Here is a 72089-nt window from a genome sequence, read left to right as displayed (position 1 = left end):
ATCAGCACATAAATGTTATCCAAATTATGAGATTAGATAAGATTACCTAAGGGCATATATGTGGTTCAGACCAAGAATGAATCCCGGAGCAGTCCAATGTTAAAAGTTGGGAAGAGGAGCAGTCAGTGAGGTAAGAACAAATCAAGCCCAGGTAGAAAGCATTAATGAGAAAAGAGCAATCAGCTGCATCATCCAACCCTGCTGACGTGCAGGGAAGAGGGCTGAGAGTGGACCTTCGACTTTAGCAATGCAGAGGTCACTGGTGATCCTGACAAGAGCTTAAGTTAGGAGGCAAAAACTCCACTGAAGTATTTAAGAGAATGAGTGAATAAGAACTAGAAATCACAAGCATAGATATTTTTTCAAGGATGATTGCTAGAAAGAGAAGCAAAGCTAGACGGTGGAGGCTAACTGGGGAGGAGAGGTGTTTTTGTATGTTACAGGGGATTCCCGGAGGATGTGTTCATAGGCTTCATGTGCATCTTCTTACACATCCTTAGACAAGATCCAGTCTTTTTACTCAATACACATGGTGAGTACACTGCGCCTGGCTCTGCTCAGTTATGCATCTGGCGTCTAGTCAAACTTCTTACACCTGCAGCTGAAAAGCAAAGTCTGCTCACTGCTCCACAGAAGTTTCCAGCATTGGATAGGTATTCATAAAGTATGACTGTTGGATTCAGGGAGGATCTGACCTCCCTGCCTGGTTCTCTCATACAATGACTGGTTGGATTACATTAAATACCATCATTCTCAGAATGCACAAACCCAAGTTCTTCCCATCTCCATTCCTGAGCACAGTCCTCTTTTAGTATAGACTATACATTTCTGGGTACAATGTTCCCCCAATATCACCCCCTCCCACACCTTTCTTGAGTATTAAAGAAACAAACTTTAGTTTCTGGGTGGAGGGAGGTTGAAGAGAATGAACACTGCTCCAGGTGTCTCTAAAAGCAGCTTATGCAGCTGAGGGGTGGGTGCAGGTTTTCTGATTGGAACACCTAAGTGTAAGTGCAAGAGAAATTTGTCCCCCGTCCTCTCTTTCAAAAGCATGAGTATTCCAATTGTTCTTTCTGCAGTTGAGACTCAGTAATTTTACACTAAGACATTCTTACCAGATTCTGTCAATAGATTGGGGACTGGCATGGTTTTTGGTGACAGGACATCTTCTATTTATTTTTCCTTCATGTACCTTATTGGAAAACTGGGATGGACTAAACCAGGGTGAAAGTGAAAGTCACTCAGTCGTGTCTGACTCTTTGCGACCCGTGGACTATACAGTCCATGGAATTCTCCAGACCAGAATACTGGAGTGGGTAGCCATTCCCTTCTCCAGGGGATCTTCCCAACCCAGGGGTCGAACCCAAGCCTCCCACATTGCAGGTAGATTATTAACCAGCTGAATCACCAGGGAACCCCAAATCAGGTAAGCCAGATGGTATTTCAAATAAGTTACGCTATGAAGTTAAGGCAACAGGTAACAGACTGAATAAGCCAAAAAGTGCTTAATTTTGTTTTCTATGAAATAGTTTATTTTACTGTTTACTATGGAGGGGCTACAAATACGTATCTGACAGGAACACCGAGGACTAAGATTTGCAACACTGGTGAAAATGGATATGAAGACTTGAGAGTCTACAGCACAGGGTGCACGCCATTTACATTGCTCATCTCCCACCATACATCTGAAAACATCAAAGGCACTTATCAAAACGATTAAATAAAGGAGTGTGGAATTTAAAACAATGACACATACCCCAGGCAGAGGATCAAGTGCTTGAGTTTTCGAGTCTGATTTCTGACATTTGACTGACTTATGCAATTTACTTTGTAGCCCTAAAATATTTAATAGACGGTCTGATTTCAAGACCTTTTCAAATGAAAAGAACCTAATGAAATAATGTAAAATCAAAATATTTCTTTACCCATTATAAAAGAGCACTACTATCTCCTGGTAAAGGCAAAAGACCCACAGTTATGTCAGTCGTGTCACCTCTGCAGGGAGGGCCATGGACGCTGACGCTTTATGAACAAGCACACCAGGGTGTCTGTGATTTCCTAGGCACATTCATCTAGCCAGGTGCACGGCACTGGGCTGGCTGCTGTGGGGACACAAGTATGATGTGATCTGTGCTTTCCCAAGCTTACGTTTATCCCCCTCAATTGAGTTGGTCATGCTTTCCCTTCAATTCCTACTGACCTGTTCCAAGCAGCTTCTTAAAACAGGAGCCAGAATAAAAAGATTGTGTCCCCTATGGTTCCATTTGTCTACAATATGGGAAAAACAGTGGATGGATTGAGAAACAGGGCACCTTCCAGCTCCTTCTGATTCAGTATCTTCACACAGCCTTGTGGCAACTTCCTACACAAATATGAGTACTCTACTGCATTCTAAAACAAAAGTGTATAATGCTTTTCGACTGATTTATGTTCTAATTCCTCACTCACAGAAAAATAAAATTGACTTCAATGACTCCAATCACATTTCCACATGAAAACATATAATCAGACTAAGAGGAGAGTTGCTTTTCCTAGACTTAGGAATACTGACTCAATACAGTTAGCTTCTAATGGCACTCATTCTCAACATGAGAAAACAATTTCTAGCATATTTTTTAATCATAGTATGCATACACATAAGTGTAGAGAGTGTGGATAAAAATGCTGACAGGCCATCAAGCATGTTTAGGAGTGTACTGATAATGAGAAATTTCAATTTTTTTCCTTCTCAGTTTGTATATGTATAATCATTTCCAGGATACCCACATGTCATACAAAATTGAAAGATGCCCAATTCTGCTATAAGAAAATGCTGAAGTTATAATTTTTTAATGCAGAGTAACTGCACATAAAGACTATATAGAAGCCACCCACAGGAGTGCTAACAGAAGGTATTTCTGAATTTAACGTGTACTACTACCTATCCTCCTCCATTTTATAATGTTCCATTCTCAATACTGAACTTTTCTTTAGTCAAGAAATCCCTAAGTTTATAAAAACCTGAGGGTGATTTCCAGTGAGCTTTATCAGGACAGAGGAGCAAAAAGACCACAGGTATTACTGGCTCATATCTGTAGGAAAAACTAATTAATCAGCATTATCACAAAACTACTGTAGGGCAACAGGTTTCAGTAGTTAAACATAAACCACAAGGGTCTGTTTCCGGCATTATAAAAGGGGTGACCTGATTTCACTGGGGTATCAACTGGTATTTACAAAGCTACTTGGAATTTTCCTGTTCCTCTTCATTGTTGTTAAGTAATGAGAGTTTTGATGATGGGGAAACTTCATTTTTCAAGTGTAGGATGATCTGAGCTGAATGAGAAAAAGAATGATTAAGGGAGGGAAGGAAGGCAGGCCTGGCATCAATTTGAACACATTTTTCTTGTTCCTAAGGTGCGTGTCTCCAAGGTTATGATAATAAAATCATAAACATGTCAGTCACTTTAAGGGTCTTAATACTAATGAAGACTGAGGATGAAATGATAAACTGACCTACCACTAAACAGGCTACCACTAACAGATCCCTAACAGAGTAACATATCCACCACCAGTATTCTCAGCAGCAATATATTTAAATACAAAGAGAACTACATATATATATTATCATATAAATATTTCCTTTTATTTTTTCATTTTTAAAAGTTTTAAAAATTGTTTTTATTTCTTTAAAAGCATACTTTATTAAAGAAACACTGGAAATGTGGATTCTTTTTGAGAAATAATCATCTTCACTGATAGATGATATGAAGAAACCAAATTTCTATACTAACCAATAGAAAATTAACCATTGGTGAGTCTAGTTTCAATCCTGAATGAAGGACACACAAAATAAACATGTTAGGACTGATTCTGTACACTCAGTTAAAACATTTCCATTCCTGAACTACATTAGCTACTGAAATTCTAAAAATGCTCATTCTCCTGGGTATCCTCTGTCAAAGGGTTTAGTATTTATTATGTTATTTACAGTAACTGACATTTACAAAGGACGGAGAAACCAGAGAACACACTCCATAGTATGTAAGACCTTTACCTCTTTTTAAATGTTCTTAGTGGACTATAATGCTAAGCAAATATATTTAGACCTTCTTAACTTGCGGGTGTATTGAGTATCTCTTAATCTGCTTTCTCCCTTCAAATGTCTTTTCATTCTAAAGAGAACATTTTTGTATCTTAGTACTAATCCTGTAGAATTGAAAAAAAAAAAAAGATCCTATGTTTCATACATTTTGAATGAAAACGACCAAAGAAATAAACCCTATATGGACTATTTTTTTTTCCTATTTAAATACTGCTACTTTCTATTAACCCTATTTCAAATTTAGAGTTATATATACATTCTGAAGACGTCCATGTACACAAGTCTCTACAGAACCTCCAATTTTATTATAAAACTTCCTCACACACACACTAGCAAACTGTATTTTCATTTTCACATGTTTAAACAACCCAAGAAAGTTGGCACACTTTAAAGTTAACACTCTTTATCATTATTAAAACATACTGAGATTAATGGTGACCCTAGCATTTGGTTACCGACTGATGAGCTAGGCTCCTGACTTCTTATACTCATTATTATTTACTAATTTCACATTTGATTGTATGTATAATATGCATTTCCCAGGAGATAATCAGGGAATGCAAAAATCAAAAATCCTAAGCAGGTGATTTTGCTACTTTTAGCATTTCTGGTAAAATAGCTAGTTGAAGTTAAAGAAGAAAGCTACTAATAAACAGAAAATTATAGGGACAAGTTACCTGTGGATTTCATTTACTCACATTAGGACTGGTCCTCCTTATTGGAGGCTAACTGAAAACAGACTGGACCATGACTTTTAGCTGTATATTCGGCATTTTCAAATACTCCAATGACGCTCTCCAATAATTTTATTACCTCCAGTTTATGACGCCATACTATGCTTTTCACACTTTAAATTTCCCATTTCCATAATCCAAATGTCAAAAAATCACTACACATTCCCTTATACAATCAAAAATAGGTTTACTGGAATGTTTTTAGTTATAGCTGAAGGCAGCAACATTTACAACATTTAGCTTTTGTTACATCTATAAACATGTGAACATTGCTTACAAAGCAATTGTTAATATGAGAGAAATCTTGCAAATATCGATGGAATGGTTATACACATCTTTCAGCATGATAATTTGGTACTCTGCAGAGGCTCCCTGACCACCAGCTTGATCCCTACCTCAATGCACCAAATTCAAGTCCTTATGCCATTAAAATAACAGTATGAAATATCCTTATCAGTGTTTAACTATATATACAATAGTGAATTGGCAAGTATCTAGTTTCAAATTAGACCCTTGGAATACGGCAAAATCAAGGCTGGTTATCTTTGCCTCAAACATAATTATTAAAAGCAACATTTTGTTGGAAGGGAGCAAGATAATTGGACATTCTCAATGCTCCAATTTGAAGGGATACTTGCCTCGTAATTTCTTGAAAAAGAAGCTGTGAAAGTTATATACATGAGTTTCATTTAAATTATGCAGCAACCTTTTATTATTATCGTCCCAGATTTTGTTTAATGAAGATCTGTCATCAAATCAAGTACGGTATTTCACAACTATAAGAACTGCAAGAGACAAAAATGGAAAAGAAACATCAAAATCAGATTCATACATTACGTGATAAACAATATTCCTAAACGTAGTTTTCATTGTGAAAAGAGGTAACGAGGACAATTTTAATCTGAAATGATAGATAACACATGGGAATGGAGGAGCAAAAATGAGACAACCTAAATGTCTAATATTAGCATTTTGATCAAATAGATTAATACAAAATCATAGTATAAAGAGGCTAAAATATTTTTAAAATATTTAATAACACGGGAAAATTTAGAAAATATTTATTAGAAAGTATACATATAATCTTAGTTTTTGAAAAACATGTTTATATATTATTAATAGGAAAAGACTTGAAGTATATACAATAGTTATATTAATAGTAGCTATCTGTGTGCTAAGCGAATAGCTGGATTTTATTTTCTTCTTTATGCCATTCAACATACCACTGGTTGATTCTTGGTAATGGCAGTAGTTATTTTCTATAAAGTCACCACAAACACTGAGAGAGTGGATACTGAACCACTGCTGTGTGGGCGAACATAGGCTTAAATTCCTACCAGCCTCTGGCTACAAGGTTTTTGACAACCAGTCAGTACATAACCTTGTTTTATAAGTTTCTGGGTAGAGACACCTTATTTACTACAGTGTTGACTCATTAGCCCTGAACTCATGGCCAACAGGAGTTGGCCTGAACTCATGCCTGAACGAAGCTTATCTAACACACGTTTCCTCCACAAGGCTTACAGCCTTGTACTCAGCAACACTAGACGGCACGGAGCACCGGTACACCTGAAACGTTTGAAACAGCAAAACCATTAACGAGATTGACAGAAATGTGAGCAATGTGGCACTGAACAGACTCTGAAGGACACCTGTTTACTTCATGAGGTGGGACTGAGGCAGAGCATGACATTAGACATCAGCTGGGATATGCACATCAACAGATCCAAAGTTTTCACCTTTCTGACTGCATCTGCCAATGACTCCAAAAGCACTGGGGTGAATGATCAATGCTAACCAGTAGATGAATTCACAAACACAGAATCCACAAATAATGAGGACTGACTCTGAAACAAAACTTTTTTTTTTTCTGTTTAAAAGTAGTATCACCATGGAATTTTTCAAATGGTTATTCTGAGATACTGTCCAGATCTTTATAAAATCCCTGTAAACACAGAACAAGAATCTTGGGAGAAAAGGAGATATTAAAAATGATCTGACCAGAAAAGGACAAATATATGATATAAATTGTATGTGGAATCTAAAAACTAATACAAGTGAATCTACATACAAAACAGAACCAGACTTATAGTCATAGAAAACAAACTTCTGGTTACCAAAGGGGGAAGGGAGAGGGAAGGGAGGGGGAAAGGATAGATTAGGAAATGAGATTAACAGATACAAACTACTATAAATAAAATAGATAAGCAACAAGGACCTACTATTCAGCATAGGGACCTATGTTTAATATCTTGTAATAACCTACAGTGGAAAATAATCTGAAAAAATATATAACTGAATCACTTTGTGATATACCTGAAATTAACGCAACAATGTAAACCAACTATACTAAAAAAAAATTTTTTTAATGATCTGACTTTAAAAAGGATATTAAAGGGGAAAAAAGGAAGGGCAAGAGTTATGCTTCAATGATGGAAATGAAGCTCAAATCCAAAACAAAAATTATCATCTAGAGAATTTATCTAGATTTTCTTTAAACACAGTATTATGAAATGAGCTGCCATACCTAAAAGTTAATAATAAACAGAAAATGAGTGTTATGGTCTTGAGTGTAACAGTAGCCATATATGGCCTCAAACAAATCATGCAGCCCTGTCATTCTTGTTGAGAATCTGATGTAAGATAAGACTCTCACTATAAAAACGTACATATGGGGACTTCCCTGGTGGTCCAGTGGCTAAGACTCTGTGCTCCCAATGCAGGGGACCCAGGTTCTTTCCCTGGTCAAGGAACTAGACCCACATGCTGAAACTAAGAGTTTCCATGCTGCAACTAAGACCTGGTACAGCCAAAACAAATAAATATTTATTAAAAAAAAAACCCGTACATATGCATACTCATGTAAAATTTTATATACAATTTATATGCATTTTCAGAGTTACAGATTCTAGGTTAAGAGCTCCTGTCTGGGCCATAAACCATTACTCAACCCTGACATCAATCATGCTAGGTCAACTGAAAATAAATTAAAAAGGAAAATTTTAAAAACTTCAAATGATACTCCTCTAAATTAATAATCCAGTAAATACTTACTGATAATCACTAACAAAAGGATAACAGCAACCAAAGCCATGATGGCTTTTATCTACAACACAAAAAAACAGAAAAGATTAATGTTTCACGTCTTTATAATAGAGAGTATCTGTCATTCTATTTACCACATTACACTAACTCATCAACAGACAATCTCCTTCTATGAAAGGTTTCCAAATTTTTTTTTCATATAAACTTGACTATTTGCATCTTTCTGTAATAATCAGAGTTCCCCAAATTTGAGGGGTTATGCTTGTGTAGATTTTACTGTTCAAGGCTACAGAGTAAACAGTAATAATCAAAGCCTTCATGGGCCTGGTCTTTTTGTCTCTGATTTCACACATATTTCTAATGTAAGGCTAGGAAAAGAATAATCTTTTAGCAACTCTGTCCAAAAATGTCAGGATTCTATGAATACCATTGGCATCCAATACAGATGGTTCAATATACATAGTATAAAGCAGCATTTCTTATACAAATTATTCTCAAAGTATTAATATATTAGAATTCTGTTAGTTTGCGCTCCCCTTGTTTTCTTAGCATTTTTATCTCCATTTTGAGAAATATAATTTAAACTTTTTATGAATAAACCTTATTTAATAAATAACTTGTCTAAGAGCATTCTGTGTGTCAGTTTTACAGATAGGAGAAATCTTAAGATTAGTCCTTAGCTACTTAATATTTTAGGTCCACATCATCTCTCTCTATAAAATTGTCACATTCCTCATCTAATCCTAAAATGCATTTATAAATCCTAAAATGCAATTATAAATTGATTTGATTTGAATTCAAATGAAAGTGTTATCATCAACAATTTTCACAGATAATTGATAAAAGATGGTTCATTCAGAAAAAAGGTACCCAGTTGTTATAAACACATGAAACATTCCAGTGGATATCACAAATAGCAACTAGAAGCAGCTAATGAAATGTTTCTAAGATAAAAATACTGCTGACGTTTTAGTGGCATTATATTCATGACAAGAACACAGTGACCAAGAGAATACACGGAAGCTTTGGTTATCGTATGATAACCAAAAAATGTAGACACAGACTCAGATCAAATGAATATAGGTACATTTTCAATAGGTGTCTGGGTCCACATTACACTATAAAGTACTTTAGTGATGAAAGTGATCCAGAGAATATATGGAAGCTTTGCATTTTTTTTAAACCTGAAAACATTTCTAAAGTAATTTTGAATTTTACAATAGCTTTTCAAATTTACCAAAAATACATATTAATTTACCCTATTAATTTGTGCTAGGTTTAACATTTAGAAGATTTAAATGGAAATATTAATAACAATTTAAAAACACCTAAATAAACAGTTTCTAACACTGGCCAGGAAATGTTTACAACCAAAAATGACAGTATTCACGCATGTCAAAAGTGCACTTCTTCCAAACGACATGGACAAAAATCTGTTTCTCATTAAACATGTTTACTTATTTATGTTAGAAGTCAGGTTTATTGAGAGATTCTTTACACACAATAAAACTCACCCTTTTAAAGTTCATTTTCATGCATTTTGACATCTAGTTGTCAATCGCAGTTGAACGTAAGACACTTCATCACTCAGAAAGTGCCCTCATACCCTGCTGTAGTCAATCTCTACTCATCGACCCTTAGCCAGTGGCAACCTCTAATCTCTTTTCCATTTCTACAGCCCTTTTCTTAGTCCTTCCTAAATAATAATTATGAAGTTAAACCAGAAAATAGCAGTGATGTACAGACTATTAAAAAATATAAATTAAAAATATACTCTAATTTTTCCCCTTAAAAACATGCTATTTCTTTGATCTGGACCCCATAAAGTACAAAATGAAAATCTTTAGCTATGGTTAAAAAAAGCTACACAAAATGTATATTATCATTTTGTTAATGGCCACGTGAATGAGTCACGTGTATGTACTGGAGAGCAGGTTAATGGCTCGTTGACCTTTTGTTCCACCAAACTAATTTCCAGAACAGAACATTTGTATAGAAATAGAAAATTTACTCATTAAAAAAAAACCAGAAAATTTAAATTCTAGACAAGAGGAGCAATGAAATTTATATCTTCCCCTAAGTTCTATTTCTGAAAATAAGAGGATTCAACAGGTACACAGATAAAAAGAAGTAAATCTAACGAAACTCTTGGAAGAAATCCTTAGCATATGTCAACATCATGTTTTCAAAGTTATTCCTAAACTGGAAAATGAGAGACTTTAAAATGATACAAAGTATCAGGAGGAAAAAGATGAGATGTGCTCATATGAAATTTTCTATAAAATCTTAAGAGAAACATTTTTCTGCTTGATAAGCAGTAGCCATACTTGATTTAAGAAGTAAATTCATTTCCATAAAATGTTTTGCAGGAATATATCAGCATATAATGATTCCTAATTTTTTCCTTATTAAAATGTTTTACTTGCTATTCCTCTTATCCAAGTAATAACCAGGCCAGACCTTGCCAAGCTTCTGAGATCAGGCAGATGGGTTCAGGGTCGTATGGCAGAAGACTCTCTAGAATAATGAGGGACAGTGGGATTTTTTTAGACCCCCCCCCATTTGCCATATGAATTTTGACACATTCAACTGCTTTTATTTTTTCCCTCCTTTCCAACAGAAAATTATACTTTTCTCTAGCTTGCATTCTATTTTTTAAACATCTGTATGTAATGGTATAGGTTGTTCCAAAAAGGTACTAATAATAAATTATAAGTTAATATTTCTTATAAGATAAGTCTGCTACTGCTGCTGCTAAGTCTCTTCAGTCGTGTCCGACTCCCATAGATGGCAGCCCACTAGGCTCCTCTGTCCCTGGGATTCTCTAGGCGAGAATACTGGAGTGGGTTGCCATTTCCTTCTCCAAAGCATGAAAGTGAAAAGTGAAAGTGAAGCCGCTCAGTTGTGCCCAACTCTTAGCGACCCCATGGACTGCAGCCCACCAGGCTTCTCCGTCCACGGGATTTTCCAGGCAAGAGTACTGGAGTGGGGTACCATTGCCTTCTCCAAGTTAAGTCTAGAGGAAGCTAAATTATTAATAAAATGTGGTTTACTCTCTATGAAGAAACCCATGAAAACATCCTTTCAGGCACTGCTTGGTTCCTTTAGTTATTTCTAACCCCAAAGATATTAATTCGACAAATATTCAGAGTTCCACCGTGTCTCAGGCTCAGAATATATAATAATGAGCAAGAGAGTTGTAGCCCCTGTCCTTACAGAGCTTATAACCTAGAGGCCCTTTTTCCTTTATGTCTCTGACCACCACTGGATATGCTGACCAACCGATCCAACATCTTCTGGTCTACTTACTTTGCATCCACGCCACCACATTTGCCTTCGAAGTTGTTTGGATCTGTTGCTAAAAGCAGTTGCATTATCCGATAAGCTTTCTATATCACATAGAGGATGGAGAGAAGGATTAAACGACATAACAGGATTCTCTTATCTAGTCACACAAAGACAAGAAAATATTAATTTCTACTTCTGCAAATTTATTCCCCTTTAAGCATGAAAACAACATCTTTCCTTTCCTCCACCCACAAACTCTGGCATTCTGTATTCTTAAAAAAAAAAGAATGCAGGTCAGTTTGCTCAACCCACTTTTATAGAACGAGAGAAGTCTTCTAGGGCCTCAGTGCTTTCAATAAACTTATGAATTCTGTTAGAAAATACTCTTTAAAAACTCAAATACTTGGCACAACTACAGAAAAAATCTACAAGTTGGAGAAGGCTAGATTCTTAGATGATATCAAAAGTGATTCTGAAGCAAAACAGTACGAATTTTAAAAATGGTTAAATAATTTTTTTTGTTAAACAAGTCTGTCAAGGATTAATCAGATAGTCATTCAGCCATTCATCATTTAAACAATATATGAGTACCTAATAAGTGCCAGGAACTGTTATAAGAACAGAGACTAACATCTGTCAGTAAAGAAAGGTTTCTAAGTTACCAGACAAAGCGTGAGATAAAAAAGCTGGATAAGTTTGAACAGAAGTGATCAGACCTATTTTCCATGAGATCAGGAGAGATGCAAAGTACATCAACAAAACAGGACAAAAGAAAATACTCTAATTCTTCAATAATGAATTTTTAATTTTTCCATTCGCAATCAATCAATTAAAGCAATAATGCAACAATAAGATGTTTCAAAGTAAAGGGAGCTAATATATACAACTTAACAATGAAGTTTCAAACAACTCAATTGAAAAATGGACAGAAGACCTAAGTAGAAATCTGACTTGTGGTTGCCTAGGGTGGGCAGTGGGTGGAAGGTAGTAGGAAAGGATGGATTGGGAGTTTTGAGATTAGCAGATGCAAAACATTATATATAAGATGAATAAACAACAAGGTCCTAGTGTGTAGCACAGGGAACTATAATCAATATCCTGGAATAAACCACAATGCAAAAGAATATGAAACAGTATATATATTTGTGTGTATATATAAATGCTATACAGTAGAAATTAACACATAAATCAACTACACTTGAATAAAATAATTTTTAAAAAAAGTAAAGGAAGCTAAAGTTAAAACATTAAAACCATAAATACCATTTTTCCTAAGACAAGATTCCTAAACTTTGGCTAGAAAAATGGGAGAAGTACACTATCAAAATACAGATTAAGAATTTCAAGAAATATATGAGGTATCTGTACCTGATTTGTCCTGTAGTTCATCTAGTCTCTCCCCTCTTTCTATTACCTTTGTAATATTTTCTTGCATGACATCAATGACTTCATCCACCTGATTCTGAACACTAGTTTAAAAAAAAGATTAAAAAATAATGTATTCTTGAGAATTTTACAATTTTTGAAAATTTCATTAGACACTGTAGAAAATAACAAGTTCTCAGAATCATTCAAGTCTAAAGTTTTTAAGTTTAAGGCTTGTGGCAACATTCCTCCCATTTGTGAGCTTGAGTACTCACGAAATTAAAAGACAACATAATATAAATAAAAGTAATATTTAACTTAAAGATAGTTTATTCTTAGTCCGGTTTCTACAAATTAAATGCATTGTCAGAAAGCTCAGTAACTGCCTATTTGGTTCATTTTTATAGCCCCAGTACCTGTTACACTGCTTGGGACAGAGTATGCACTTAAGACTTATCAGTTCAATAAGTGAACAATTTGGGTATAAGTCCTGCCAAGCACATCCAGCTACTTGAGAAAGAGATATAAGGCAGTGAACGTCGAGGTCTGCATTGAACTATAATGGAAGCAGAGCTATTGTTCATCAAGGACCAATCTTGAAATTTCTAGGTAGTTATCTTCCATCAGATGCAAGAGACAATAGCCTAAATAAGGCGCAGCAGGGTGGAAATGGACAAAATGTACGGCAGCTCCTACCCATGATCAGATTATATCTATTCTTTATATCAATATACCTACACCACATGTGATTTTAAAACAAAACCAACGTAACTGAAGGAATCATTATGTCCTAGAATCCCTATAAGCAAAAGACTCCATGGATATAGACAGATTAATTGGAATAGAACTCATAAAATTCCAGATTAATTCTTACTAGATGATCACAAACCTAGGGGCATTATCTCAACAGTATGACATATATGTAATCTCCATGGCTAATGGAAACTACCCAACATTTAATTTTTCTATCAAGTGACAAATAAATTACTGTCATGCTCTCCTTCAGATAATACTATCCACTGGTATAACCTTCTTAATCCAGCTACCGTATAACTTTCATCCAATACATTCAATACAATACACATTCAATTAGGGTAACGGAAAACGTCATGACTGTGCTTCTACATTTCAAGATATTTTCATGCCAGAACACTATTTTTATAGAAAAAAATTTATATACTTATTTACTTTAATAAAAAGGATTTTTTTAAAGTAAAAACATGTTTCCCCATGATCTTTTACATTTCACAGCAATCACAATACTTTGATTTCTATTTGTATTTTATGTTGGTCTTATCTTCACTATTAGACCATAAATGCAGTAAAAACAGAAATTGTCACACTCACTCATCTGTTTCCCAGGTCATGCGAAATGTGCCTGGTAGAAAATAGGCATTCAACAAATATTTTCTGATCTGAATTATGTACTTCATTTATTCAAAACTACTTACGAAGGAATTATGCTGTTCATTGTGGACACTCATGTGAATGTTTTGAACCTGATCCTCAGCAAGATCACAGTCTAGTGGGGAACACTGGTAGCTAGGATTATACTACCATATGTTAAGTGCTATAATGGAAGGAAGTCCATGGTAGCTGTCATGCAGCCTAGATCAGTCCAGCCTGGACCAGAGATGCCATCCACATCCTGGTGCTAAGTTTTAAGGGGTTAAGAGTGAATTGGGCATAGTTAGAAAAAGGTGATGGATGGTGGGGAATTTCTAGGCTAAAGGAATAAGAGGAGGGGATATTTCAGGAACCAACGATTAACTGGATATGGGTGAAGGAGTTAGGGCAAGAAAAGGGTAGAGAACTTCTAGATTTATAAACTGAGCAACTGAGTAGATATAGATGATGGTCACTAACTGGAAAAGAAAATTAAGGACTCAAAGGAAAAGCAAGTTTTTGAAGGAAGGGGTGGAGATTTATTTCATTTCCAGTTAAAGAGTCATGCAGTAGAAGAAAGGACACAAGAGAGAACCTACCCTGGAAAATATAAAGGTACTCAGAAGACATTTTAACATTGTTTTTAATCCTCCTTCGAGTCTGACAGCACTTGAGCTCCTGAAATGTCTCTAATTATCACTATAGGGAAGCTGCATGGTGTAGTGTAGAGAGACCAGGCTCTGGATGCAAACAGATCTAGGTTTGCAATTCAGTGTCATCACTTACTATGTATGTGGCTTTGCAAGTCATTTTGCAAGCCTCTTTGAGCCTCATATTTTCTCGCCTTTAAAATGAAGATGATAATCTTTCCCTTATGAGAATTATATGTGACAGTGTTTTTTAAACACTTAGCATGGTTCCTAATGTTTAGTGTGTGTTTAATGTCAGTGTTCTTCCATTAAGAAAACAAAAAAGGTCATGCTCTGCTACATACACTCATCCCTTATTTTATAAAGAAAAAATTTATTTGCACAGTTAACACCCCATCTTGTGGCCTCTTAAGGTACTGTTGACAAAAGAAGTTTAAAAGGTCTGTTGTATTTTTGCAGTTTTATATTTTTGCTGTTCATCATGGAATATTCCTTGAGGACCTTATAAAATTAAAACTGGTTAGACCAAGGCTATATATAGTTAGGAGATTTCCTACCCATGGAAAAGAATGTCTACAATTCACGAGAGTAGCATTTATAATGCTATAATTTAAAAGCAAAGGAAACATTCTAAAGAGAATCATAAATTTTTATATAGGCATGTGAATATTTAAGATCTTTCCCAAAAATCTTCCCTAAGAAGTGACACTGGTATACTAAAAAACCCATTAAAAGGACCTACTGTATAGCACAAGGAACTATATGCAGTATCTTATAATTTATAGTGGAAAAGAATATGAAAAAGAATATATATACTTTTTCAGATTCTTTATATATGTATGTATATATAACTGAATCACTCTGCTGTATACCTGAAACTAAACACTGTAAAACAATTATACTTCAATAAAGGAAAAAAAGGGACACTGGGCCTGTTTTGTGGAATTAATGTTATCAGTATGTCAATCAAATTTGAACAAAGCAACAATGCTGCTGACCCACGCCTTGTATGGAAATGTTACATATTAAGTGGTAATAATACACCTTAAAGAAACTCACCAGTGCTAGCAATTTTAGTTACTATTCATAAACAAATGCCAGGTATTTGTCCTTGGGCAAGTGGTGTGGCATGTTATGCTCCACGATTTTGGGCCATTTTGCACGATTTTGGGCCATTTTGGACACACGTTTGAGTCATACTCTGGTTAGATAAGTATTCATGGGGTTGTACCAATAAGGTTTAAATTGTATGTTTTGATGACTGATCACCTTCTAAGTAAATCTGATAAACCTTCAGCTCTAGAGTAAGAACTCAACCGTCCCTTACTGTTCTAAAATTCTGTGATCAAAGTTATTGTGATAATTTACTATGCACATATCCATATTCACATATATGTGTGCTTGGCACTTACTAACATAGACATAGTCTGCAATGCCTATTATGTACAACCAACACTGGTTTAGGAGTTCAGCCGGAAAGTCATATTGAGAAGATTCACTGGGTCATACTCAGTACCAGGCTCAGTCTGGGGAAAGATGTCAGACAGGAAATGAAACATATTGGCAGGGAAAAAACGATGTGTCATCTGTGGAGTCCTCTTCTCCAATGGCAGGTGAGGTGTATATATGTGGGTGGACAGAGAAGTCACTCCAGCTCAAAGGAGGAAAACCTCTCTGCGATGGCATCCTTGCAACCTTGAATGTGCTGTGGTACTTCCGGAATACGAGAGGGTGAGTGACTTGTGAGGCCATCTCTTACTCACCTCTCCATCTCTCTCTGGAGACTGTCATGAGTCTGATGACACATGAAGCTTTCTGCAGGATATATCTGCAGACTATAAACCTCTATAAACCTGGGCTAGAACTTGCACCTTTGTAACAGGGTATCTCACAACTCAGACTGCAGCCTCCTATAATCATTTTTGGTGTATAGGACAAGAACCCAGGGAACTGGTACCTTTGGCTACTCCTCCTTTGACAATCTATGTGAGTGATAAACTGTCTGGACCTAAGTGGCTCATTGTATCTTGACTGTCGAAACAGACCCTTGAAGCAGCAGAGACTCTCTTCCGCTGGCCTCAAAGGAGCAAGCACTGTGGGTTCTACACCTGCAAGGAAGTGAATCCTACCAACAACTACCTGAACTTGGTCAGCAGCTTCAGATGAAATCAAAGCCTGGGTGATACCCTGATTTCAGCCTTGTGAGACCCTGCACAGAGGGCCCACCTAAGCAGTGACTGAACCCCTGACCCATGGAAAATGTGGGTTGATGAATGTTGTTTCAGGCTACTAGGTTCAGGGTAACTTGTTATGCAGCAAGAAAAGATGAAAACATCCCATTTAGTATACTAATTCGTTGGTACCTTGACTGTGTATTTCAGAATCCATTAACTAGGATTTGGCTAAGTGTGGGCCTATTTCTTCATTCCAACAGCTATGTGACTAAAACCCAAGTATCTCATCAATAACTTGACACTACATTATAGCATACTTTTCACTATGTGCCATCTACATCCAGACTTAGGGGAGCAACTACCCCTCTTTAGATCTTGAACCTGGGCCATTCAGTTTATCTTCCAGTTTATCTTTTATAGTGTGGTAATTTTCCAGGGCTATTTCACTTCTCCAGTTATTCCTTCTCCTTTCTTGTCTGGACTCATATACTTCTTAAATACATTCACTATAGCATTACCCACCATCTACCACCAATAATATATACAGAAAAGCTTTAAACTGAAAATTAATGAGCCATAAACTTAGATCAGGGCTTCCCTGGTGTCTTAGTGGTAAAGAATTCACCTGCCAATGCAGGAGACATGGGTTCTATCGCTGATCTGGAAAGATCCCACATGCCTTGGAGCAACTAAGCCTATGCACCTCGAGAGAAGCCACCATGATGAGAAACCTGCACACCAAACTAGTAGCCCCCGCTCGCCACAACTAGAGAAAAGTCCACGGAGCAACAAAGACCCAGCACAAACAAAAATACATAAATAAAATCATTAAAAAAATCCTTAGATCAATAAATGGGTTAGGATAAGTAATAGGTATGAATAAATTCTGGAAGTATATAAAAAAGATACTGTACTTCAGAAAACTAAATCTATTATGTTGCTTTTATTTTCATGCTGAAAATGGGAATCATGTTATAGATTTAAAACCAAAATAGACCTTGAGATTATGCTAAGTAAATGAATCTGATATACAGTAATAAAAATCAACAACCAGGAACTGCATTTCCTTAGCTATAATTAAGAGGTAGCTCTGTGGGAAAAAAAAAAAAAAAGACTGGGTTTTTACAACCTAGAATATTAGTTTACTTCAAGGATTAGCAAATTTTTTCTGTAAAAGATAAGACAGAATAGTTTTTAGATTTTGTGGATCATAAAGTCTCTTGTCACTACTACTGAAATCTGTCATTATAGTTTGAAAGCAACTAAGATAACAGGAATGACTGTGTCAATAAAACTTCATAAAAACTAGATTTGGCCCATAGGTTGTAGTCTGCCAACCCCTGGTCCAGGTACAAATATGATAATCATTTAAACAAATAAGTATCTCACAAACTTACTGCTTAATTTTATCATTTCTAGGTCCAAATCTTGGTCCAGATGGTCCTCTTCTGAAAAAAAAAAAAAAAAAAAAACCAACCCAAGAGACACCAAATACAATTAATAAGGAGAGCATTAAAACAAACACCAAAGCAGAAAATACACACATACACATTGAATTCTAAATATGGATCATTCATCATAAGGAACCAGATTTTACTAGTATTGATAGAACTTAACGATATATAATCATATCTGTATTTGACTGGTACTTAGTACAGGCTGTCACAACCCAATTCTTCTGAATGTTATCAGTTTCAATATAATTCTTAGTTATACACAGATATTCTAATCATTAAGCTTTGAAATACCACAACAACCAAAGTGCTAGGGATTATAAATAACTTTATGATCAACTATAAAATCTGCCTGCAATGCAGAAGATCCCGGTTTCATTCTTGGATCAGTAAGATCCCCTGGAGAAGGGATAGGCTACCTACTCCAGTATTCTTGGGTTTCCCTGGTGACTCAGACAGTAAAGAATCTGCCTGCAATGTGGGAGACTTGGGTTCAATTTCTGGGTGGGGAGGATCCCCTGGAGGAGGGCATGGCAACCCACTCCAGTATTTTTGCCTGGGGAATCCCCATGGACAGAGGAGCCTGGTGGGCTACAGTCCATAAGGTTGCACAGAGTTGGACAAGACTAAGCAACTAAGCACATAGAACACTGTAAGTCCAATTACCTTGAATTTAGGCTCTAATGAAATGCTAATTTTCAGGGATGACTATAGAGAAAAATCCATTCAAAACACTAAGTTTTTTAAAGTATGTTTTCTGATTACTCATCTTAAACTTAGCAACATAACTAAAGGGAATGGAGTCTATGAAAATATTAACATTTCTCAAATTATCTCTCCATTATAGTCAAGTATTGTATCATTTAAATATATCCATTTTAGTATGCTGGAAATAAAAATTTTTGGATATTTTAAGTGATTTTCCTTCTTCTGATGATAGAAAACAAGGTATAAACCACAAAACTCAAAGAATAGGTTCTGACCAATTAAACATTCAGTTCAGTTCAGTTCAGTCACTAAGTCGTGTCTGACTCTTTGCCACCCCATGAACTGCAGCACACCAGGGCTCCCTGTCCATCACCAACTCCCGGAGTTCACTCAAACTCATGTCCATCGAGTTGGTGATGCCATCCAACCATCTCATCCTCTGTCGTCCCCTTCTCCTCCTGCCCCCAATCCCTCCCAGCATCAGGGTCTTTTCCAATGAGTCAACTCTTCGCATGAGGTGACCAAAGTATTGGAGTTTTAGCTTCAGCATCAGTCCTTCCAATGAACACCTAGGGCTGATCTCCTTTAGGATGGATTGGTTGGATCTCCTTGCAGTCCAAGGGACCCTCAAGAGTCTTCTCCAGCACCACAGTTCAAAAGCATTAATTCTTCGGCGCTCAGCTTTCTTCACAGTCCAACTCTCACATCCATACATGACCACTGGAAAAACCATAGCCTTGACTAGACGGACCTTTGATGGCAAAGTAATATCTCTGCTTTTCAAGATGCTATCTAGGTTAATTTACCATTTTCCCCTACTCCCAGCCATTGGCAACCTCCATTCTACTTTGCGTCTCTGAATCTGACTACTCTAGGTGTCTCAGATAAGAAGAATCATGTAAAATGTTTATGACCAGCTTCCTTCACTTAGCATAATGTCTTCAAGGTTCATTCATTTGTAGCGTGTTTCAGAATTTCCTTTTTAAGACTCAGTAATATTCCATTGTGTGTACATACCATATTTTATCCATCTATCCATTGACAGACACTTGGGTTACTTATACCTTTTGGCAATTATGAATAATCCTGCTATGAAAGTAGTGTTGAATAATCTTTAAAAATTATTTCGGAATTTTATTGCTTTGTCTCCCTTTCAATACACAGACAGAACCACAGTGTATGGGAGTTGATTTTGAATAAGTGTGCCGGTTTTGTCATCAGGCCCTTTGGAAGTTGTACAGCATTATTTGGGAGTAAATCTCCAGTGTACAGAGTTGGCCTGAAAAGTTTGTTTCTTACTTACATTCAGGTATTCACTTATTTGGCCAAAGCATCTGACCTTCTTTTCAATAATGAGTCCTTTGTTCACAGGTAGCTATTGCTGTAGTCTAAGGCTTCTCATTTTAATTGGCACTGTTAGCAATTAGCTTTGTGACACTGGAAATTTTGTTACATATAGGAAACATTCTTCCCACTTCATCTGACCTTCCTGCCATAAATGATACTATTTCCTCTTATTGGATTTGCTTTCCATCCTGTAAGCTCTTTTTGTGATTGCCTCATGGCTGTCAATTACTTTCATAAAGTATTTTTTATTTGGGGGGAAAAAAGTCTTTACAAAAAACTCCACAACATTATAGCAGAGGGAGGTAAATGCTTCCTCCCAGGCTTACTCTGCTACATCAACCTTCAGAGAAAACTCCTGCAACAATATGTCATCCTTCCTGTCTTTGCAATTAAAACTTAGGCCCTTTCTAATTATAACTGCAAAGGATGGATCAAGTTAATTAATTCTGACAGAGCATCAGGGCAATTCAATGGGGAAAAGATAATCTTTTTATCAAATGGTGGTGGCACAAATAGCCATACGCTGGTCCCCCTGGTCCCCCCTAAAATTATCCTTCACCTTTACCTAAACCATACGTAAAAAATTAATGTACTACAGATTATAGACCTAAATGTAAAAGCCAAAATGTTAAAACTTCTGGAAGAAATCAAAGAAGAAAATCTTAGAATCTTTGGGTTTGGCAAAGATTTCTTAAGCAAAAACAATAAAAGAAAAAATTTAATAAACTGACTAAAACTCTGCTCTTCAAAAGATATTTATGAAAATAAAAAGACTAAAAAAAGAAAAGAAAAAAATTAAGTTACAGACTAAGGGTAAATATTTGTAAAAACATTTATCTGATAAAGAACTTGTAAAACATATTTTAAAAAAAGCTCCTACACCTTAATAAGACAAACTTAGAATTGGGCAAAAGATTTTAACACATACATCATGAAAGAAAACATGAGAACAGTAAACACGCACAAAAGAAGTTGTTTAGCATAATCTGTAGTTAGGGAAACGCAAATAAAAACCATAACGGGATACCACTATACACCAACAAGAATGGCTAAAATTAAGACGGACCATACACAGTGGTGATGAGGCTTTGGAACAACCAGATCTCCCGTACAATGCTGGTGGGAACATAAAGTGGTACACACCACTTTGGGAAATAGCTGTAAACATATACCAGCCATTAAAACATAAACTTAATGTTATGTATGTTAAGTAAACATAGTTACCATCCTAAGTATTTACCCAAGAGAAATGAAAGCATAAGTCCACATAAAACCTGTACACAAATGTTTACAGCAGTTTTATTTATAATAGCTAAAAACTAGAAACACCCCAAATATCCATCAATAAGTGAATGGGTAAATGTTCATACAATGGACAACTACCCAAAAATAAAAAGAGACAAACTACTGATACATGCGCCAGCATGGGTGAAACTACTAATACATGTGACCGCAAGGGTGAATCTCAAAATAATTATGCAGAGTGAATGAAGCCAGTAAAAACAAAAGCATACTGTAGGATTCCACTTATCAAAAAAATCTAGACGATACAAGCTACAGTGATAGAAAGAAGACTAGTGGCTGCCCACGGACGGGAAAAGTGAAGAGGTTTGAGGAAACTTCTGAGGTGATGGCAATGTTCATTATTTGATTTTTCTGATGATTTCACAGGCATACAATGGATATGTCAAAATGCATATTGTATACTTTATATGTATTTTACTGTATGTCAGTTAGACCTCAATAAAGCTGTAAAACAAACAAAAATAACTTACAGAAAAAAGTCCTCTTCTTCATCTGAATCATCTTCTAAAAGATTTCTCTGTCAAAAAAAGAAAAAGACTTGAGTTTTTCAGATTCCCAGGGGCTTACAAATTGTTAGGGACAGAGCAGTGAAACAAGTTCTATCCTGGTGAAATTTCTTAACTCCAAGCTTCCAGACAGAGGGAAGGGTAATTACATGTGCTTCACCAGAAGCTAAAAGATACAGAACCGCAGTGCGGACTTTCTAAGAAAATGCTTGTAACACAGAATCCTCTGACTGACCACAAGGTAGAGAGAGGTCACTGAAGCTGGAGTGGGAGTAAGGAATGCAGGCAATCAGGAAGGGGTAAGTCCTTTCTCCTCCCTCGGCCTTCCAGTCTCTATCTATTTACAGAACCTAAGAAGGAGTCAGGAGGCAAAGGAGAAATGTACTGCAGTTGCAGAGTCCAACTCCAGCATCAGAGAGAGGAGTATATAAGGTAGGTTTTAGAGCTCAGAGACAAGGCTTAACAACTGGCACCTAATAGCAACTCAGCCCATGAACAGCCCTCTACACATATTTGAACTTCCAAACAAAAACAACTTTATACTTTTACCTTATAAGATACAACTGTTTTTCTTAAAATGAGGAATGTCTCACCTTCTCCCCCAAAGGCGAAGATATAAAGTTCCAAAAGGAGGCTAAAGAAGAGCAAAAATGAAACCTTTTCAGCATACAAGACCTCCAACAGTATGTACCTTATAGGTAGAACAGTGCCTCCCCACAGATGTCGACATGCTAATCATGGAAACCTTGACTATGTTCCCTTGCATGGTAAAAGGGACTTTGCAGAAGCAATGAAACCAAGGATCCTGAGGTGGGAAGGTCAACATGGATTAATCATGTGAGTCCAGTCATCAGAGTGTTCTTAAAAAAGAGAGAGGCAGGGACTTCCCTGGTAGCTCAGTGGCCAATGCAGGAGACAAGGATTCGATCCCTGGTCTGGGAGGATTCCACGTGCCCCTGAGCAACTAAGCCCATGTGTCACAATTACTGAACCCATGCTCTAGAGCCCATGAGCCCCAACTACTGAGCCCGCATGCTGCAACTACTGAAGCAAGTGTGTTCTAGAGCCTGTGCTCCTCAAAAAGAGGAGTCCCCACTTGCTGCAACTAGAGAAAGTTCACATGCAGCAATGAAGACTCAGCACAGCTAAAAACAAATAGATAAAAGTAAACAAACAAACTTTTTTAAAAAGAGACAGGGAGGCAGAAGTGAAAGAGGTGGGGGACACTGGAAGATGTTACACAGCTGGATTTAAAGATATAGGAAGGGGCATGAGCCACGCAGGGCAGGCAGCCTCTAAAAGCTGGGAAAAAGCAAGAAAACAGCCTCTTTCCTAGTCTCCTGAAGGAACACGGTCCTGTCAGTGCCTGGACTGTAGCCCAGTAAGATCCACTTTGGACTTCTGGTCACTAAAACTACAAGATAATAAGTTTGTGTTGCTTTAAACTTGTGGTAATTTGTTACAGCAGCCATAGGAAGCAAATACACCACCCATGTACCTTTTCTGAGAAAATTACCCAAGGAATTACACTGGCTAAGAAGAAAATTCAATCAGAACAAAGATCTTAAGATGGAGACTGATATACTCAGTAAGTCTAATCAAATGTGTGGTCAAACCGAAAGGGAAGATGATAATGTGATTATGAATTATAATGCACAGCTATTGAAAAAGAAAACATGTAATATAAAGAAAAACTTTAAAAGAATCTCAAACTTTTCTAACAAAACCCAAAAGCAGGAAGAGGAGAGTAAAGTGAGGAAGTAAGCAAAGTGACATGCTCATCTTGGTGGGGAGAGAAGTGGAGGAAGGGGGAAGAGGCCTAGAATGAAAAGTAGTCCAGAGGGGCCCAGTTCTCAGCATGTTGACAGAAAACACAAATTTAAACATTATTGCTAACATGTCTGGGTTTCCCATGTGGTGCTATTGGTACAGAGCCTGCCAATGCAGGAGAGATGGGTTCAATCCCTGGGATGGGAAGATCCCCTAGAGAAGGAAATGGCAACCCACTTCAGTATTCTTGCCTGGAAAAGTCCATGGACAGAGGAGCCTGGTGGGCTACAGTCCACGGGGTTGCAAAGAGTTGGATACAACTGAAGCAACATAGCACACACACATGTTAACATGTAAAGTTAATAAAAGAGAAGGAAAAAGGGAGAAAGGGAAGAAATTTTTTATCTATCTAGTGGTCTTGAGCGTAGGGGAAAAGTAAGGAAAAATAATCAACTTAGCAAAAGAAGTTAGGGAAACTTGGGAAAACCTAAGAAATATAATGAAGGACTTCCCTGGTGGTCCAGTGGTTAAGAATCTGCCTGCTAATGCAGGGGACGCAGGTTCGATCTCTGGTCCAAGTTAGATCCCACACACTGTGGCGCAACTAAGTCCACGCACCTCAAGGAGAAGCCCTTGCTTCTTGAAGAGAAAGCCCATGCGCCACAACAAAGAAACCCTGAGTTCAACAAAGACCCAGTACAGCCAAAAAATAAATAAATAAAGATAATATCATGAATATCATTATCTCTATATATTATTATAAATAATACACAATGAGCAAGAAAAATGAAAAGAGGATTGCTCAATATTCATTTAACAAATATGTTTGAGCATCTTCTGTGTACCAGGCACTGTTCTAAGGACCAAGCACCAGCTTAGAACAAGACAGATAAGGTCTGAGCTCTTACAGAAAAACATCTGATGATGATAAAAGTTATGCAGAGAATTAAAACAGTGATGGGATAAAAAGTGACAGGGTGACTAAATGAGATTAGGCTGTCAAGGAAAATCATTCTCAAAAGGTGAAATTTAGGCTGAGATCCAAACAATATTAAAGAGCCAACCAGAGATTAAGATGAAGCGCATTCACTGCCAGCAGAGGAACCAGCTAGTGCAGAAAATGTCCAAATAAATTCGTTATCACAATAAACATGAACGGTCTGAATGCTCCTGTTAAAAGTAAAAACTATATGTGAAGTTCAAAAAAATTCCAGCCAGTATCTGTTTATAAGAAATTGACCTAAAATAAATGTCAAATAAAGAATGGAAAAAAGAGAGAGATGGAGAAGATATACTAGCAAATTCCAACAAAAAGTAACAGGCTGGGAAAGAAATTTGCAACATACTTTCAGACTAAAGGGTCTGATATCTCTATTAAATAAAGATCTCTGACAAAAAGACACAAGACAGAAAAATCATCAAAGGAGAGAGACAATTCCTAACAGAAAAGAAATGGCCAATGACCACATGAAAAGATGTTCAAAGTTAATAATATTTAGGAAGATACATTAGTGACTTCTTTTAACAAATATTTCTAGAATGCTATTGTAGCTAATAAGCAACAATCATTACATTCATAACACAGCTTATTTGCCCCCTATACTAAAGATACAGTGTTTATTATAGTTGCCAAATGAGAAACACAATGAAAACCAATGTTTTTACACTTATCCACTGAACAAACACAAGTGCTAAGTATACATTATCACAAAAAGGGTTACGTAATACAACAAGATATCATTTCACACCCACTAGGCAGATAACACAAGTGTTGGTGAGGAGAGAGTGGTGTTGAGGAGAAATGCAGAGAAATTAGAACTCTTACACATTTCTGGGTGGGAATGTAAAAACTGTGCAGCCATTCTGGAAAACAGTTTGGCAGTTCTTCAAAAGGCTGCACACAGAGTTACTATAGTACCAAGTAATTCTACTCCTAGATATTTACCCAAGAGAAATGAAAATATACGTAATAAAAAGAAAACAAAACTTGTACGTGAACGTTCATAGCAACAGTATTCTTCATAATGGCCAAAAAAATATAAATAAGCCCCAATGTTCATTAACTGATGAATGAATAAAATGTGGGACATTCATATACTGGAATATTATTCAGCAATAAAAAAGAATGAAGAACTGATACATACTGCAACATGGATGAACTTTGATAACATCATGCTAGGAAGCCATTTACAAAAGACAACATAGTGTATGCTCCCATCTGTATAAAACGTCCAGAATAGACAAAGCTATAGATCTATGGTTGCCTAGGGTTGCAGGGATGAGGAGAACAGGGGTTGATTGCTAACAAGTACAGAGTTTCTTTTTGGAATGATGAAAGTTGACTGTGGTGATGATTACATAATTCTGTACTAAATATTAATTACTAAAATCCACTGAATTGTATACTTTTAATGAGTGAATTGTATGGCATGTGATTTATGTCTCAATAAAGCTATTATCAAAAAAGTATAATAGAAAAGAGGAACAAAAGTTAAAGTTTCATAAAAGTGATTTATAAATTCTTATAACCAGTTATCAAATGTCATGATCTGATAAACATTCAAAAGGAGGACTCTCTTTAAACAGCCAATTTTGTTCAATTCTGGTATCTAATATCCTATTTCTATAGCAAATTGTGGTAGTAGTCAACCAACAATGTAGAAAGGAAGTGCCATTCTTTGTAGTAGAACTGATTGAGACTGCATATCTTATACTGTTGAGTATATACATAAAGTTGATTTTAAAAGTTTACTAGCAATTTGTCTACTGGTGGATTCTACCCTCCTTCAAGCAAAACAAAAACAAAAACTGCAGAAAGAGAATAAAGGGATGACAAATGATTCCTATACTATACTTCAAGATACCTCTATATCATAACATGCTGGACAGAAGCTCTTGGTGTGAAAAAGGAGTGTGTAAAATGAAGTCAAGTAGACTATCAGCTCTACAGAGGAGAGACAACGCCCTCCAGTTTTTAGCACAATGCCCAGCATATAATGGATAGCAATATTTATGTGTTGCATGAATCAGCAAATAAAGGAATGGCAGAAAGACAGGAAGTGAGGAAGGGCTTCAGGTGGATGAATGAAAAACAACAGCTCTAATTCCTTCCCTCAATAAATCCTTATTGATTACTTATTCTAAAAGAAAGCTATCTACAATATTCATATCAATGTTGTCTTCCAAAATGCTGCATAATTTTTAGATTTTTACAATTCTGCATAGAATATTCCAAAATAAACAAGAAATTGACCATTATATAAAAGCTACTCTGGCTCTGAGGCAACTGCAGGACCAGAATTCTTTATCTGCAATTCCAAAATCTAAGAAGTTTTGAAAACCAAGAGATTTTGTAAGTTTTGGAGTCAAAACTCACTTCAAGGAAAAGCTGACCTGAATTAATGTTTGCTAATTTATTTATATACTTAGAATAACCAGACATTTCACTGAGAAACATTAGTATGTTTGGAGGTGCTGCTCTAGACTCCCTCAAAAGGCTCTTGTAAAATGTGCACTAACTACCTTTGTAAAATCTGAAAAATTCTGAGGAACTCCAACCACATTTGGCTCCAGAGTCCAAAAGAAGATATTGTGTATTTATATGAAATTCCCCTCTAAAGACTAGAAAGAAGCTGGGAACAAAATGTGGTCACTAATAGAAACAGAATTTGGCTGAGTCCCAATCTAAGTAACATATACTTTTTAATGTTTACTGTGAATAAAACATACAGGATTCAAATATAGCCATTAACATTAGATTTTTCTAAAATTATTTACAAAAGAAAACAAATTTTGAATCTTTCCTTTTTAAAGATTAAGATTCTGAACTTACCCTTTCACTTTTCACAGAACCTGTGACATCATCATCATTTAGGTGGCGCTTGAACTTGGGAGGCATCTTTTTTAATGAGGTACTCTTCTACTTCCCAGCAGGATAAATCTTTACCACCTTAAAGAGAAAATAAATTTCATCAGATGTGAAACTTTGGGGTGCAAGCTAAAGTAGTAAAAACAGCACACAAGGCCCGATGTGATGGGGCCCCCTCCACTTCTCTGACTTCAACTGCTCTCTCTCACAGGGTCTCCACACCTCCTCCATGTGAGGACTCAGTACACAAAAAATAGTTAAAACCCTGAGAAAAATGGAGGTAACTTTTAGAGAACATGTGCAGAAAATCAGTGATAGACAGCATTTTTATAAAATGAAACAGAAGACTCCACAGGAGAGGAGGGAAAAACAGGAGGCTGTCCCCTTGCAAGTGAGACATCAAATGCTTCAAGATTTTAATTTGGAGTGAGAAGACAGAAAACACTTCAAATTCTCTCACTCACTTTTAGTGAGTTGCATCAACAATGATTCCATTTCCTCATCTGTAAAATAGTGATTTCAAGGCTTCTGCATGGAGTTGGGATGGTCATATCAGATTAATACATACATGCAAAAACATTCTGTAAATTATAATGCCCTGTTCCAGTGCATAATACCAGGTGTTCCAAGGAAAGGGATATGTTTGCTAAGTGCTGGGTTAAACAAAGTCAGGTTTTCTGTTTGCTACAGAAGATCTGTTTTTAAAATGCTTATTTGCATTGAGTTTTTTCAGGAACATGCTTGAATATGCAACATATTCAAAATTTTCTTGAGGAAAAGCTGACATATGCAAACAGAAGTTTTCAGTATCTTGGACAAGAAGATGGATGAATAACGAGAATAGTTAAGGTGTACTGAATATTTTACTCTGTGTTAGGCACTGTGCTCAGTAACTTACACACATTTTTTAATTCTTTACAACACTTCTTTGAAGTAAGCACCAAGAAATCAAGAGAAAACTAAGGCTTGGGAAAAGATAAGTAACAGCATTAGTCACTCTACTGATTGAAATAGCAGAAACACAGGCCTAAATTATTAATAACTGTGCATGATCAATTTTAGTATTTATTCAATAAGTTGTCTATCAGGTTACACAATTCTGTTCTATAAAGACCGTTTCCCTGTAACAACCCAGCAGCCCTCTTTCCCTTTGCAAACAACAACCTCTAAGATCTTTAAGCATAATTAGACATCAGTATGGTGGTTAATCATTCACTTAAAAAAGAAAAAAACAAGCCCAGAGTCCAGTTTCATAAACCAGATAAAGTAAAATTTTAAGGTGACTTCCCATCCAAACAAATTGATATAAACTTTTCTTTGATAAGAAATAATTTTCCAAACCAGAAACGTAATCACTTGTAACAAAAACCAAGTACTTGCTACCTAAGTAACAGCTCTAGAGTTCTTCATTCTACAATATTTCTGTCACGTACACCCGGCATCTGACCCATTTTATTCCTCATACTTCGATTTCTGAATAATTCATTCATGCAGAAATGTTACAGAAAGTATGGAGAAACAGATGACAAAAGAAGCAACCAAAGGACTTGAGCTTTTAATTACACCTGCATTTTATTTATATTTTAAACCCTACAAAAGGGCTGCTTCAACATCCAAAAACAAATAGCAGGCAGACTTACATAACATCTTTGTGAAACGTACAGTAAAACTACAAGTTTAACGATGAGCAAACCCAAATTCAGGGCCCATAATCCAAGAATCAGCTTCATGAAGGCAAGAAATCAGCGACTGACAAACATAAAAGCCATCAACAAGGCAGCAGGCAGATTATTAACTGCACTTGATGAACGATAGGGCAAATGATGATATTTGCACCAGACGACTAGTAGAAATAAACCATGCTCAGAAATTAGACTTATATATATTCTCCCTAGATCTCTCCTGCCCAAAATACATATAAATTCAGGTGTTTGTGTCTAGGTATATATGTAAACAACAGAACCTTCAGTGATGTATTTCAGTATCACCAATACATTTTTATAATGTCACATCACCATAAGCATCTTATGTCATCATCATACGTTCACAATTTCCTGTATTTTTTGAAGAGGCAGTACGTAATATACTTCTAACCTGTTGTTTAGTAAATGTTGGCTTCTTTTTTGCTTTACGCAAACAACAAGCACACCAAAACGCCTAGTATTTCATTTTAGAAAAAGCTTGAAATCTGTATAGAGGGTTCCCTTTTCCCAGCCTCCGTTCCCTTTCTGATTCCTCAACTCTCATCAGCAATGTTGGTTGGTACAGTTTCACGGAAATGAGTGACTTGGATGGACACAGCCTGAAGATGTTCTTCACAAAAGCTGTCAAAGTGTTAATGATTCACCTTACCCTTCCGGTCATTATAAACGCAACGGGATTGGCGCGCTCTCTCCCCAGTCATTGAATAAAGAAACAAATCTATCCCTCCAGCAAGCAGCCCCGTTCACCCGCCCCCGCCTCAGTCGCACCAGGTCACGTCCCCCGCCATCTGCTCCTGACTCTAGTCCTTTTTACCCCAAGATACGCACTCACATTCCGGGCTGCCTCCCAACTCTTCTCCAGTCTTCCCTATCCCCGCCGCTGTTGTCCTCCCATCTCCCCAGAGCACCCTACAATTTCTATTCTTCTCCCCCTTAACCGCCCCTCATTGCACACCCAGGTCCTGATCGTTCTTCCTCAGGGTAACCCGCCCCTCCGACCCCAGCCTTTTCCCACTCGGCGACCCCCGAGGCCAGCCCCTCAGCCCGACGCGGACGTTGGGGGCGGCGGGGCACGGACGTCGTCTCCGTTTCCTTCCTCCGCACATCCGCCCCTCCCGTCGGGCCCAGGAGGACGGCCGTACCTGAGTCTCCCTGGGAGCTCCCGGCAACTCTCCCGGGCGGGCGGCGCTGGACGGGCGGGGGAAGGAGTGGGAATCGGAAGAAGAGAGCGGGGAGGGGGAGACAGTGGGCGCGGACCCGGCGTCGGCTGCTTAGCCGCAGCTGCGCCCCCGCTCATCGAGCCGATCGGCCCTCCGCAGCCTGGCTCCAGGCTGAGGGGGCGGGTCCAGGCCGCGGAGATCGTCGAGGGAGTCGATTTCCCCTCAGCTCTCCTCTCGGAGGCCGCCGCGGACGCGAAGCTTAGGCCTGGATGGCCCAGGTGATTTTGTCTGTTCAGGGAGGAAACACAGTCGCGGGTTCCCAGCCGAGGTCGGCCGTTCCGGGGAGGTGGAGGAAGGGCTGAGAAACCCAGCGCTGGGCCCTGAAGGCCTGCTCGAGACGGGTTGATGAGGCGTTAATGAGGCGGTGCTTTGTGCGGGGTCCATCCCCCGAGCTAATGCAGATGTGCCGAAAAACCGGGACGGCTCGAAGCCTGAGGACTGGCCTTTTCTGAAGGAAGGAGATCTGTGTGATCCCTTGTTTATAGCTTCAGAGTTAGACGTGTAGATCTTCAGGGTTACTAATCCCGTCTCCCTATTTTAGACTAGCAATCTCTCGTACAAAGATATTTCCTTGAGGTTGCCCAGCTCGGTGGACAGATTTGAGTCTAGGTAGGACTCAGTGTTTTTTCCCCCCACTATGTTGTAGAGTTCTAACCAAAAATGACTGGGTCCAGACACCACGCAGGCACCGGAGCCTTATAGTGGGAAATCTACCTTGCACATCCATTCTCCTGTTCTCTTGACTCTGCCCACTTGCTCTCCCCCCGAGTTAGTGGTTTATTTAAGCCTGTAGTGCCTGGGCATAGTAATCCATAACGGTTCCAGTATTGTTTTTGTTTTGTCTTGTTTATTACCCATTCCTCCCAGATATGCCCCAGCTGAATTGTTCTTAATCTTTTTTTTCTATCATTTTTTTATACATGTCATTTTTACCAAATATTTTTAAGTTCTTTGTTGAATAGTGTTTTGATTTAGTGCATATTTAAGCCAAACAAACACTAAGTGAAAGATACCTTGGTTGTCACTGAGCACCAGGGGCTGGGCTCCCTGTGTCATATGTAGAAGTTTCCCATTAGCTATCTCTTTTACACATGGTAGTATGTATATGTTAATGCTACTCTCTCAGATCATCCTACCCACTCCTTCCGCTCTGTGAAGAGTTGATTTTGTTTGTTTGTTTTTTCCCTTCATGTCTGCACAAACCCTTTGAGTCTGCACTAGATTTTAGGATTCCAGCACTGAGACCCGGCTCCGGAGGTGCAACTGAGTCATGTCCTGAGCCAACGTCAATATCTATGTGCACAGAGGTAGTTATACCTGCTCTTGATTTCCCAGACTGCTCTTGATTTCAGTGATTGTATTTTTTGGTTCCAGAATTTCCATTAAAAATAGATTCTGATCCCCTGGAGAAATTCTTTTATGTTTTTGTCATTTGGGGGGAATTTTTTTAGGGGGGTGGCTGTACTGTGCAGCATGTGGGATCTTAGTTCTCCGACCATGGATTGAGCCCATACCCACCTGCATTACAAACATGGAATCTTAACCCCTGGACCAGGGAAGTTCCATTTTTGAATACTTGAATCAAAGTCCTTGTCTGTTAATCTAATACGTGAATTACCTGTGGGCCGGTTTATAGTGTGTATTTTTTTCTTGGATTTTGGTACTATGACTCTCATCTCTGCTGGGTAGGTAAAGATGCCAAGCAGAAAACTTGTGAAAAACAGTGATTTTCTCATCCTTACTTCCTATACCAAGTATTACAGCTTTCTAATTCAGCAAAAGTTTGAGGGGAAACCATCAGGGTCCCTCAGTTCTTCCTTCCTTCCTTCTTTCTGAAATCCTGGCTCTCCAAGATTTCAGTTTTGTGTCTTCAGTCCTGTGAGAACCCAGAATATAACTGCTTTATTTTCTTTTGCTCCCCGCCTCCCAGTGATGACCCTTGACCCAGGCAAAGCCCAGGTGCTCAGCCTTCTACCTAGAATCAGTAAACACCTCCAGCTGGCCAAGGAAAAAGCTCTCCATTTTGCAGTTCCACTTCTGGAATCTTGGCCCCTCCAGCCTCGATGCTCTAGCAGCTCTTGGATTGTTTTATAGAGATGCTGTTTGTATTTATCTGGCTTTTCCATTTATTCTTAGAGAATTGGTGTGTCTCAGTTTACTCCATCAGACCTGAAAGTGGTTTGGTTATATCCAAACCACTCTTACACTACTATAAAGAGATAAGCTTACTTGCCATGACTACACAAGAAAATGGGAAGGAGGGGTTTCCAAAAGGAAGAATTTCTTATGCCGTCTCACATACAGGCGGGTACTTAGAACTCATTACTTATTATAGACTCTGACTCGGGGAGGGGGTAGGGGGGGTGAAGGGGGGTGAGCCAGAATGAGAAGATTCTGGTTTCTTTAGGCAATGAAGGCACATTCAGTCAGCATTGTTTAATCAGAAATACTTGGGTCAGCGCCCCTTCTGCCACATGTTACAGAGTTAGTAGAAAGACAAGTAGGGTCTCTTTTTACTTTACATTTTTCTCTCTCTATATATACATGTATAGGCTATATCTAAACCTTTTGTGCATAATATATACACATTTATCATTCCTATTTTCCTTTATTAGACTCTGAATGTTTTTATGTTTTTCATTTTTAATCTTTTTTTCAGCAAAGAAAATATCACATATTCTGCTCACACTCATTTCAAAGCCTGTAACACAATCCATGAAGTTGGTCTCAGAGTCACAGTCACACTTCACTGACATCAGAAATCACAAGGGTCCTTTATCATAGTTCCTTGTTTTAGGTGCTATGTCACAAGTGGCATCTGAGCTGTTATTTAGAAGGAATGAAATTATGCCATCAGAATACCTCGCATAGATACATTTCAAACTTTCTTCAGAGGATGAAAAGTTAAAGTGAAAGAAATCTTTCTGTACCAGTTTTTAAAAAAACATAGTCAAGTTTTCTCTAGGGATCCAGTTGGCCTCTCCTGTTTATTCTTTATGTAATTATAGATTTAAGGCAGTGCCCAAAGGAAAAATTCTCATGACCATGAAGAATCATTTAAAGCCCTCCTATTAAATGAAAGGCACTGTATATACACATATACCAAAAACCTTGGCAATCTTGTGAATAGGGACCGCTTATTATTAATAAAATCATATTTCTAAATGCCTCAGAATAAAATATACAGAATTACAAAGGAAGGAAATTTATAATATTATAAAATATTTTAAAAGCAAAATTTGTGATATGCAAAGATATATACTTCTTTATTAACTCAAATTTAAAAAAAATCTAGTGTCAGGACTAACATCTACCATTGTTTTGAATTAGTAATGAGCATAAACAGTATTTCAGGATATCTGATTGTAATGTGATATGAAAATCTTAGAGATTTCTATTGGTGACACAGTCACTAGCACTGCTGAGCGGTTTTAAGGGGCTCCATTTATAGTTGAAAGTGAAAGTGAAAGTCACTCAGTCGTGTCCAACTGTTTGCAACCCCATGGACTACACAGTCCATGAAATTCTCCAGGCCAGAATACTGGAGTGGGTAGCCTATCCCTTCTCCAGCGGATCTTCCTGACTCAGGAATTAAACCGGGGTCTCCTGCCTTGCAGGCAGATTCTTTACCAACTGAGCTATAGAGTGAAGGAATTAATAATTTCTGTTAAGAGATTAAAGTGAAAGTGAAGTCATGTCCGACTCTTTGCAACCCAGTGGACTGTAGCCCAACAGGCTCCTCCGTCCATGGGATTCTCCAGGCAAGAATATTGGAGTGGGTTGCCATTTCCTTCAGGGGATCTTCCCGACCCAGGGATCGAACCCAGGTCTCCTGCATTGCAGGCAGACGCTTTAACCTCTGAGCCACCAGGGAAAATAAAGGTGTAATTTCTTTCCCATCCAAATTCACAGACCCTTGAATTTTATCCGTGGGTCATCAAGGGTCCCCCAGTTTGGAACTCATGCTTTAAGTATTTCATCCTCTCCTGCAGAGTGGATGGCACTGGGTACAGAAAAGTTTCTGAGCAAAGAATAAACAACTGTTTCTGCTCTTATACACCCAGGCACAGAACGTTGCCCCTCCTGATTAGAATACTTCTTATTAACATGCTCATAGCTCTGCCTTGCCCAGAGTCCTTGCACCATTCCTGAGAATCCTGGAGTCTAGTACTGTTGGGGGCCGGCGTGAGGCACTCCGCCCATGACAAAGGTCATGAGGAAGGAGGCTCGACATACTCAAAGGCGGGATCGAGCCTCAGGAGTCCCCCTGGAAATTCTCGAGCATCTACCCCCATAACCAGAGCCTGCCTACTTTACTACTTTGTGCTCTCCCCTACACCTCTGACTTTACGGGGGGCTGTCCCTCACCACCTCTTTCGGAGAAGGAGTTAACCTAGAGCTCCAATTAATCAAAACTCCTGGGCGTGACAAGAGTGTTTTAACCTACAAACTCCTCTGAAGGTTCTCTAGCCTGTCTGACAGGCTTGTCCGGCCACATGTGATTGCTCACAGCCTCCCAACCGTGAGAGGCACGAGATGCTTTAAACCTTCTAAAAACAGGTTCCTTAGAAAAGTTAGAAAACTATTAGTATAAGTATAATGGGCTGATTAGAAATTGTATTGGTGAAGGGTTTTTCATTTGTTGAGCCAATGTTTGTTGCTAAGACTCCGCATCCCCTGCCCTTACACACATTAATGAATATATAGAAGAAATAAGTATTAACCTTTGATATTAATCACATTAGACCTTAGGCTAAGTAAATTCTTTCCTTAACTAAAACCCACTATACCCTCACCCTATAGGAATGTAACTTTATTTGGGTGGTGTCTGTTTTAAGAATAATCACCCCTGGAGAAATAAGTGTCCTGGTTGACTGACCGCTGTCACAAGGAGAGGGTCATAAATTGTCAGCAGGCCCCCCTGGCCAGAAGATGATGTAACACCCTTAAGACCTCTGTATACATTTGTATGAAGCACCTGACTTTGATAAAAGTCAGGACTGCTGACCCCACATGACTTTTGCATAACATCTCAGTGTATAAAAGTAGACCATGGAAAATAAAGAATTGGGATCAGTTTCTCAAAATACTGGTCTCCCCATGTCTCTCTCTCTCTCACTCTGGCTGAGTCTCCATCTGGAGCGTGGAACCCGCCATGCTTACTAATTATGCCTGGGCTTCTAAGATCCGACTGGGGAGGCCTCAGTGTCTCCTCTCCTTCGGGAGAACGGAAGGACGCCTGCGGCCTACGTAAGTGGTGCAAACTTCTTGTCTTGAAGTTTTATTGGTCTCCCGCGTAAACCAAGCTACTCAGCCTCTTTTCTCCACTGAATTTTCCTACTGAGCTATCCTCATTCTATTACTCTTTATATCTTTGATGAATATTTAAATAGTCGCCTAAGCCGTCTCCCCTTCGAATACCCTGGATCAGCCGGGGCTGGTCCCTGGCATAGTACAATGAAAATATCCTTCCCTGAAAATACAGGCTGAGTTCTTATTAAGTATCAGCCCCTATGCCATATACATTATGCACCCAATTATCATGCAACCCCATGAGGCAAATGTTATTACTCCCAGTTTACATAGACTCATTTGTAACTCATTTTTCATTCCGAAAAAGTATATTGAACATCTGTTGTCTCTGTTGCTAAACTAGGTGCAGTGGTTTAAATACAGACACAGTTGCTGTCTTCAGATTTTATAATACAGCAAGAAAGACAAGCAGAAATAAGTTACATAATCACCTAACGTGATGTAAAAGGACACTTGTTTTGAAAAGAATAAACAAGTGGCTGAGAATGAAGGGGACCTATTTTAAAAGTTAGGGTTGTCAAGAGAGTTAGTTCAGTTCAGTTCAGTCGCTCAGTCGTGTCTGACTCTTTGCGACCCCATGAATCGCAGCACGCCAGGCCTCCCTGTCCATCACCAACTCCCGGAGTTCACCCAGACTCACAGCCATCGAATCAGTGATGCTATTCAGCCATCTCATCCTCTGTTGTCCCCTTCTCCTCCTGCTCCCAATCTCTCCCAGCATCAGAGTCTTTTCTAATGAGTCAACTCTTCGCATGAGGTGGTCAAAGTACTGGAGTTTCAGCTTAAGCATCATTCCTTCCAAAGAAATCCCAGGGCTGATCTCCTTCAGATGGACTGGTTGGATCTCCTTGCAGTCCAAGGGACTCTCAAGAGTCTTCTCCAACACCACAGTTCAAAAGCATCAATTCTTCGGCGCTCAGCCTTCTTCACAGTCCAACTCTCACATCCATACATGACCACAGGAAAAACCATAGCCTTGACTAGATGGACCTTTGTTGGCAGAGTGATGTCTCTGCTTTTCAATATGCTATCTAGGTTGGACATAACTTTCCTTCCAAGGAGTAAGCGTCTTTTAATTTCATGGCTGCAGTCACGATCTGCAAGAGAAACCAGTCATGCGTAAAGCAAGAGAAGAGTATTCCAGGCTGAGAGAATAGCAGGAGCAAAGATTATTAGGCAGGAAAATTTGGCATTTTTAAATTGTGGTAGAAAATGCATGATATAAAATTCATCATCTTAACCATTTTATACTGTATAGTTCTGTAGTGTTAACTACATTTACTTTATTGTGCAACAGATCTCTAGAAATTTTTCATGAAAAACTCAAACTCTGCACCCATTGAACAACTCCCCAGTTTTCCCTCTCTCGAGCCCCTGGCAGTGAAAACTCAACTTTGTTTCCATGCATTTTGCTACTTTAGATAACTCATATAAGTGTAATAATACGATGTCTTATTGTGACTGGCTTATTTCACTTAACACAATATCCTGAAAGTTCATCCATGTTGTAGCACATATCAGAGTTCCTTTTTCTAAAAACACTAATACTTTTTTAAAAAGTATATATAATATACCACATTTTCTTTATCCGTTCATCCATCAGTGGATGTTTGGGTTTCTCTACCTCTTGGCTACTGTGAATAGTGCAGCTGTGAACATGCGTGTGCAAATATCATTTGGAGATCTTGCTCTCAGTTATTTTAGATATAAAACCAAAAGTGGGATAGCTGGATCATATGGTAATTCTATCTTTAATTTTTTTTTTCTTTTTTGAGGAACCTCCATACTGTTTTCCATAGTGGCTGCACCAATTTACATTCCCACCAACAGTGCACAGGGTTCCAAATTCTCCACCTCCTCAGCAATACTTGTGAGGGCCCAGGCTGCCCAATCCCTGCTGAAGAGGTGCATATTGCACAGGTATGTGAGGTGAAGCTCAAGGTGGCCAGGGATCTAGAAGAGGGCAAGGGTCTGGAGAGACAGGTCAATGTGAGCAGCATTTTAGGGATCAAGGCATATACATAATCCAAAACCCTAATCTACCCAATTGGGATATTCCCTCAGAAGACAGATTTCCAGATGATTGCTGCCTTGGGAGGGAAGGACTGGGCAGACTGGTTAGAGTATCATTCAGTCAAGAGACACCTGGGAGCTCTGGTTGCTAGAAAGGCCTGGAACCCGTCAGGCACCAAGTCCCAAATGGGGGCTGACTCTCACCAGTTTAAGGCTGCCACCTCATAATGATCTTTAGGGCGTGGGCTTCATCCTGGAGGCTGTGCAGGTGGTGGGGATGATACTATGCAGGGCCCTGTGGGGCTCCTGGGCAGAAGGCCTTATGTGTCCCCTGTTTTTTGGATTACAGGAAACAGCCTTCATTCAGCCTCCCAGACCTTCCCTGAGTTCCAATGGGCGGATTCAAGCAGTTGTTAATTAGGGAAGGGAGGGGATGAGAGACAACAGACTGTCAAGAACATCCCTGGGGCAAGGTCCTCTTTCCACATCAAGGGATATACACAATGCTGCTACTGCTAAGTCACTTCAGTTGTGTCAGACTCTGTGTGACCCCATGGACCGCAGCCTACCAGGCTCCCCCATCCCTGGGATTCTCCAGGCAAGAGTACTGGAGCGGGGTGCCATTGCCTTCTCCGGATATACACAATATCTTTGAGCTATACTGCAGATACTGAAAACCCCTCCAGGTGGGAGATTAACAATTAATGTTGCTATGCTGTCCACAAGCATGTAGACCCCAGGCCAGTTGGACCTGAAGGTTGATTATGCTCCTACTTAACTCACCACCAACCCATCAGAAGAATGTCCGTGAGCTGACCACGCCCTCTTTGAACAATTACTATAAAATTTCTCACCGTTTTCTCCAAGTTGGGACTCAGAGTTTTGAGGGCGGTAGTCTGCTGTGGTTCCCTTTGCTTGGCAAAGTAATAAAGCTATCCTTTTCTACTTCACTCATAACCCTGTCTCAGAGATTCAATTCGACACTGGCGTACAGAGAAGCTGAACTTTCAGCCTCTGGGACTGGCCAGATAGAGCACCACAGACCTGGAAGCCCTGGAAGAATCCACACAAGGACTAAAATGGAATGTTGTTCCAATTCTGAGCAAACCACATTCCTGTTCTCAGATGAGTCACGAATAGTCCTCCCTCTCTTTACTCAATTCCCTCTCTTTTACCCTGGCCCACCATAAATGTGGTGTCTCAACCCACGTTGAGTTGAGAAGTTGATTTCTGAATTAGCTTCCCACCTGTCCATTCTCTGGCCACTGAATAAAGCTGTGCTGTTTCACTCTCACCATAGGTTTTGTTATTGGCTGTTCAAATCTGAATGGAAAGAGAACCTTTCAGGCAGGGTGCTTTGACTGAGCTAGGGGCCAGGTGGAGTTCCATACAACCAACTCAGTGACAGCCAGGAATCTGGAACAAGGCAGGTGTTAGGAGGTGCAGGTCAATGGAGTGGGCTCTTAAGGATGTAAGTCATCTGCCTAATTCCAAACCCTAACCTACACAAATACGCATATTCCCTCTAAAGGTAGAGCTAGAGGAATCTGGTCTTAGCAGGGTGTGGCTGGGCAGGCTAGCCAGAGTATCCTCCAGTAGGACACACTGGGAACTATGCTGGAGAAGCCCAGGACTCCATCAGGCAGCATGTCCAAATGAGGACTGAGTGTCACCAGTTTAAATCTGCCACATCAGAGGAGTTTTCAGGTAGTGGGCTCCCTTTACCCTTGAGATTATGCAGGTGGTTGGGAACTGGCCTGAGCTTTATGGGCCTGGAGGGCTCTGGCTGCCTGAGGCCAGGTGAAAGGGTTTGTACTGGGCATGATCATTCAGCAAGATCAGCGTGGCCGGGAACCCGAAACAGAGCAAGTGTTAGGAGTGGCCAGGATATTAATCCTCTTATCAGACATATGACTTGCAAGTCCCCTGTCCCCCCAATAGGTTGCCTTTTCACTCTTGTTTCCTTTGATGCACAGAAGTCTGATGTAGTCCATTTTGTACATATTTGCTTTTGTTGCCTGTGTTTTGGTGTCATATCCAAGAAGTCATTGCCAAATCCAATGTCATGAAATTTTCCTCCTATGTCTTCCTCCAGGAGCTTTGTAGTTTTAGGTCTTAACTCAGAATGGATTAAAGATGCAAATGTTATTTTTGTATATGGTGAGAATAGGGTCTGATTTCATTCTTTTGCATGTGCATATCCAGTTTTCCCAATACCAAGGAGTTTGGTATTTTTGTAGATGATGGAGCAGGCCAGTGTGGCCAAAGTATTAGAGTTTCAGCTTCAGCATCAGTCCTTCCAAAGAATATTCAGGACTGATTTCCTTTAGGATGGACTGGCTAGATCTCCTTGCAGTCCAAGGGACTCTTAAGAGTCTTCTCCAACACCACAGTTCAAGAGCATCAATTCTTTGGCAGTCAGCTTTCTTTATAGTCCAACTGTCACATCCATACATGACTACTGGAAAAACCATAGCCTTGACTAGACAGACCTTTGTTGGCAAAGTAATGTCTCTACTTTTTAATATGCTGTCTAGGTTAGTTATAGCTTTTCTTCAAAGGAGCAAGCATCTTTTAATTTCATGGCTGCAGTCACCATCTGCAGAGATTCTGGAGCCCCCCCCAAAATAAAGTCTGTCACTGTTTCCACTATATAGGGTCTTTTATACCCTATATAGATAACTAATCATCAAAATGTTTTTGTTCTTCCTAGGAACATCTCTCATATTATCACTTCTTTTCAACTGTAACAAACTTGGTTCTCCATTGGCTTCTTGCAGCTGAACAAGTTCAGTCCAAATGCTTGGAACAGAAGAATTCTATTCTTCTCAAAACCTGACCTTCACTTTAGTTTCTAGCTTTATCTTCTGCTGCTCCCCTTCCACTTTAACCTGCCCAACCACACCCTTCCTCTCATGTTTATGCTCTGTTCTTTTCCTGTTGCTACTGTAGCAAATTAACAAAAACTTGGTAACTTGAACAATACAAATGTATTACCTTATAGTCAGCAGCCTGAAAGTATCGACTAAAATCAAGGTGTCCACAGGGCTGTGCTCCCTCTAAGACTCTAGAAAAGTATCCTTTTCCTTGACCTCTGCAGCTTCTAGAAGCACTTACTTTGACTCATGGTCCTCCTCCCCCATCATCAAAGCTAGCCACACTAAGCCAGTCCTTCTCCTCATGCTACCACCTATCTGGTTCTGCCTCCCTCTTCCACTTCTTCCACTTTTAAAGACTCTTGTGATTACACTGGGCTCATCTGGATAAACTAATCTCTCTATTTTAATGTAAGCTGATTATCTTACCCTTTGCCATGTAACCTACCATATTCACATTTGGGGAATTAGAACATGAACATCTTTGGAGGGACATTATTCTGCCTAACACAAACTCTTTCCCATCCTCTGCCCCCTAAGTTGTCAGAAGTGATTTTAATTATCTATTCCTCATTTTGCAACAATCAATTAATTGAATGTTATTACAAAAATCCTTCTGTTTCAATTAAGTAAGACTAACTGCAAATTACACATTCAGAGGTCTGGATTTATATTTTTAGGGAAAAAAACTCACAATATTGAATGTCTCTATCTAAGCTCAGTTAACATTTTAAATCATACTGGTTTGAAAAAATACATGTACCCCAATGTTCATAGCAACATTATTTACAATTGCCAAGATATGGAAGCAACCTAAGTATCTATTAACAGATGAGTGGATAAAGAAGATGTAGTATACACACACACACAGTGGATGGAATACTACTCAGTCATAAAAAATGGCAGTGAAATATTGCCATTTGAAGCAATGTAGATGGACTTGGAGGGCATTATGCAACTGAAATAAATCAGTGAAAGACAAATGCTATATGGTATAACTTATATGTGAAATCTAAAAGGTACAGCAAACTAAAGACTACAATAAAAAAGTAGATTCAGAGATGTAGAGAACTAGTGGTTACCAGTGGGAAGAGGGAGGAGAGAGGGGCAAAATAGCAGTACAGGATTAAAAGGTACAAACTACTGGGTATAAAATAAGGTACCACGGATTTGCCTGGTAGTCCAATGGTTAAGAATCTTCCTGCTAATGCAGGGGACACAGGTTCAGTTCCTGCTCTGGGATGATGCCACATGCCAAGGGGAACTAAGTCTGTGCACCATGACTATGGAGCTTGTGCCCTAGAGCCTACAAGCTGCAACTACCGAAGCCCACAGGCCTTAGAGCCCATGCTCTGCAACAAGAGAAGCCACCAAAAAAAGAAACTCGTGCATCACAGCTAGAGCGTAGCCCCCACTCCCTGCAACTAGAGAGAGCCCGTGGATATCAATGAATATTCAGTGCAGCCCAAATTAAAAACTATCTAAGTAAATAAGCTACAAGGATATATTGTACAATATAGCCAATCTGTATGCAGGTCAGGAAGCAACAGTTAGAACTGGACATGGAACAACAGACTGGTTCCAAATAGGAAAAGGAGTACATCAAGGCTGTATATTGTCACCCTGCTTATTTAACTTATATGCAGAGTACATCATGAGAAACGCTGGACTGGAAGAAACACAAGCTGGAATCAAGATTGCCAGGAGAAATATCAATAACCTCAAATATGCAGATGACACCACCCTTACGGCAGAAAGTGAAGAGGAACTCAAAAGCCTCTTGATGAAAGTGAAAGAGGAGAGTGAAAAAGTTTGCTTAAAGCTCAACATTCAGAAAACGAAGATCATGGCATCCGGTCCCATCACTTCATGGGAAATAGATGGGGAAACAGTGGAAACTATCAGACTTTATTTTTTTGGGCTTCAAAATCAGTGCAGATGGTGACTGCAGCCATGAAATTAAAAGACGCTTACTCCTTGGAAGGAAAGTTATGACCAACCTAGATAGCATATTGAAAAGCAGAGACATTACTTTGCCAACAAAGGTCCATCTAGTCAAGGCTATGGTTTTTCCTGTGGTCATGTATGGATGTGAGAGTTGGACTGTGAAGAAGGCTGAGCCCCGAAGAATTGATGCTTTTGAACTGTGGTGTTGGAGAAGACTCTTGAGAGTCCCTTGGACTGCAAGGAGATCCAACCAGTCCATCTGAAGGAGATCAGCCCTGGGATTTCTTTGGAAGGAATGATGCTTAAGCTGAAACTCCAGTACTTTGGCCACCTCATGCGAAGAGTTGACTCCTTGGAAAAGACTCTGATGCTGGGAGGTATTGGGGGCAGGAGGAGAAGAGGATGACAGAGAATGAGATGGCTGGATGGCATCACTGACTCGATGGACGTGAGTCTGAGTGAACTCCGGGAGTTGGTGATGGACAGGGAGGCCTGGCGTGCTGCGATTCATGGGGTCGCAAACAGTTGGACACGACTAAACGACTGAACTGAACTGATAAATGGAATATAACTTTAAAAAGTTGTGAATCACTGTATTTTATACATGTAACATATAATGTTGTACATCTATACTTCAATTTAAAAAAATCATACATACTGGTAACCACTCAGAGGATCCTAATAAAACAAAATATTTTAATATCTAATTGGCTTAAATTAATGATACTAATGACAACACACGGACTAATTACATTTCATTGGCAAAACTTGAAAGAAATGTTTTACTTATGGGTATTTTAAAAAGAGAGTCTAGTGTTATATCTAAAGTATTTCTGCATTAGTCATTCAAACACTTTTAGGAAACTTCCCTACATGTTTTTTAGTTTAAAGTGCTTTGGTTGTTACTGCTTTCCTAAGCTTAAAGAAGGGAGCAAGCACACAGATGGTGACAGGTGAGTTACTTCCCCTCTTGGTCTTAGACACAGTGCAAAAATTAATTGTATTTTTAGGGCATTAAATAAGGGGCTGGAGCTTGGGCTGTGATCGAAATCACTTATGACCATTTCCAGTATCATTTCCTTATAAGAAATGACAATAGAGACAGAGGGAAAAGCAGCAGCTAAAGGTTCCTGAAAAGACTTCCAGAGGTTGAGAATACTTCTTGGTTCTTTCCTATGTCATCCTGATACTACAGGAACAAGTTTAGGTGTGCAATATTTACCAAAGCAGTAAGATTACAAAAGGAGAAGGCAATGGCACCCTACTCCAGTACTCTTGCCTGGAAAATCCCATGGACGGAGGAACCTGGTAGGCTGCAGTCCATGCAGCCTAAGAGTAGGGCAGGACAGAGCGACTTCACTTTCACTTTCCACTTTCATGCATTGGAGAAGGAAATGGCAACCCACTCCAGTGTTCCTGCCTGGAGAATCCCAGGGAAGGGGGAGCCTGGTGGGCTGCCGTCTATGGGGTTGCACAGAGTCGGACATGACTGAAGTGACTTAGCAGCAGCAAGATTACAAAATCTTTTAAAATCTTTTTGTCTCTTCCTTAGGAAAGCCTTCTCTAGTCACCCCTAAATTAAGACATTTCGAAAGAGATCTACTTTCGTGGACGCTTATACTTCTCCTTCACAGCACTTATTCTCAGATCCTCATTACAGATTCTTTTTTATAACTGTTTGATGTGTTCTTCCATACTGTTGTCTTCCTTACTACTGCATCCTTAGCTTTCACCACAGTGATGGACGCATATTTACACCCTTAAAATGTTGAATCAATACTTGAGGGGAGAAGGCAGAGGCTATGTTGTTTTGTCACTTTGGTATTGGGGAACAATTCAAGCACAGTGTCCTCTGCTCTCAATAAGCGCTTTTTGAAAGAACAGATGTCACACCCCTTAGGAACCCTGCATGCTGCCGTAGCTGAAGCCTCTGAGGCTTACCTAAGACAAGCCTCCTTCCACCTTAAGTAGAGAGGAAATAATGTGCACTCAGCAAGTGGTACATGAAAATACATGTTTTTTCAGGTTCTAGTAGAGGGCTTTTAGATAGTCTCTTAAAATTGTGGAGTTGGAAACATCCATTTTACCTTATCTCTTAACAGCAGTTCTCAAAGTGTGGTCCCTGGGTATCACATCATTGGTAACACCAGGGAACTGGTTAGAAATGCAAATTCTTGGGAAATAGACCTGGTGAATCGGCACAGGCCCCTTCCTTCTAATCTACAGGTTTTTCCTTTCGGAGGTCCCCTCCTCCAGTGTGAACCTGACAGCGGCGCTCAGCCCTTGGATGGCTGTTGATTAGAAAGAGAGTTCAGAGACGAAACACCGAGGTCAGGAGCACCGAGCTTGGGCGGAGGTCTCTCCCAAGGCTGGAGCGTCCAGAGCTGAGAAGGCTGCCCCCGTGGCGAGCTCACTGGGACAGCCCGGCTTCCGCCCCGCCTCCGGCCCGCGGCCCCGCCCCGTTCCGGCTCACGTAAATAAACGCGAGGAGCCAGCAACGGAGTCGCGGGTGTGAGGCGAGGTCGTTGTAGCCACTTAGGTGTCAAGAACGAAAATCACTGACCAATGAGCTGCTTGGATGGTCTGGGCAACCGACCAATCGCGAAGCCTCGTACCCGGATATGATAGCCGGTTCTGAAACCGAACTCTGAAAAAGTGTGAGGGGCTCCCCACGTGGGTCGGGGCACTGGGCGTGGATCAAGGGATGAACGTTTCTTAGGGTCAGTGTCTCGCGGGTGCGGTGAGCGTGTAAGGATCATCGCTTTGGATTTGGAGTTGGAAACAAATAAATGAGGCTGTTTGTCCGTGGAAAGAATTCCCGCAGCGGTGTCCCAGTGCCAACGTGTGGGAAAGCCCCTCTGATGGTACCACACAGGGAGCAGGAGTCTTGAAGACTAAGCTCGGGTAGTGGGAATATGAATCTCTTACCTAAAAGCTCGAAGGAGTTTGGCTCCGTTGACTATTGGGAGAAGTTCTTCCAGCAGCGAGGAAAGAAAGCTTTCGAGTGGTATGGAACCTACCTGGAACTGTGCGGGGTGCTGCACAAATACATCAAGCCCAGGGAAAAGGTAAGCGCGGCCTGGCAGCCCGGTGTGTACTCTGGAAAGTAGGAACTGAAAACAGAAATCCTGCATTTGGTAGACCGTGACCGGCGTGGGGGCCCTAACTGGGCCGGTATTTTCAGGAGTTCATGCAACATTCCGGCTAAAAGGTAATTACAAAATATCCTTCTACGGTTTTCAGATAACAGCTTCCACCCCCAGATCATTCTTGAATTAGTAACCTCACAGGAAGAATGACTTACTAAGTAGTGGAACCTAGGAAGCTCCTCCTAGTGAAGAAAATGTGCTTTTCTGTCACTGTGAATGCCCGGGGAACTGGTAGAATCCGTGGCTTTACTGATAAATTAATCTGTTACCAAATAGTTCTTGTGAGAACTGGTAGAATCCGTGGCTTTACTGATAAATTAATCTGTTATCAAACAGTTGTTGTGAGCCCACACTTTAAGGCGCTGTGCTCATCCCTTTAGCGGCAAATGCGTTGATATATAAACCCTGGGCACATTCCCGAAGTGATAAGTACAGTAATAGGTTGGACAGAAATGGGGTTGTACTGGAAGTAGGGAAGGAAGAGGGTAGAAAACGAACATTCAAGGAAGAAAGTCTTAAGAGCCAGACTTTATGCTGGGGGCTGCGTGTGTGTGTGTGTGTGTGTGTGTGTGTGTGTGTGTGTGTGTGTGTGCAGTCATTGAGTTCTCAGAATACATTTCAATGTGAGTGGATAGTACAAGAATTCTACAGATGCAGAAACTGAGGCTCTGAGAGGCAGTTTCTTGCCCAAGATCATAAATGTAGTAAATGCTCATGTGGGGATTTAGACTTAGGCCTACCTAGCTTAAACGCTTATGCAATTGTCACAGTACCATGCTTTTCCAGAGATGGGGCAGAATTTTGAAGGATCAATGGGAGATTGTTCAGTAGAGACGGAGGCAACAATTTGTGTTTTAAGTTTCGCTTCAGGAAATAGCAGAATATCATGAGCTGGAACCCAAGGCATGAGTGGAATAGGATTATGCCAGACCCAGTTTTTTTTTTTTTAACTTTTTGTATTGGGGTTCAGTTCAATTCAGTTCAGTCACTCAGTTGTATCCAACTTTTTGCAACCCCTAGGACTGCAGCATGCCAGGCTTCCCTGTTCATCACCAACTCTCAGAGCTTGTTCAAATTCATGTTCATCAAGTCGGTGATGCCATCCAACCATTTCATCCTCTGTTGTCCCCTTCTCCTGCCTTCAATGTTTCCCAGCATCAGGGTCTTTTCCAATGAGTCATTTCTTCACTTCCAATGAGTCATTTCTTCACATCAGGTGGCCAAAGTATTGGAGTTTCAGCTTCAGCATCAATCCTTCCAATGAATATTCGGGACTTGATTTCCTTTAGGATTGACTGGTTTGATCTCCTTGCAGTCCAAGGGACTCTCAAGAGTCTTCTCCAACACCACAGTTCAAAAGCATCAATTCTTTGGCGCTCAGCTTTCTTTATAGTCCAACTATCACATCCATACATGATTAACTGGAAAAACCATAGCTTTGACTGCTGCTGCTGCTAAGTCGCTTCAGTCGTGTCCGACTCTTAGCGACCCCATAGACACGGCAGCCCACCAGGCTCCCCCCAGTCCCTGGGATTCTCCAGGCAAGAACACTGGAGTGGGCTGCCATTTCCTTCTCCAATGTGTGAAATTGAAAAGTGAAAGTGAAGTCGCTCAGTTGTGTCTGACTCTTAGCAACCCCATGGACTGCAGCCCACCAGGCTCCTCCATCCATGGGATTTTCCAGGCAAGAGTACTGGAGTGGGGTGCCGTGGCCTCTATGGCTTTGACTAGACAGACCTTTGTTGGTAAAGTAATGTCTCTGCTTTTTAATGTGCTGTCTAGGTTGGTCATAGCTTTTTTTCCAAGGAGCAAGCGTCTTTTAATTTCATGGCTGCGGTCATCATCTGCAGTGATTTTGGAGCCCAAAATAAAGTTTGTCACTCTCTCCATTGTTTCCCCATCTATTTACCATGAAGTGATGGGACTGGATGCCATGATCTTGGTTTTCTGAATGTTGAGTTTTAAGCAAACTTTTTCACTCTCTTCTTTCACTTTTATCAAGAGGCTCTTCAGTTCCTCTTCACTTTCTGCCATAAGGGTGGTGTTATCTGCATATCTGAGGTTATTGATATTTCTCTTGGCAATCTTGATTCCAGCTTGTACTTCATTCAGCCCGGCATTTCTCATGATGTACTCTGCATAGAAGTTAAATAAGCAGGGTGATAATATACAACTTTGACGTACTCCTTTCCCAATTTGGAACCAGTCTGTTGTTCCATGTTGGTTCTAACTGTTGCTTCTTGACCTGCATACAGATTTCTCACGAGGTAGGTAAGATGATCTAGTATTCCAATCTCTTAAAGAATTTTCCATAGTTTGTTGTGATCTACACTGTCAAAGGCTTTGGTGTAGTCAATAAGACCCAAGTAGATGTTTTCTGGAATGCTCTTGATTTTTTCTATGATCCAATGGATATTGGGAATTTGATCTCTGGTTCCTCTGTTTTTTCTAAATCCAGCTTGATCATCTGGAAGTTCACGGTTCATGTGCTGTTGAAGCTTGGCTTGGAGGATTTTGAGCATTACTTTACTAGCGTGTGAGATGAGTGCAATTGTGTGGTAGTCTGAACATTCTTTGGCATTGCCCTTCTTTGGGATTGGAATGAAAACTGACTTTTTCCAGTCCTGTGGCCACTACTTAGTTTTCCAAATTTGCTGGCATATTGAGTGCAGCACTTTCACAGCATCATCCTTTAGGATTTGAAATAGCTCAGCTGAAATTCCATCACCTCCACTAGCTTTGTTCATAGTGATGCTTCCTAAGGCCTACTTGACTTCACATTCCAGGATGTCTGGCTCTAGGTGAGTGATCACACTATCGTAGTTATCTGAGTCATGAAGATCTTTTTTGTATAGTTCTTCTGTGTATTCTTGCCACCTAGGCGAGTAACAGTTTTGCAGTAGTTTCAGGTAAATAGCAAAGAGGACTCAGCCATACATATACATTATCCATTTTCCAAACTCCCCTGTCATCCAGGCTGCCACACAACATTGAGAAGAGTTCCATGTGCTATACAGTAGTTTCTTGTTGGTTATCCATTTTAAATATAGCAGTGTATACATGTTCATTGCAAACTCTCAAATTATTCCTTGCCCCTATCCTTCCTCTTTGCAACCATAAGTACCTTCTCTAAGTCTGTGAGTCTCTTTCTGTTTTGTAAGTTACATTTTCAACTGTAAAACAAATAGGAGATTTCAGTTGTAACTACTGAATTTGGATTCTGTGACTTTCTATCAATTCTTGAGTAGTAAATGTTTGATTCAGAGAAAAGAACAACCCTGGTTAGTTGGCTTCTGTGTAACTTGCATTGTTATGGCTAAATCTGATTTGTTACTAGTGAATTCCGATAGAGCCTAGAATCAACTCTGTAATGGTGTTCTCATTCCTTTGCCTTGATCACCTCCATCTTGTTTTTTTTTGTTTTTTTTTTTCTCCCTAGGTGCTAGTGGTTGGGTGTGGTAACTCAGAGCTAAGTGAGCAGCTGTATGATGTGGGCTATCAGGATATAGTGAATATTGACATTAGCGAGGTCGTCATCAAGCAAATGAAGGAGCGCAATGCCAGCCGACGGCCCAGGATGAGCTTCTTGAAGATGGACATGACACAGATGGAGTTCCCCGACGCCTCGTTCCAGGTGGTGTTGGACAAGGGCACCCTGGACGCTGTCCTGACAGATGAGGAGGAGAAGACCCTGCAGCAGGTGGACAGGATGCTGGCTGAGGTTGGCCGTGTCCTGCAGGTGGGCGGTCGCTACCTCTGCATCTCCCTGGCTCAGGCTCACGTCCTGAAGAAAGCAGTGGGTCACTTCTCTCGGGAGGGGTGGATGGTGAGGGTGCACCAGGTGGCCAGCAGCCAGGACCAGCTGTTGGAAGCAGAGCCTCGGTTCTCCCTACCTGTCTTTGCCTTCATCATGACCAAGTTCAGGCCGGTCACTGGCTCTGCCCTTCAGATCTTTGAGCTGTGTGCTCAGGAGCAGGGCAAGCCTGTGCGGCTGGAGAGTGCTGAGCGGCTGGCCGAGGCGGTGCGGGAGCGGCAGCAATATGCCTGGCTGTGCAGCCAGCTGTACCGCAAGGCCGGGCTGGGGAGTGTGTCCCTGGACTTGTGCAATGGGGACACGGGGGAGCCACGCTACACCCTCCACGTGGTGGACAGCCCCACTGTGAAACCATCGCGGGACAATCATTTTGCCATTTTCATCAGTGAGTTGGGATTGCTCCCTCTCTTTCCTGAAGGGGGCTGGCTTACCGGGGCTGGATCTGGGGATTTGGTGGATGGGTATGCCTTGGCTGGCTTGATCTTGCAAGGGGGTTGTACTTTGAGAGGTTAGACTGGCCACGGCATAAGGAAGGGGGAGCTGCCTGCTTGAATCTGAGGTTTATGTCTTCCCATCTTCCATGGCAAAGGCCTGATGAAGTGTGAGAATGTGGTTGGCCTGGAGTAGGGAGAAGTAATACAGATAAATTTAGGCAGGTCAAGCTGTTGTAGAGATGTTACTTTGTAACAGAGTAATAGAAGCAAGGAACCTTGTAGCCTGTGAGCAGCATGACCTGGAGAAGTCTCTGTGTTTCTCTGCTGAGTTTTTGCAAATAGGACAGAGTAGCTGCTGAAAAAGGCAGCTCTGGGACCAGACTGGTTTCCATTCCTGGCTCAGTCCCTTTGGGATGCTACTGGATGAGTTAGTGTTCTTTCTGTGCCTCAGTTTTCTCCTCTATAAAGTGAGGTCATAACTGTCTTCTGTAGTTGTGAAAAGCATAAAAGGTCTTAGAATAGTGCCTGGCACGTGATAGGTTTTACAAATGTTAGTGTTTTTATTGAAAGGGGTAAATGATACCAGGTTCACTTTAGTAATGATCAACAGAGATAGTAAGAGGAAATGCTTTCAAAAGTAGAATATTCTAGACAAATGTGAAGTGTTGATACGTCATGCTGGTAATTGGTTTCCCAACATGGAATCCATTTTTCCAAGTATTCCCTTATCCTGACTGTCCACCTGTGGGAACAAATAGTGTAGTGGATGTGAGCATGGATTCTGGGGCTGGACTGCCTGGGTTTGAGTCCTAGCTTAGCCAGTTACTAGCTGCGTGAACTTGGGCAAATACAGTAACTTCTGCGTCTTAATTTTCTCGTTTATAAAACGGAAATAGTAATAATGCTTCCTGCATCTTGGGCTTTTGTGAAGATTTGATTAGTTTCTGTTTGTAAACTGTTTGGAATCATGCCTGGCATGTAAGAAATGTTAGCATTATTACTATTTTTCTTACACTTGGTACTTGCCTCCCTCCTCTTACACACCCACACTTTTTTCCCATGGGTCCTGCCATAGGTCTGCTGGCAGTGGGCCTTGTGCACTAGGGAATTGATAGCCCCTCAGTAGGTCACAGTTGGAAGGGATGGCCTGGCTCTCTGCCACGTGGGGCATGTTGATTGTGGGCTTGAACCCAGGACTCCCTGTCAAGAAATGCCTCTTTCCAGTCCCCCAGGGTCGGGAGACAGAGTGGCTGTTTGGCATGGAGGAGGGCCGGAAGCAGCTGGCAGCCAGTGCAGGCTTCAGGAGGCTGATCACAGTGGCCCTTCACCGAGGTCAGCAGTATGAAGGCATGGACAGCATCCAGGCCGAGCTGTCAGCCAGAGTCATGGAGCTGGCCCCGGCCGGGATGCCCGCCCAGCTGCAGGTAAGAAGGCTTGGGGAGCAGCTTTCAGGGTCTCTGGAGAAGTCGTATTAAGAGTCAGGAAGGCAGAGGTTGTCTTGGAAGAAGCTAGGACTAGGGTCTGTGACCCTAGACTGTTCCCAGAGGGCATATCGGCAGCTAAGAGCTAAGTGGGTAGAAATTATGTCCCAGGCAGTGAGTGGAAGGTGAGTGATTGCCTTTATTGAGACCCATAGTAGCATCTGTCTGCAGGGCCTCTCGGACAGCACGAAGGAAGTCTCTACCTCCAGCTCCTCACACTGTGGATTACTCAGACAGTTCTTCTCCTAATGCACTTTGCACAGGATTTCCTTGGCCATTTTCCTCCTTAGAACCGTCATTGTGTGAGGTAGAATGGGAAAGGGCCAAAAGAGCTCACCTTAATTTTCAGAATATTAACTCCGTGGGTTTGATGTTTCTCTAGGAAGGGAACTGAAGGTTTTTGCCAAAATGGTGATATGGTATTATCAGTTGACACTGTCTGTCTTGTGCTATCCTGGTCATAAGACAGGGTGATTGACTTTACTGCAAGGACTTTATAGAAAAAGTTTGTCCTTCTTGATAGATGGGAAAGACAACCTACCTGGAGTCTTGGTGCTATAGTAACAGACCTGGAAAGAAGAGAAGCCAGTCTCCTGGGTTCTCAGCCTGTGGTTCTGCCCACAAGGCTGACTTTGTGCTTACAGATTAGTAAGTCTGTGATGCTTTCTGAGGACTGGGGTTAGTGTCATTAGAGAGACCCAGAGCTTGTGGGAAGGTTCTTTTGTGAATTTTCTCTCAAAGTTTGGAGTCCCTCATGATGATTAAATATTCCTGTAAGTCTTTAAAAAGAATTAAGTGTGAAGATTGGGAAAGGAATGGAAAAGTTTAGGGGGGAATGTATTTTTTTCCTCATTTTCTTTTTTTCCTGTTTAGTAAAATGCAGGAAAAAGATGAGAATCACTGGGGGAAGGGAGAAATTTCTCCAGATTTGGAAAGGTTGCTTTGCCCGTGGATTTTGGCACCTTTATCCCAGCTCACATTCCTTCTCTCATGGTTCTGGTCCTTCTTCAGGGTTGCTTCTCACTTTCATTGTCTTGGACTGTTTAAAGTCCTTTTAGAAATTACTCTTGAGAAACTCCTGTTTTTCTTGTGGAGAACCAACTGCATTTCAGTAATGGTTTGGGGAATTTTTATTCAGTTGGTTTTCAAAAAGATGGATTAAGCTTTTTGAGATCTAGTCAAATGCCCCAGAAAAGTACTTTGACAGAGTGGCGAATCTTTGGAGTCATTGCTACACAGGACCTTGGTGTGGGGATTCCTCACAGAGACACAAAGGCAAGGGATTAGACTTTCTCATCTTTCTCAATGGCGCTGGCATTTCGACGACAGCTCTGCTGTTCCTTCAGGTGCCCTTCCTGTCTGTGGGTGGGGACATTGGGGTCCGGATCATTCAGCACCAAGCCTGCAGCCCCTTGAGCGGCGACTACGTCATCGAGGACGTGCAGGGAGATGACAAGCGCTACTTCCGGCGGCTCATCTTCCTCAGCAACAGGAACGTGGTGCAGTCAGAAGCCAGGCTGCTGCAGGATGTGTCTCACAGAGGTGAGGCGTCGTGGACGTGGTGGCGGTGTCCCTGAGGATGCGATATGGACAACGTGGGGTGGCCAGAAAGACTTGCGAGCTTAGCGGAGTTGTAGGACAGACCAGAGGCACATGGCTCCGTGGGTCATCCTCTTATCTTCTGGGCTGTTAGAGTGTGAGTGGTGAACAGAAAGGGGTCGATATTCTCCTCTTGAGCAAAGCCTAGTTCTAAAATGATAAGGAGTGGGGTGTGGTAGTTTACCAAATAAATGTGATCATCGCCTTAATGCCTGGAGTTCAGAGACCACCTATTTTGTAAGTTGCTCAATATGCGTCTGTATATTAATTCAGTAGGCCTGCTCTCCTCCTTACAGCCACCTCCTAGCACCTGGTTTAGAGGATTGTAGAGTTGGTGGGTGCCCTGGACGTCACCTAGTCCAGTGCTGTCCAGTAGAACTTTCTGCAGTGAAGGAAATATTTAATACCCAGTGAGCTGTCCAGTGTGGATGCTGAGCATTAGGAACATGGCTGGTATGACTATTAAAGAGCTACATCTTTAATCTTATTTATTTCCAATGAACTTATATTTAAATGTAAATAGACACAGGTAGCCAGGGTTACAGGCTTGGACAGGGTAGATCCAGACCATGTTCTCTAGGATCCCTTTTAAGTGATCTCCCAGGTGCTGCTCAGAAACACCCCCTAAGGGGGAAGCAATCGTTTGTTTCACCTGCTGTTTTCCCCGGTGTATATATTTGTACTTCAAAAGCAATACTTGCTTATTGTAATCAGTTCACAAATCAGATGTATAGAGTAGAGGTGAACGTTCCTCCCTTCCACCTCTCCAGTATAACTTCCCTTTTGAGGCCCAGAGACTCAGGCTTGGAATTTGAAATTGGCTTTTCTGATACTTGGAAGTTCCTTTGCCTGATGACCATGCTGTCGTGTTGGCAAGGCCATCTGGAAGGAGAATGAAAAGAGAGAGTTCAGAACCTCATGAGGTCCTGGGTTTGCCCAGAGCTCAGGGTCAGGTGACTCTCTGCAGGACGGTTTTCTCTTGAGGGGTGTCCCCTGGTCAAGTGCACCTGTGTTTGCTGGGTTCCTGAGCTGTCATTGGGTCACTTGAGGTGCAGGTTGGTTCAGCTTCATCTCACCAAAAAAATGAGTAAAATTGCTTCAAAGAAGATATTCCCCTCCAATTTGGGTTTCAAGTTTTTTCCCCCTCATTGTTGTCAAGATCCTAGTCACTTAATTCTCATGGGAGTGATTTTCCTACGGGGGTATTGGTGAGAAGAAGGAGAATGTGTTAAAAAGTAATTTAACTTTTCTGATTGTTATGTTAAATCAGGCTGCCCCTCACACATCGCTGCGCTGCTGTGGAGTGCAGCTGGTCCCTAGGAAAACAGCAAAACCAGCTGTTCACTCTGTCCTGGTTCAGTTGAGAGAGTAGGGAGAGGAAATGTAAAGGGACCTTTTGTAGGATTTTCCCCCTTCTGTGAACATTTGTAGTGTCCTTGTCCACTGGGGTGGTGTGCATTACCATCTGTGCGATGCAGTTGAAAGATGGTAGGTGTTGGAGACAGGCGGTCCCATATTCAAATCCTAGCTGCACTGCCAGATTTTCTATCTGCTGAGAATTGGAATAAGAGGGTTATAAAAGCTACAGGAGTAAGAGTCCTGGTGCAATAATTGGCACAGAGGCAGTAATTAGTAACTTTATGTTCTTTTCTGCTTAAAAAAACTCATGAAAAAACTCCTCTCCTATGAGCAGCTTTATGTTCCCTAAAGAAGTATTAGCTCCCCTCACTCAAGTATCCCAGTGTTCTCAGTTTTTGGGTGTTTTCTTTGCCACTTCCCTTTTCTGACACCCTGGCATGTGTTAAATGTTGGACCACCAACTCTTTGGGGAAAAAAAGCCACGAATTGTACTGTTCGCTAATTTCTGTGCATAAAAATGGCCACCACGGACAGATTTCAAGCTACCAGCATGTCAGCCTGTTCACAGAATGCCTGCATATTTCACCACTGGTTCCCGAGTCTCAGCCAGCCAGCTGCAGCACACTGCTGCTCGCGTGCCTTACTTTCCAAGGAGTGGCATACCTCACACAAGCTCATTCGTCTCTGTCTCTGATCTAGCCCAGAAGAAACGGAAAAAGGACAGGAAGAAGCATCGGCCTCCTGATACCCCAGAGGACCTCCCTGCAGCTCAGGGGCAGTCCATTGATAAGAGTTACCTGTGCTGCGAACACCACAAAGCCATGATCGCCGGCCTTGCGCTGCTGAAAAACCCAGAGCTGCTTCTAGGTGAGGAAGTCGCCACAGCCTTCCACAGTAGGAAATGTGTAAGATTACAGATGTCATCAGAGTTGGCTGCCTTGCAGCTTAAGAACCATGATTACAGATCAACAGATGTGCATATATTCATGTGTTTCTTATTCCCAACTGTCTTCTGCATCATTTATGAACATCCAAGTAACTTTTCCCACAAATTCAAATTGTAATCTTGAAACAGACATATGTGCTGATATCTAAATTTTTTCTTCTATTCATTTATTTAAAAATTAGTGTAAAATTAACTACAGTTTTAAAAATTAATGTATGAAATGTCTTCAGTGAAATCTATAAAGTGAACGGATCTTAAGTTGTTCAGCTTGATGAATTTTTGCATATCCATATACCCTGTAACCAGGTGGAACATTTAAAAATCACATCTCCAGAGAAATACCTGTGTACTTTAGGAAAATTTCTGGCTTTTCAGTGATGTATTCTTTGAGTGCCAGATGTAATTCTTTCTTAAATTTCTGCTTTTAAAAAAATCCGTAGTATAGGTAGTACAGTCATAGCCTTATCGCTGATAATAGGTTAGGATCTAACCACAGGAGCAAAAATATTTATTTCTGTCCACTCTTGTAGCTGTCTTCCCCTTGAAGTCTCTGAGTATGTCCTGTTGAAATACCCTATACTTGTGGTCTATCTTGGTGCTGATGTATGTCACTGGATTCTCAGTTGTTACATTTAATCCTCAGGGTTTCTCTCTTTTTGGTGATTCTTTCTTGTTTCATATCTTCTTTCATCCCCTATTTCTCTGAACTTGAGTGTAGGATTTGGGCCTTTGTTTTCCTGTGACTTCTGGAACTTGGGTACTTCACGTGTTGGATGTGTCTTATTAAAGGCAGCTGTGGCCTTTGAGTTGGAAGCTGGGCAGAGGGCATCACATCTACACGCCCTGTGATCATGGACAAGATGTTGCCCATTGTCCCTCCTGTTTCCTAGAGGGGTTTAATGATGCTGATGGTGGGGATTATTGCTGTAAAGTCAGCTGAGGGCTTTGCGATGTTTAAGGAACCATAATAATAACATACTGATTGCTCTTCTGGAACTAGTAAAGGAAGGATCATGAGGCCAGGGTTGAGTTTACATATATTAAATTGACTCCTGAATTTCTAGAAAGAGACAAGGGAGGCCAAGTCTCTAAATCTTGTATCTTCTGGCCAGAGCGAACAATCCGACTGTCTCTTTTGTCCTCTCTAAGGCTGGTGCAGAACTTTACAGTGAGCAGATGGTAACATAATGCTTTTATGCTTTATTACAGAGACCCCACTGGCACTGTTGGTGGTAGGCCTGGGCGGGGGCAGCCTCCCTCTCTTTATCCACGATCATTTCCCAAAGTCCTGCATCCATGCTGTGGAGATCGACCCCTCTATGTTGGAAGTGGCTACCCAGTGGTTTGGCTTTTCGCAGAGCGACCGGATGAAGGTCCACATCGCAGATGGCCTGGACTTTATAACCTGCCTGGCAGAAGAAGAAGGTACTGCTGTTGGAGAATTTGGAGGGGTGTTGAGGAAAGATTGATCCAAGGTTGTCAGGTCTGCAAGGGCCTGTAGAATTCATCTCTAAGAGATATGAGCATCATCCCATTCTTTCACTTGTTCATTTGTTCCCTCATTTGTTGACATATTTATTCAGTAAATATAGAGTATCTATCATAATCTCAATGCTGTTAGGGGTTAGGCTGTGGCAACAAGTAAAACAGACTGTTTCCTGCCCTCATTGTGCTAAAAAAAATCAGCAGGCTCCTCTTCTGAATCTCTTCTGACCCTGTGACCTTGCCACCACCTCATCATCCCAAGAAAGTCAGTGTCTGGAGCTGAGTGAGGTAAAGGGGAAGAAATGTTGGGGGGGGGTTGTTGGGAGATGTGTTCTGTAAATCTTTCAGCTCAAGGTGAAGCCAGAAATGGAGTAAAACCTCATTCATGTAGATGAGTGGTTCTAACCCAGGGGTGTTTGGCAATGTCGGCAGGCATTTTTTGGTTGTAAAAGCACAGCCTACCATTAGGTAGGGGTGCTTCTGGCCTAATAGTGGGTGGACACCAAGGATGCTGCTAAACATCCTATAATGCACAGGATGGCTGCTGATAATAAAGAATGATCTGATCCAAATGTCAACAGTGCTGAGGTTAAACCCTGATGCAGGTGTTGATGGGAATTCTAATAGCCCTGCTGCTGCTGGGATTAAGGCTCCATTTTTCTCTAATAATTTGTATCCCAGACTTGGACAAAAGGCATGTTAATATGTTCTAAAAGCTCTGCTGATGCTTCTGAAACTTAATGTATAGGCTCCTGGTGACTGATGTTTTGCAGAGTGTGAGCCTCTTAAGGAGAAGTTAGGTTGGTTCAGTCCTGCCTGAACCTGGGGAGTCCAGGCCACCTACCCTTCCTAGTCTGCTCTTCTGTAATAGTTGCTCTGGTTCTCACTGGGTTAGAGCATTTTCTAGGAAGGGTGTGGCAAAACGGGATGCCTGGGTTAAGTATTTTGGTGCTGCTGCTGCTGCTAAGTCCCTTCAGTCGTGTCCGACTCTATGCGACCCCAGAGACGGCAGCCCACCAGGCTCCCCCGTCCCTGGGATTCTCCAGGCAAGAACACTGGAGTGGGTTGCCATTTCCTTCTCCAGTGCATGAAAGTGAAAAGTGAAAGTGAGGTGGCTCAGTCGTGTCCAACTCTTGGCGACCCCGTGGACTGCAGCCTACCAGGCTCCACCATCCATGGGAATTTCCAGGCAAGAGTGGGGTGGAGTAGGGTGCCACTGCCTTCTCTGAAGTATAGAGAAGATAGACAAATGCTGCCTTAATTGCAAAGTGAGCTGAACTCTATCAGAGTTTCCCAGCTTTGCTCTCTGTGGCTGATGCCAAGGTGGGGGCCCAGACCCAGGATAGCTAATACATGTGAAAGCACTTAAAAGAGTGCCAGGCATGTGGTAGGTACTCAGTCCAGGATGTGCTGCTGTTGTTAGGACCTCTAAACCAGATCTGAACAGCCCTGGCCTTTGTCTCTAACAACAACCTTTCAGGTTGTTGGAGGACTCAGTGCCACAGGTGGGGGCCATGGTTGTCCTTGAACTTTGATGAGCCAACGTGTTCTGCTCTTGAAAAACCAAAATTAAATCTGTGCTATGAACAGTGATGGGCATGCTGTAGTCCTAAGTAAATATATATTGATTATTGAATAATCATTAGCACTGTCTCAGTTTGCTAAAAACCAGTTGTTCATATTGTAGGCCTACCCCTTGAAAAAACTAACATTCTATTAAGGAGTGGATCAGATTCATCATCAGTTCTTTCTCACCCATTGAACAAATTCCTTAGAGCCAGTAATTGTTTAAGTAACTAGAAAAGATTTGCTGACTTTAATTTGAGAACATTTTTCTCCAGAGTTAAGTTAAAGATACCATGTGCTGGGTCAGCCCTTACAGGCAGAGGCAGCTGCTTTGTCTAAATTAGTGGTTCTCATCTCTCTATTTCGAATCACCTGAGGAGCTTAAGAAAAGTACCAGAGGCTTCTCACTTTCTGTCCCATCTGTTCTTCTCCACCCCAGGAGTTTTTAACTCCGTTGTTCAGGAGTGGAGCCCAGGTTCTCTGAGTACTTAGAATTTTCCCATTTGGCTCTAGTGTCCTGCCAGGGTTGAAAATCACTGGTATAGATGGACTCTGAGTAATGATCCTGCTGGAGTGGACCCCAGAAATGTGTGTCTGTGGAGGGGCTTTAAAATGTAGAGGCAGATGAGATGATGATGCTGTCTTAGACGTGGGCACTCCCAGCAGAGCCCTGATGACGTAACTGCTTTGGACAGTGACTTTGGTGCCCTTAGGCGCCACATCCTCCATGTCATTCCTGTTGACTTAGCCACCTATGCCAACCACAGATCGCAGAGGAAATGTGGAGGAATGTGAATGGTATTATTTTATCCAGCAAAAAACAGAGACTTGTCTGCTTCTCTTTCCCAGCACGGCCTCACTACGACGTCATAATGTTCGATGTGGACAGTAAGGACCCAACCCTGGGAATGAGCTGTCCACCCCCAGCATTTGTGGCCCAGCTTTTCCTGCAGAAGGTCAAAAGCATCTTGACTCCTGAAGGTATGAAGAACAGAAGGTGGTGAGGGAGAAGGGACGGGCCCTTTAGGAAGATTTTTTTTTAATGAAAAATGCACGTAAGTGTGTAGCTTGATTGGTTTCCCCATATTGAACATACCCATTTACCAGCACCCCTACAAGTCCTCTTAGCTCCTTTCAGTAACTTGTCCTCCTCTCAAGGATAACCACCAGCTGCACTTCTTTTTTAGTAATTTTATTTATCTGTTTTTGGCTGCGCTGGGTCTTTGTTGCTGCGCTTGGGCTTTCTCTAGTTGCAGAGAATGGGGGCTGCTCTTTTTTGTGATGCATGGGCTTCTCAATCTGGTGGCTTCTCGTGTTGTAGAGCACGGGCTCTAGAGCACAGGCTCAATAGTTGTGACGCATGGGCTTAGTTGCTCCACAGCGTGTGGGATCTTCACGGACCAGGGATCAAACCCATGTCCCTTGCATTGGCAGGCAGATTCTTAATCCACTGAGCCACCAGGGAAGCCCACCACCCTCACTTCTATCAGCACAGCTTAGTTTTGTCCATATGGAATGTTCTTGCTTTTATTCCACTCAACATGATGTTTGTGAGATTCACTCATGGTGTTGTGATGACATCATTCCTTTTTATTGCTCTGGTGTATCGCTGGGTGACTACCACGATTAATTTATCCCTTTGGCTGTTGGCATTGGGGTTTTTTCTTTTTTGAGGATTTAATAGGAAGTACTGCCATTAACATTCTGGTAGATGCCTTTTGGTGAAGTGTGTTTGCAGGTCTGTTGGGCATAGATGTGGGATTGGGGGCAGGAGGAGAAGGGGACGACAGAGGATGAGATGGCTGGATGGCATCACTGACTCGATGGATGTGAGTCTGAGTGAACTCCTGCAGTTGGTGATGGACAGGGAGGCCTGGTGTGCTGCGATTCATGGGGTCGCAAAGAGTCGGACACGACTGAGCGACTGAACTGAATTGAACTGAAATGCCATTAACATTCTGGTAGATGCCTTTTGGTGAAGTGTGTGTGCAGGTCTGTTGGGCATAGATGTGGGGTTGTAATTGTTGGATCACAAATTATGCATTTATTCAGTTTGTAGATGCAATCACACAGTGTCACAATGCAGTTGTATTAATAGCAGTTCACATCCCTGCCAGCATGTGATGCTAGCAACCCCACATGTCCTGGACTGGGCAGTCTGCTTTTTCATCTTCAGAGCCGCCTGTTTTCAGATTAGGAAACTGAAGTAGAGACTTGTCAAAGTGACTCACGATTAGACTTAGGGCTCCAACCCAGGTCCTTATGATTTAAAAGCTGGAGCTGTTAATCCGTATGTTCCCTACCTCCCAGGTGTTTTGATTTGGATTGCATACAGAGTTGAAACTGTCCTTTGTGAAACAGAGGCATAGAGAATGGTCATATTTGTTAGCAGCACAAGAGAGCAAGAAATGAGCGTGAAGCCTTATGGTTCACGCATCCCCTAACTCTCTTCCTCCATATGCTGTGTGTTCTCGGCACAGTCACTGCTGCCATGGATGTGTCCCTTGCTCCACCTGCCTCCCGGGATCAGGAATGGTGGTATTCCTCAGAGCAGAACCTTGTCACCTGTGTTCCCTGAACCATGGTCATTCTCCTTTCTCACCCTGCAGGTGTCTTTATCCTCAACCTTGTGTGCCGAGACCTGGGGCTAAAGGACTCAGTGCTGGCCGGGCTCAAGGCTGTGTTCCCCCTCCTGTACGTCCGGCGAATCGAGGGTGAAGTCAACGAGATCCTGTTCTGTCAGCTGCACTCCGAGTGCAAACTCGCTACACCAGAGCTCCTGGAAATGGCCCGGGCCTTGGAGCAGACCCTGAGGAAGCCCGGAAAGGGCTGGGATGACACGTATGTCCTGTCCGACATGCTCAACACTGTGAAGATCGTGTGAGTGTCTGGACCAGGCCGTCCTCTCAGCTTCCTGCCAGACTGACCTCAGGTTGCTGGCCTGCCAGAGACCAGAAGAAATACAATGTGTATTAAGCCTCGTATTTTTCTTAGTTTCATACTCATCTACGTGTGCCCTCCTGCTCGTGAGGTTGCCTGAAGGTCTGGGAGAATAAAAAAGTCTTTGCTGTGCTGTCCTCTTCGGTACTGCTTGGGTTGATGGCCTTTGCTTCCTGTGCCGCGTCCTTGAGTAGGTTTCCTGCTGGAGCTCCAGCAGGCGTGATGCCTTAACAAGTGTGTCCCAAGCTCCTTAGGACTGGAGACATCACACGTGATTACTGGTTTGCTTTGCTTTTTCCCTCTCTTGGTCCTATAGGAACCATCTCAAGTGAGATAGACAGTAGAGCATTTTGTGCCAAAAGACTATAAATAGGGTAGCCTCTCTATAGATATGAGACAGCTTTAAGAGAACATCTACTTTGTCTTCCTGGAGATGAAACTACTGCTGACATGCTCCTACGTTTTAAAAATCTGGTAACGCACTCCTCTATTTTTTTCAATGTTTTATTAAACTTTTTATTTTACATTGGAGCATAGCCAGTTAACAATGCTGTAATAGTTTCAGGTGGACAGCAAAGGGACTCACCCATTCTCCTGTAAACTTGCCTCCCCTCTAGGCTGCCACATAACATGGAGTAGAGTTCCCTGTGCCATACAGTAGGTCCTTGTTGGTTATCCATTTTAAATATAGCAGTGGGTACCTATCCATCCCAGACTTCCTAACCCTTCCCTCAGCCTTCCCCCTGCAACCATAAGTTCGACCCATTCTAACAACTTTTCTCATAGCCCAAGCTGTCTATTCTGTTCCCCCAGAGGGAGTGAATATATCTGGCCCCATGACCTCGTGTGTCAGAGTCTTAGCAGTCTGAAGTCTCTGGTATTGGTTTACTCACATTTACTGAGTGGCAGCTACATGCCAGACTCACTGTAAAAAGTTGTAGTGGAAGTAAAGATGTTTAAGAATGGCCAGAAAGCACAAATTAGTAATAAAAATGAGCATGTTCCAGGAACATTTCTAAGTGAGTGATTCAGTACACTGTCTCATAATTTCAGATAAAGGATAGTTAAACCAAAACTGCATCTAACCCAAATCTCACTTGAGCCAATTGAAACTATTATGCCAATTCATCTCTTCTAATAGTAAGTAAGCCAAGACTGACTTCATAGCAGTGCTATGGGAAATCCACCACCACAGCTCCTCTCCCCACAGGCCCTTTAAATGACTCTACCCTCTCGAGGCAAAGCATATTTCAGAACTGTGTTGTTATCCTTACACAGTTTGCAGCCTGTTGAGAAGAAGTCCATATGTGCAGAATAATGTTTTTAGATCACATCCATTAGAAATACTAGGTCTTCTTCAGGAGAGGGTCTTCCCTGGCACCATGTAAAGGGAAAGTTATCTCTTGGCTTGCCTTCTGCCCCAAGGGACTCAGCTTTGGCATCCTCCATTGTTTTCTAGTTTGTAAACTCATCTGGTATTAGGATAGGTTATAGAGGGTCTGCATTGGAGGGTCCCGTCTGCCTTGCAGTCAGACCACCACCTAGTGCTGTGCAGACTTTCAACAGCACACTTGGTGGCATGGCCAAGCTAAAGAATTACCAGAATGATGACGAAGTCTCAACTATGTCTTAGGAAGAGTAGTCCAAGGAATTGGTCTCACTGGAGAGAAGCATTTGGAGGTGGGAAGAGGCATTCAGGGGTGATGATAATCGTTTTAAATTTTTGAAAGACTGGGTATGTAAGACGAGTAAGGTTGGTTACATGTGTCTCAAGGCTGAAGGCTTCCCTGGTGGCTCAGACGCTAAAAAGTCTGCCTGCAAAGCGGGGGACCTGGGTTCAGTCCCTGGTCAGGAAGATCCCCTGGAGAAGGAAATGGCAATCCACTCCAGTATTCTTGCCTGGAAAATCCCATGGATGGAGGAGCCTGGCAGGCTACAGTGCATGGGGTTGCAAAGAGTTGGACACAACTAAGCAACTAACACTTTAAAGGCTGAAGAAAGACCAATGGGCAGAAATTATAATTGGGCATCTTTCAGCTTAATTTCCTAGAAGATTTGTTCCAATAGAGACCACTGTGTTCACCAGGACATGTGATTCAGGTTTTTCTCAAACTGTAGACTAACTCTGCTCAGTGTGGCTCGCTAAGTTGTGAGGAAAGGGTTTTGTGTATACAAGGCAATGCCATTGGCTGTATGCCATCTTTCTCTTTGGAGAGCTATTCACTTTTGTGTGGGTGTATGTGTTTGTGGAGAATGTGTTTGTGGGAGTGGTGTTTCATTTTATTACATATTTTTAAAAACTGAAGTGTAACTGACACAACATTATACTACTTTCAGGTGTACAGCACAATGATTCAATATTTGTGTATACTGTGAAATGATCACAGTATGTTATTCACTTTTGCATTGATGCGAATGGGTCTTTATGAGAATTTTGCCTAACTTAGGCATATGAAGGGCTTCCCAGGTGGCTCAGTAGTAAAGAATCCATCTGCCAAACAGGAGATAGGTTTGATCCCTGGGTCAGGAAGATCCCCTGGAGAAGGGAATGGCAACCCATTCCAGTATTCTTGCCTGGACAATCCCATGGACAGAGGAGTCCGGAAGGCTACAGTCCATGGGGTCACAAAGAGTTGGACACGACTGAGCGACTAAACAACGACAAAGGCATATGAACTCTGGAGGATAGGGAAGTTTGTAAAGTCAGATTCCTTCCAGATCAGGCAAGTAACAAATGTGTGAAGTGAGCCAGGTGTAAAACAGAAAGGCTCAGATAAAGCCTACTGTGAACCAGAGAATAAATGCCCCATCAAAAGGCGGCAGCTGTTCTTCCAGCTGAGTGTTGTCTTGCAGGAGTGTTAGATCTTTTAAGAGACCCCAGAAATCCTGAGTGGATATGTATGTGTGAATATTAAAGTGTTGGCCAATCAGAACCTGTCTTCAAGCCACATTCATCCAGTTGGCCAGTCACTTTCCACTGTACAGGATGGCCTGCGGAGCACTTGAGAATCTGGTACACGTACAGTGAGCATAAAACAAAGAACAAGCTGATAGGTACCAGTCTCAAAGTCTGGAAAAGTTGCATCCTGTGTTATGACCTACATTTTCTGTAACGACTATTCTTCAGTGAGGCTGGTCCCTGTCACCTCTGGGATAGTGTACAATTAAACTTCCCAGTTTAAACCAGTCAGTCCTAAAGGAAATAAGTCCTGAATATTCATTGGAAGGACTGATGCTGAAGCTGAAGCTCCAGTACTTTGGCCACCTGGTGCGAAGAACTGACTAATTGGAAAAGACCCTGATGCTGGGCAAGACTGAAGACAGGAGGAGAAGGGGACAACAGAGGATGAGATGGTTGAGTCGGCATCACCGACTCAATGGACATGAGTTTGAGCAAGTTCCGGGAGTTGGTGATGGACAGGGAAGCCTGGTGTGCTGCAGACCATTGGGTCACAAAATGACTGAGCTACTGAACTGAATTGAAACTTCCCAGGACTATCAGAGAAGTGAATGTGAGTATATCACATGACAACACCACCACCTTCCCCACCGAGACACATTCTGCAACAGTGTAAAGTTGCTGAGGCTGGCTGTAGCTACCCCCACCCTCACCCCAACATCAAGTTTTCAATGTGTGTCTCCAATCTGCCTTCATGGCTCAGCTTGGTGACAGCTACTTCTTGAGTCCCTCTTCTTACAGATAAACCAGTAGTTCTGAGCTTCATGTTGATTGCAGAACACGTGGTCAGTCTCAGGGTCGTGTCTGGCTTTTTGCAACCCTCATAGCCTAAAGCCCCCCAGGCTCCTCTGTCCATGGGATTTTTCAGGCAAGAATACTGGAGTGGGTTGCTTTTCTCTCCAAGGGATCTTCCCGATCCAGGGATAGAATCTGCGTTTCCTGTATCTCCTGCATTGCAGGTGGATTCTTTACTGCTGAGCCATCAGGGAAGCCCAGATAGGCAGAAAAATGGTCCTCAAAGACGTCCTCTTCCTAATTCCAGCAACCCGGGAATATGTTACATTACTTGGCTAGGGGAATTAAGGCAGCAGAGTTGACATTGCTAACCAGCTGACTCTAATATATGGAGATTATCCTAGATTATCCAGGTGGGCCTAACATAATCGTTAAGAGTCTTTAAATGTGGGTGAGCAAGGCAGTAAAGCCAAATCAGTGTGATGTGAGAAATGCTTGGCTGGTTTTGAAGATGGAAGGAACTCAGAAAGCCTCTAGAAGCTGGAAAAGGTAAGAAAGCCACTTCTCCTCTAGAGCCTCCAGTAAGGAACGCAAATCAGCCAATAATTCAGTCCAGAGAAATTTCTGACTTCTACACTGTAGACCTATAAGGTAATAAGTTTGGGTTGTTTGAGCCACTAAGTTTGTGGTAGATTGTTATAGCAACAATAGGAAACTGAGAGAGATGTGTGAGATATGAACTTTTAAAATCTATTCATTTGGCCACTTTCAAATATGCAATACAGTATTATTCCTGGAGTAGGAAATGGCAACCCACTCCAGTATTCTTGCCTGGAGAATTCCATGGGCAGAGGAGCCTGGCAGGCTACAGTCCCTGGGGTCACAAAGAGTAGGACATGACTGAGCAACTAACACTAATACAGTATTATTAACTATGTTATACATTACATGCCCATGACTTGCTTACTTTTTAACTGGAAGTTTATGTCTTTTGACCCCCATTTTGCCACCACTGCCGCCTCTTTGCCCCTGCCCCTCTGCCTCTGGCAGCCACCAGTCTGTCCCCTGCATCTGTGAGCTTGTTTTCCTGTTTTTAGATTGTACCTCTAAGCAAGACTACATGATAATTTATCTTTCTTTGCCTGACTTATTTCACTGAGCATAATGCCCTCAACTTCTGTCCTTGTTGCAAATGGCACTACTTCATTCTTTTTTTTTAATGACTGAATGATATTCCATTGTGTGTGTGTGCATGTATCTTGCGTCTTTATCCTTTCATTCATCAGTGGACAGTTAGGTTGTTTCCATGTGTGGGTTACTGTTAAATAATGCTGCAGTGGACATGGGAGTGCAGCATCAGAATTTTAAAAAAGCTTTCTAGGTGATAATGTTGTGCAGCCAAAGTTGAAGCCCACTGAGGGGTAGGTTCTATGAGTGGCTGTGTTCTGAGGTAAGGGGGAGTGTTAGTTGCTCAGTCGTGTCCGACTCTTTGTGACCCCATGGACTATAGCCCACAAGGCTCCTCTGTCCATGGGGATTCTTCAGGCAAGAAAACTGGAGTGGGTTGCCATTCCCTTCTCTAGGGGATCTTCCCAACCCAGGATTGAACCCAGGTTCCTATATTGCAGGTAGGATATTCCTACCTGCAATATTCCTATATTCTTTACCATCTGAGCCACCAGGGAAGCCATAACTGATGGGATGTTATTCTCATCAGTGACTATAGCTTAGCTCTGAGATGCAAGCAGCAATTGTCACCTGGTAACTGGACTGTGGTCTCCCACCTTGTTTAGGAAAAACACCCTGTGGTTTGTCTTTACTCACAGTCACAATACTCGGATATCATGTGTGGGTCCCCTCTCCTTCCCCCCGACCACCATACTTAATAGTTCTCCAACTCTGATACTGACTCTGTTATACAATTCAATTCATATCTGACACTGTCTTTCTGGGGTTAGTGCAGACCACACAAGACTGCCCCCCAACCCCACTTCAGATCCTGTCTCCACATTGCAAGTCCAGGTTGTTACCTGTGCTTCTGATCAACTAATGGGCTTCCCTGATGGCTCAGCAGAAAACACAGGAGACGCAGTTTCAGTCTCTGGATTGGGAAGATCCCCTGGAGAAGGAAATGGCAACCTGCTCCAGTATTCTTGCCTGGAAAACCCCATGGACAAAGGAGCCTGGCAGGCTATAGTCCAAAGGGTTACAAAGAGTTGGACATGACTAAGCATGCAAGCATGGCATTCTAATCAACTGGCTGTACATTGAGGTTCTTATGACCCTCTCCTCAGGTTTGATCATTGGTCAGAGTGCATCACAGAGCTCGGAAAAACAGTTTGCTTAGATAACCAGTTTATTATCAAAAAATACTACTCAGAACAGCTGGATGGAAACACTACAAAGGGCAAGGTTTGTGGGAAGGGGTGTGGGGCTCCATGCCCTCTCTGAGCAGCCCCCCTCCTTGTATCTCCATGTGTTCACCCACCTAAAGGCACTCAGAGCCTTGTGCTCATGGGAGCTTTTGGAGTCCTTATCATGGAGGCACCAGCGATTACTAAGCCTCCATTCCCCAGTGGGTGGGGGTTGGGCTGGGGGTGGAAGTTCCTAGTTTCTATCATATCAAGGCTTTATTATTGGCCCAGGTTCTTGGAGTCTTTAATCAACAGAAATGAGTAGGAGGCCTGACAAGGATGGCAGGCAAGTCTTTACTGGAAGTTGTGTTGCAGCAGGAGGGAGCGAGGACAAGTAACAGGTGCCTGACTCACTCTCCAACAGGGCAAGCTGGTCTCTTGAAGAGGGTGAAGTTTGGGGCTGATTGCGGGTCAGGCTGGAGGGGTGGCTTAGGTGGTCTGCCCACCCCTTGGTGGGGCTGTGTGCAGGAGTCATGCACAGCCCCCTGCTTCTGCTCCTGGCTCATCAGAAGTGGCAGTTGGGTTCTGGTCTTTTTGTATCTTGTTAATAATTTGCCCCAACTGCACATGCAGGCAGTTATTTTTAGTTCCTTATAGTTTCTTTGTATTCTGTTGCTCCAGGAGATGTGTGTCCAGGTGCAAGCACTGCAGTTAAGGATTCTGGGTCCCAGCCTGCCTCAGCTCGGTCTTTCTGATGTCTAGCTCTCATCCAGGCACTTACCAAGAGTCACCCCTTAGAATGAAAAATTATCCTATCACCCAGGAAATGGTAGAAGTTTTAGGAACTCTATGGCAAGTACCAATGGCAACTCTCTATGGCAGGTCAGAGACCAATATGAGTCTCTGTGTGCTCAGTCCTAACTCTTTGAGGCCCCATGAACTGTAGCCCACCAGGCTCCTCTGTCCTTGGAATTTTCCAGTAAGAATACTGGAGTGGGTTGCTATTTTCTTCTCCAGGGAATCTCCCCAACCCAGGGATCAAACTCAAATCTCTTGAGTCTCCTGCATTGGCAGGTGGATTCTTTACCCCTGCACCACCTGGAAAGAGACTTATATTAGTATTTCACACACCTGTACACTGGTGCACACCTCAGCTCTTTGCCCTTTGAGTGGAGGACAGTAGGATGAGAAGGTCGGCTGTGCTGAGGGGTGATTTCCTCCATGGAGCACAGTGGCCACTCTCTCCACTGTAACTGGGCCTCAGAGAGCATCCTGCTGCTGGTGCTAAGTCGCTTCAGTCGTGTCCGACTCTGTGCAAATCCATAGACGGAAGCCCACCAGGCTCCCCCATCCCTGGGGTTCTCCAGGCAAGAACACTGGGGTGGGTTGCCATTTCCTTATCCAATGCATGAAAGTGAAAAGTGAAAGTGAAATCGCTTCAGTCGTGTCTGACTCTTAGCGACCCCATGGACTACAGCCTATCAGGCTCCTCCATCCATGGGATTTTCCAGGCAAGAGTACTGGAGTGGGGTGCCATTGCCTTCTCTGAGCGAGCATCCTAAGGACTGCTTAATAAAATCCCAAGACTTGAGTAGAGTAAGTCATAGGTAATCCAGTTTTCTCTTGTGGCTTGGCTTGCCATTTGGTTTTTTAACAAATTTGTCCACAAGTAATGGTCAGCAAGAAGTGGAATTCTTTTTTAAAAAAGATTATTTATTTATTTTGGCTGTGCTGGGTCTCTGTTGGTGCATTCGGGCTACTCTCTAAAGGCAGGTGTGCGGGCCTCTCATTGCAGTGGCTTGGCTTGTGGAGCATGGGCTTAGTTGCTGTGCATCATGTGAAATCTTCCCAGACCTGGGATCCACCCTGTGTCTCCTGCATTTGCAGGAACCACTGGACCACCAGGGAAATCCAGAAGTAGAATTCTTTTTGTTATGTTTATTTTTAATTGAAGTCTAATTGAGTTACAGTATTGTGTTAGTTTCTGCCAAACATCAACATGAATCCGTCATAGGTACACATATGTCCTTGAATCTCCCTCCCTCTTCCCTCCCCATCCCACCCTGCTAAGTAGTAGAATTCTTAAGTTGGGATTTTCTTTTTTATACTCAATAGGCTTTTTTTTTTTTTTTTTTGAGAGGCTGCTCTGTGGCAACCCACTCCAGTATTCTTGCCTGGAAAATCCCATGGATGGAGGAGCCTGGTAGGCTACAGACCATGGGGTCGCAGAGTCGGACACGACTGAGCAACTTCACTTTCACTTTCTGTGCCAGACACCATGCTCTTGGTAAGGACCCGCGGAGGAAAGAGATACAAACCCTGTTGTTACAAGCCTCACTAACAAATTGCCACACCTGGATGAATTCTGGAACCTGCGTCCTGCCTCCCGCTCCCGCATGTACTTAAAGACTGAAGAATGTACAGAAGACGGCCAGGTGTTTGGTAAATCCTTTTAGATCCTTATTAGGACGGACAGGAAAGAGTCAAGTCCCGGTAAACGCGGCCCCCTTAAAATGACTGAAGGTGTGGCCAACTGTTCGGTTTTTTTCTAGCTCCCATCTGAGCTGGTTCCTATACTTCCCAGTAGATGGCGCTAGAAATCAGTTAAGTTCTGAGGTGGCTACAAAATTTCCTTGGGAGAGGCAGCTCTCATTCAAGGACTTGTTCTACGCAAATCCCATTTCCTGCTTTTTTTCTCTCGTGTCTGAGGACAGATTCCTCCATTGCCTATTTTTCTCTCTACCCAATACTCTATCCACTCTGCTCTTTCATAATTTTTTGTTTTCCTTCCCATGGACATAGACTGATTTTTCTCCAGTCAAGAAGGTCTGCAATGGTGGAGCACTGCATAGAGGGAGGAACCCCTTTGCCCAGCATCCCTGATTTTAGAAACAATGGTTGAAAGTGGAGTAATGGGACGATTCTAACAACTTAAAGCTAGGAAACATATAAGAAACAAAACTGTAACAATACTCACCTGGGCATGTTAAATTTTCTGCCAGATGTCATTTCTATTGTAGTAAATTACTCGATAAGAAAAAGGTGGGTTTAAAAAATCAAACCTCATTGAAATAATGGTTTGGATATTTTTTTAATGTAAACCTGCCTGTAGTGGGTTGAACAGTGGCTCCCCAAAAGAAACATCCAAGCCTTAACCCCTGGAACCTACACACTTGGCTTTATTCAGAAAAGGGTCTTTGCAGATGTAATTAAGAATCTGGAGATGAGATCATCCTGCTGCTGCTGCTAAGTTGCTTCAGTTGTGTCCGACTCTCTGCGACCCCATAGACGAAAGCCCATCAGGTTCCCCCATCCCTGGGATTCTCCAGGCAAGAACACTGGAGTGGGTTGCCATTTCCTTCTCCAATGCATGAAAGTGAAAAATGAAAGTGAAGTCGCTGAGTCATGTCCGACTCTTCGTGACCCCATGGACTGCAGCCTACCAGGCTCCTCGTCCATGGGATTTTCCAGGCAAGAGTACTGAAGTGGGGTGCCATCACCTTCTCCGGAGATCATCCTGGACTGGGGCAATTCTAAATCCTATGACAAAGCCTTAGAATAGATGGGGAAACAGACTGGGAGAGGGGAGACACACAGGACTGAAAGGCCACGTGAGAATAGAGGCAGTTTGAAGAAATGTATCTACAAGCCAAGGGAAGTCAAGGATTATAAATAGCCACCAAAAGTGAGGAAAGAGGCATAAAGCCATTCCCCCTCAGCCTCCAGGAGGAACCAGCTGTGCCAACACCTTGACTGAGGACGTCTGCTTCATAATCTGAGAGGACGAACTTCTGTAGTTTTAAGCCACTTAGTTGTGATCATTTGTTCTGGCAGCCTCAGTAAATGAACGTTGTTGTTGTTTAGTCACGAAGTTTTGTCTGACTCTCTTCGACCCTATAAACTGTAGCCTGCCAGGCTCCTCTGTCCATGGGATTTTCCAGGCAAGAAGTACTGGAGTGGGAAGTCATTCCCTTCTCCAGAGGATCATCCTGACGCAGGTATCAAACCTGGGTCTCCTACATTGGCAGGCTGCTGCTTTCCTGCTGAGCCACCAGTAAATGAATACAATGGTCTAACAGGGTTTTGTCCCCGCCACTCTTCAGAGCCAGAGATTGTTTGGTCTCTGGGCCACGTGTTACCTGCAGATGTGTTTAGCCTTCACGGGACATTTTATGTGAAATGGATTTCTTTGGAAAATGTAGAAACTCTGGTAATGCAATGCTCACATTGACCTTTGGCTAGAACTGGTAAATATCTGTCCCTTTTAGATCAGTCATGTTTGCTGCCATCCCCACTGTGCTCTATCTCCCCCTCATGTATCTATGCTACATACCTGGTCTTGCAGGGATGTGAGATTGTAGCTCCTATATATGCATCGGGTTTGGTGTGTTTAAAAGATCCAGTCCTCTCTTTTAGAATAAGAGGAAAGAAGCCCCTGATTTTGCAGTCAGTGATTATGGAAGGTTTTAATAAAGCAACACAATGTAAAAGGTGGTTCTGAAATCTGGTTGC

At 41.6% G+C, this 72089-nt stretch overlaps 2 protein-coding genes across 6 annotated transcripts; one reads left to right on the top strand and one right to left on the bottom strand.

Moving 5' to 3' along the window:
• Positions 1-5512: 5512 nt before the first annotated feature.
• VAMP4 (vesicle associated membrane protein 4) lies at positions 5513-30760 on the bottom strand. 4 transcript variants are annotated; one of them, XM_005902405.3, is made up of 8 exons: positions 30530-30760; positions 27649-27765; positions 22011-22057; positions 18124-18171; positions 12520-12620; positions 11173-11252; positions 7873-7924; positions 5513-5603 (listed from the first exon to the last, which is right to left on the bottom strand). In XM_005902405.3, the coding sequence occupies exons 2-8, from the start codon at positions 27712-27714 to the stop codon at positions 5575-5577; spliced, it is 423 nt and encodes a 140-aa protein (XP_005902467.1). In that variant the 5' UTR covers positions 27715-27765; positions 30530-30760; the 3' UTR covers positions 5513-5574. The 4 variants fall into 4 exon arrangements, with proteins under 4 accessions (XP_005902467.1, XP_005902465.1, XP_070241391.1 ...); XM_005902403.3 differs by having other exon boundaries at positions 18124-18174; positions 30530-30720; XM_070385290.1 differs by lacking the exon at positions 30530-30760 and adding an exon at positions 30220-30357 and having other exon boundaries at positions 18124-18174.
• A 14610-nt stretch (positions 30761-45370) lies between these two features.
• METTL13 (methyltransferase 13, eEF1A N-terminus and K55) lies at positions 45371-61676 on the top strand. 2 transcript variants are annotated; one of them, XM_005902406.2, is made up of 8 exons: positions 45371-45824; positions 49345-50104; positions 51378-51577; positions 52981-53176; positions 55292-55459; positions 56748-56963; positions 59439-59570; positions 61199-61676. In XM_005902406.2, the coding sequence occupies exons 1-8, from the start codon at positions 45672-45674 to the stop codon at positions 61471-61473; spliced, it is 2100 nt and encodes a 699-aa protein (XP_005902468.1). In that variant the 5' UTR covers positions 45371-45671; the 3' UTR covers positions 61474-61676. The 2 variants fall into 2 exon arrangements, with proteins under 2 accessions (XP_005902468.1, XP_070241390.1); XM_070385289.1 differs by lacking the exon at positions 45371-45824 and adding an exon at positions 45831-45967.
• Positions 61677-72089: the final 10413 nt, after the last annotated feature.

The sequence above is a fragment of the Bos mutus genome, chromosome 16, assembly GCF_027580195.1.
Source record: "Bos mutus isolate GX-2022 chromosome 16, NWIPB_WYAK_1.1, whole genome shotgun sequence".
In the NCBI taxonomy this organism is placed as follows: Eukaryota; Metazoa; Chordata; class Mammalia; order Artiodactyla; family Bovidae; genus Bos; species Bos mutus.
The sequence above is the reverse complement of the archived record's forward strand: the minus strand, read 5'-3'. Positions and strand labels throughout refer to the sequence as shown.

Coding starts and splice junctions, on each gene's coding strand:
- VAMP4 (XM_005902403.3), bottom strand. CDS start 27,714: ATGCCTCCCAAGTTCAAGCGCCACCTAAATGATGATGATGTCACAGGT. Junction 22,058..27,648: donor GTTCTGTGAAAAGTGAAAGG/GTAAGTTCAGAA, acceptor TTTTTTTGACAG/AGAAATCTTTTAGAAGATGA. Junction 7,925..11,172: donor TGTGGTGGCGTGGATGCAAA/GTAAGTAGACCA, acceptor TTTGTGTTGTAG/ATAAAAGCCATCATGGCTTT.
- METTL13 (XM_005902406.2), top strand. CDS start 45,672: ATGAATCTCTTACCTAAAAGCTCGAAGGAGTTTGGCTCCGTTGACTAT. Junction 51,578..52,980: donor GGATGCCCGCCCAGCTGCAG/GTAAGAAGGCTT, acceptor CTGTTCCTTCAG/GTGCCCTTCCTGTCTGTGGG. Junction 59,571..61,198: donor AAGCATCTTGACTCCTGAAG/GTATGAAGAACA, acceptor CTCACCCTGCAG/GTGTCTTTATCCTCAACCTT.